General features: G+C 37.9%; 1 protein-coding gene and 1 long non-coding RNA gene across 2 annotated transcripts; both read right to left on the reverse strand.

Moving 5' to 3' along the window:
• Positions 1–15,973: 15,973 nt before the first annotated feature.
• On the reverse strand, positions 15,974–19,369 carry LOC140140481 (uncharacterized). Its single transcript, XM_072162240.1, has 3 exons — positions 19,096–19,369; positions 17,594–17,800; positions 15,974–16,251 (listed from the first exon to the last, which is right to left on the reverse strand). The coding sequence occupies exons 2-3, from the start codon at positions 17,787–17,789 to the stop codon at positions 15,974–15,976; spliced, it is 474 nt and encodes a 157-aa protein (XP_072018341.1). The 5' UTR covers positions 17,790–17,800; positions 19,096–19,369.
• A 7,406-nt stretch (positions 19,370–26,775) lies between these two features.
• Positions 26,776–40,803, reverse strand: LOC140140321 (uncharacterized). The gene is made up of 3 exons (XR_011857252.1): positions 40,733–40,803; positions 29,639–29,758; positions 26,776–27,001 (listed from the first exon to the last, which is right to left on the reverse strand). It is a non-coding gene; the product is annotated as an uncharacterized lncRNA (long non-coding RNA).
• Between the last annotated feature and the right edge of the window lie 31,286 nt (positions 40,804–72,089).

Raw genomic sequence — 72,089 nt, forward strand, 5'->3', positions numbered from 1 at the left:
CAGTAGGATATAATTTGTGATCAGATGGGGACAAGGATCCTCTCAGCAATAAGTGCTATCCCTGCATGCATTACAATGGATCTGAAGGGTAAACGTACAAAACTGAAAATAACCACCCGATACAGACAACAGTACACATTGACCAATAGGTACTACATACAAATAGTAACCATTGGCCAATGTGCAAAATTATATGTTCCATATACTGCCGTATGCAGTACCCATTTCCCAATGTTACTAACATATGCGGCAGTTTATGGAAAAAGTGATAGCGCCCTCTGTTGTTATTAATCGTATTTTATACGTATTTAAAACGTTGTGAATAAATATTTGACACCATAGAATATAAAAACTAGTAATTTGATAATTTAAAAAAAGATCAAAACAAGCAGGGTTGCCAAACCCGCGATTTGGTAGCCCAATTGGGCGACTTTTGAAACAAGGCCGAAGGCCGGAGACCGCTCCCCACAAGGCCGCAGGTCCGAAGGACCGAGGCCGGAAGCTCCCATCTTCAACGAACCGCCGTAAGTGAGTTTGTTTTTATAGGGCTATATTTACCCCATAATTTCCCTCATTCTTCAGGCCCTGCCCTCTATCGGGTGTTAATTTAAAGTTTAAGCTTGATTGCTATTGTTTCTTTGTAAGCCTGCGGCGCGCAACCTTGAACAATATTGTTTCTTTGTAAGCCTGCGGCGCAACCTTGAACAATATTGTCCTTGAGATAACGCCCCGTAGCCACCCCCAGCCAGCCCCATACCTCATTTCGATTTTTAACATACCCATATCCTCCTCTTTATATTCCAAAGTGTCGCACATTATCTCAAATAATCATTCACTACAATGAAAATACGTTCAACAGAGGGCGCTATTTAAAATGTTAGTAACATTGGGAAATGGGTACTGCATACACGGCAGTATATGGAACATATAATTTTGCACATTGGCCAATGGTTACTATTTGTATGTAGTACCTATTGGTCAATGTGTACTATTGTCTGTATAGGATGAAATAACTAAGACTACTCAGATATTGGGGCATGTGAATAGCTTCTGAAAACTTAATCAAAGCATTGAGCTTCTTTTTTTAAACAAAGCGAGTAATTTTATTAAACTTTGAACGTGAAGTACTTTGGATGTATTTACTGCGGAACCAGCAATTTTGTTGTTTTACGGCAAGGAATGTTGGGATATATCCCATAGCTGTTTTTATTTATGACACAACAGTATGAATCATGTGAATGGGTATGAATAGGTTTTATATAGTTCACAGGGCTTGAAAGAAGTTTGTTATGTGGATTTTAACATACTTAAAAGTGGGAAGATTCAAAAGGCCAACCAAAAATATGATGTGTTATGCGTGTTCTACTTTTACTGTAATAATTTCATCATGACCAAAACGTAACTGCTTAATGTGATAGGCCTATAATAAATATTCCAAACTGAGTGTATACGCTTAGAATGCAGGTAAATATGATTTAATATATATCAGCAAAGGAACAAAGCACAAACATGTCTTTGTAATACTGATATCAATAGTACATATATAAAAGGCTTATTGAAAGTTATTGCGTCCAATTTGATTACGAAAACCATAATGTTTTGTTATTATGGCCTGTCGCCGCCCAGTCGATTTCTATTGGTTGTATGAATGCAATTCCATTTACCTCTTACGTTGTATGGAATGACCGAAAACTTATTTTCAGGTCACTATAAAGGTACTATAGTCCGTTTCACAAACCGCAACGCCTCTCGAATAGCAGCACCTCGCTACGCTCGCTATTCGAGAGGCGTCGCGGTTTGTGGAACGGGGCTAGTTCTACATTTATCTACAAGCAATATAGGCCTATATAAACCATAGCATTTTTTAGTCAATTGGGTTTCATGTTAAATTTCAAGCAAAAGTGTTTTCCCATTTCCCTGGGTGAAAGTGATTTTAAAAAAAAGGAAGAAAGAAGAAAAAGGCAAAGCCTTGAATCAAGGCAGGCCGATAGTATTTTTGTACTTTATTGTAAGTGGATGAACTATTCTTTTCTTCATCACCTTTTGTTACTATTTATGATAAAGGCTCGGTTACCCACCATTGTACAGTTATTATTGTGGCACACCAGACACACCAAATTGCACGAGGAATGTCAAATTATGGCAAATTATTAAACATTTACATTTTTGACATTTAACAATCTTCGAAGTAAACTTCACCACGGTTGTTTGATGGGATCATTTATTAGTTTTTCAAACAAAACATCACGTACAACCAAATTTTAGGCTTAAACAGCTAAAAGTGATATCATCATGTATACAGATGGTTTTGAGTCATTCTCAACTTTAATTTCCCCTCTTTTACAAAATATTATTTACTTTTATAGCATTTTTAAAGCTTTTTCGGATATAAAATGTATCTATTAATGACAAAATTGGTGGCGCTATTTAGTTACAGGAAAGTACTCTTTCAAGCTTTTAATACAAATAATTCCTTTTATTGTTTGATAAAATATATTTATAACATTTCCTTGTTGCTTGTTTCACCTATTCCGGGTGTTTTAATGGCAGTATTTATCACCTACTCCTTGCAAATAAAGAAATATGATTTATGATAAATAGCGCCATCTATAGTTGGCATTTAGCTAATAATGAAGCCAAATCTATATACATGTACATCAAACAACCGTGTCACAAATCTAATGATATATACTTAAGTGTATGTAGCTGATGGGAGAAAAAGCTGACTATCATATGAAAAATTGTGACCTTTCGTATTGAAGATACACACGACGTTTTATAAAAGACCTACCAACTTATTGGATATCAGAAGGACATCCTCGTATTCAGAATCATATGGAAAGGTTTCTATACAAAAACGATTCTCTTATAAACCTATCATGCGCACAATTTCCACCTCGATACACCTGAGCACACATTTTCGTCCAAGAGCTCTCAAGCAAGCAGTGAATTGTCTCTGCAGTCTTTGATTACACTACACGGTTGAGTGCATAGCAATGTAAGCGCTGTGGAGCTTCTAGTTGAAAAATGGGTCTCTTTGATTGATTTTTGTCGAAACCTCAAGTGTTCCCTTCATCCAATCAGAATTTCTTTTTATATCAAACGAAAGCTAACACTTCTCCCTAAAAAACTTTCGTCATAAGGTCAACAGATAATAGTCCAGGCAAACTAATTGATTTTTTAGGTAAAGGTCAAACAAATTGCAACAGAATTTTTTTTCACCACAATGCATTTCTATAATGTCCCTAGAATGACATACTAAAAGTCCCTAAATATCCAAGTGGTGGAAATATGCCTAATTTGCATAAATCCAAAATGGCCGCCAATTCACAGATTTTTCACCTTATTTTGAATTTAACGCTCATCTTATATAACTTTTCAGGTATTTTAGATGCCTAAAATGCTTATTCCAAAATGGATAATCAATACATGTTTCACAAGTTTGCCTAACATCTCAATATGGGTGCCTTAATTTGCATAAATCCAAAATGGCCGCCAATTTTGGGACATTTTATATTGATTTGGTCATCATCCCAGTTTACACAACATTTGTGGTAATTTAAATACCTAAAGTGCACATTTTAGGATTAGTAACTTCTATGTTTGTTTCACAAGTGTGCAACATGCCTTAATGTGTACCCTAATTTGCATAAATCCATAATGGCCGCCATTTGTAGTAATTTTTGAACCTATTTAGTGATAATTCTCACATTACGTATTTTTTTGGATTTATTTTTAAGCCTAAAATGTATGTTTCAGGATGGGTAATCTTAATATATGTACTCCAAAATGTTTTATATGCCATAATCTGTGTGTCCTTATTACAAATGGCGGTCAGTTACGGACTTGTCATTCTGACAATACCCTGATTTATTAATACAAAATATCACACAAAACCATGGCTATCATCCAGATTGGCTTAAAGTTTTGTTGTATTCCTCAATATGACAATATTAGAATAGGCACTTATGTGGCAAAGTCATTTTCAGCAGCATCAATTTCAATGTCTGGTGGCAGCGAGCTGGTACAGCAAGTGCCACGGCACACAGTGCAGGCTGTTGAACAAGGTAGACCCCCGGGGTAGACCATACTTTCGGCATGTTCAGTTTTGTTTTCGCAGGTTTTCTTGATTTCAAGCAATGATTGTGGTGTTGGCGCTTACTCAGTATATAATGGAAGATATTGACGATCAACAATCTGCCAGCCCCAATCTTCTTAAAACAAAGTGTTTGCCTAACCCTTCCACTCTATTATTTGATAGTAGAGATACAGACTGTGGTACTTAGCGAGGTGCTAGTTGAGACTTTCACACAAAATTTCCTGTATCTCAGGGTATTTATCTCCTCTGTTGATTCACCATTGTGCAGGCTGACCAGTACAGTGCCTTCTCTCTACCTCTGATAATGTCCTCTTTAAGAAGTTCTTCTGTTTGATTGAATACCTCGACATGTTCATAAAAGCTGGTATTCGTTTTAATCCCCTTCCAAATTCCAAATAGACGGAATGTGGTGTCACAGCCAAGAACAGCATGGATTAAAATGTGGTCACACAAGCTATTTCACAAATTCACCTTCAATGTTTTGACGTTCCACTTTCTATTCTTCTTAGAGTTTTGCTTTGGCTCTGGTGCAAAGTTGATGTTATGTGCATTCAGTTCAGCATAGTAGATGAGTAGGACTAGGAGGTCAGTGTCATCACCAACAAGAACAGCATCAATAGGTCTTGCAGACTCTACTGCTGTGGTGACTCAGGACATCGCATTGTGTCGTGCATAAATGTAATACAACCAGTCATTTCCAGCTTGTCACTGAGGAGGTTGGTGAAACATAGACTACCCGGTAGTCCACTTGCCCATTGTGCATACTCTGGATATTGTATTTAAGCTTAAAACTCAGATTTAATTAATGTGTGCACAATTGATAGATTTTCACATCTGATCTTTTCAGTCACCCTACTCCTCTGTTTGTTAGCTTCCCAAGTGGACTACTGACTTTGGATTGCGGTCAGAGATGCTTAACACGGCTGTCTATGAGCTTCTATGGATGAGATTGTCGGAAATCTGGCCTACTAAAATTGGCCATGATGTAATGCCTCTTTAAATGGATCTGGCTTGTGATTGGTCGCCCAGATCTCGTTATGGTATAAAATCCTCCGGGTACCTGTCATTACCATTAATAACTACATGGTACACAAGTATGTGGCTTACCCCGCCTTTGTGTTGTGTAATTGGATGAACGCGTCAGTAAAGTGCATGAGCGCGTCTTCTATTTGCTTGCGGTTAAATTTGATTGATAAACAAGTATGATTGACAGTGTGAGTGTTAGGGACTTTGCCCGTTCAAAATCCCGTTTAAAATTGAAAGTCCATAGTCTATTTTTAACCTGGAATTTCGCGATTAATAAACTGGCAGATTCTAAAATCAGAATTGTTTAGTATTGAAGTGCCAATACAATTATGACATTATGATAAATTGCATTCAATAATATAAGCCACTTTACTTTTACTGTCACTAATATAATTATATTAACTTTTTCATAACAATTTTATACTAGTATTTTGATGTATTAAATATCAGTATAATTTCGAGTTCAACTGAATGCTTTCATTATGATTAACATGCTTTTATTTATCAAAAATAGACTATGGCATAGTCTAGGTGAAACATTGCTTGTTAACTTCGATGCAAGGAATTACTCTTTCTTGGAATTGATAATCATGTCACCTGTAAAGTAAATCCGGGACAAGGTCCTGTTCGTCTAAGATTTATGGCATCCTTGGTGGTGGGACTATCTTCATATCCATCAAAAACTATGGTTGGATTTCCAGTAACATAATTTAATCAACATAGAGCTGGCAAATGTTGCTGTAAGTCGTTGTACGGGGCCATGGAAGACGGTGCAGTAGTGCACCACCGTCCAAAATGTAGTGCACATTTTCACCAGGCTCTGATTGATTACACTTTGACACCTTCAATAGGTGCATCTACTGGGGCTGCTTTAGTTGCTTCCAGGAGGAAGCTTGATGAATCAAACAGTGCAGTTGGATAACTGCACAACTCCTAGCTGAAGACTGATGATAGATCGAAAATATGTTCCCTGCTCACTCTCGATTGGCCCACATTAACAGTTCTGTCTGAGTGTCATTTCATTTGCAATGTTGTGCAGGCTAGGGTCTGGATTGAATGGACACCGCTCTTTGAGGTAGCCCAGTAACTCTAATGTGTCGTTTACATCCCTGCTCTGTCTTGCTCTTCCACTTCCTTTGCTCAGACCTCCACTTGTCTTGACACTCCTCATAAGGACCTGCTCAATGATGAGATATGTGAACAACTCTGCCCAGTAGCGACCACTTTTTCACACTACATGGTTCCCATCTTGGAATCTTCTGTGGACATCTTGCAAAATCTTGCATCATTTGCAAATATAATATAAGCAGACTTGGCATAAAGTATGTGTCCAGACGCAGCAAAATAGAGCAGCATATCATGGGTAGCCTGAAGATACAGTTTCCAGTTCCCCGCTCGATGAGTAAAATGTCTACCATGTCCTTGTACTGTAACCAGAGAAGAGCAGTATGTGTTGTCATAGCCTGTTTCTTGGCCTCCATGTGACTAAGAATCCGGCCAATGACATCTAATGAGCACATCATTCTCATCTACCGATTTACTTCCAGAAGATTGGCAGCTCCCATTACATACTGAGTAACCGCCAACACTACAATCTGAGGTCATCAGATGTGGATGTAAGAAAGACAAGACTGCGCAAACAGAAACTGAACATGCCGTAAGTATGGCCTCCCTTGTTCAGCAGCCTATAAAGGCCCTTTTTGTACCAGCTCGCCACCACCAGACATTGAAATTGATGCTACTGAACATGACTTTGCCATAAGTGCTTATTACAAGATTGTAATATTGAGGATTACAACCAAACTGTACCCCAATCTGGATGGAAGCCGATGGTTCTGTGTGATAGTTTGTACTATACTTTTTATAATCAGTATGTGGCCATCGGCTGCCAGCCCGGCCTCCTCTCCCTCCACGTGTACGAAAAATCCATTAAGCATGTAACCGACTTCAGATGCCTGGGCTCCATGATGGGGTTCAGTGGCCTGGGGAGACGGGGGGGGGGGCTTTTGCTTGGACAGCCTTCTGGGTCGTGGGTTGTCATTAAATGAAAAAGGACACTTATATCCATATACTAGCGTCACTAGAATGAGCAATGGCCAATTATCTTAAAATTGCAAATCTTGCGCCAAAAAATTACTATTTTTGCCTGTTTTGTCATACGGTTGTAAATTCAATGAACTATGACTTTGCTAAAGAGCGCTTACGAATATGGCAATTTGGTGTATCTGATGTGCTCTCAGGTCCCACAAAATATACTGTGCAAAGGTAAATGATGATTACCGGTGTATGTTTATTGCTCTATATCGTATTGTTATTATGTAAATGTGTGTACCTTAAGGGATAGGGTATGAACGTTTGGTCAGTATTTATTGTGGGACATTAGAGCACATCAGACATATCAAATTGCATTCTGAATACGAAGAATGTCCTTCTGATATCAAATATTTTTGAATTTTTGAAATTCGCAATGTAATACACATTTTATGGCAATGATTAAAAATTGATATTTTTGATATTTAACAGTACTCGAAGTAAACTTTATAAATCTGATGATATATTCTTAAAGTGTATGTAGCTGGGAGGAAAAGCCGACGATCAATTGAAAATTGTTATACCTCAAAAATGTGAAAAATATCAAATTTTATTAATTTGTCATAAAATTTGTATTATATCGTGAATTTCATAAAATGAAAATTATTTGATATCAGAAAGACATTCTTCGTATTCAGAATGCAATTCGATATGTCTGATGTGCTCTCATGTCCCACAAAAAAATACTGTCGAAACGCTCAAAACGCTCATTCCAGTTCCCTTAATTGTAAATATAATTATATTGTATCACTCATACTATTATGTACCACCAATCACTTGTAATATGTTTCTTTTGATATATGACATGTATGAGAATAAAACATCATCTTGAATCTTAAAAATCCGGTGAAAACGCACGTTCGTGGGATGTTTAGCCGAAGATCAATTTAAGCTATAAATTTGCATGTCAAATTTTGTGCATTGCTAGAATTTCCAAATTTTTTGATGGCGCAAACTGTGCCTGTCCATACAATAGTTTAATAAAGGGAATCCCCATGCATAGGGATTCCCCTTGGGTTTGAGATAAATACTAATTAGATCGGCCTATAAAAGACATTTTGTCAAATTCATGTAAAGGTCTACGTAAAAACAAGGGTCATGAGACCCTTCTAAATGCATTTAAACAGCTAAAATCCAGGAGCTGGACCCCACCAGTTAGGGGCCTTGCTCTGCTCGCTTCGCTCCCTACACTCGGCATTGTCACAAACCAAGTCCCGCCCCAGGGTAAAAAAATCCTGCATACGCCACTGTAACACTCGGTAACTTGGTGTAACATGCCACAAAGTCACGGCACCATGTAAAATTTTCTGGTTGGGGAAAGGCACTTAATTACTTGATTTTGTATAAATAGCATGCACGGCTGTTTGATGTGATCAATTATTAGTTTTTCAAACAAAACATCATGTACAACCCACTTTTAGGCTTAAACATCTAAAAGCGATATCATACTAATGTATACAGATGCTTTTGAGTCATTTAAACTTTAAATTTCTCCTTTTTTACAAAATTATTCACTTTTATAGCATTTTTTAAGCTTTTCGGATATAAAATGTGTCTATTTATGACAAAATTGGTGGCGCTATTTAGTTACTGAAAATTACTCTTTCAAGCTTTTAATACGACCAATTTATTTTATTTTTTGATGAAATAGGTTTATTGCTGCTTGTTTCACCTATTCTGTTTTAAAGGCAGTATTGATCACCTTCCCCTTGCAAATTAAGAAATATGAATTAGGATAAATAGCGCCATCTATAGTTTGCATTTCGTTAATAATGAAGCCAATTCTATATACATCAAACAACCGTTTGGGAAGTAATTGAGGGTAATTTATTTGAACCAGGCGGGCGCTTTTAAAGGTGGGGAGGTTTTAAAAGGAAATTATTTCACATTACTCGATTTTTGGTCAAATTGTGTAAAATAGCAAAATACAATGGATATTTGGTCAAGTTGGCAGAAGATTTTGAACCAGCTGAAATCAATGATACCTATAAGACAGAGATAAAAAGATTTTTATCGCGTCTGATGTCACTGTCAATTACGATTCTTGACTGGATTACACAGGTTAATAGCGCGTAAAAGGAAAGCCGATTTATCTGGTGCCGGTCGGAGAAAAGGAATAGCAGAAAATGTCGAAAAATTACGTACTTTTACAAGACAAAAAACTTTTCCAGGCATTGTTGACATGGTGACTTCGCAAAAGAAAGTTTCCTACTATAAATACCTAACTTTTGTGATGGTTTGAATGTTTGAAGGCGCAAAATTAAGAAATATGGCGCCCGGTTATACCGCCGCGTTCAGCAAGTCATCATCACGACACTTGTAAACAAACTGTGCTCGAGTTTGATTGACAGATGACGTCAGTTTGACAGAGATACGGATTTTTTTCTACAGGGTGTCCAAAAAACAGAACCCTCATTGCGCCCTCTTTTTTCTCCTATTTTAGAAAAGTGGATAAAATATAAATTAGAAGAATTTTTGACTTCAACACTACTTAAAATTTGATCGCTTACCGGGAGCGCTTTCACAGTACCAACTGCGTCCTCAGCCGGATGCTATGGCTCTGATGATTTATGGCTTGTTGACAACCTTCGATGACGTCACACTAGTAGCAGATGACGTCAAAGGTGTTGTCCTCGTATCCGCTCGTTGAGTAAATATCTTTGTGCTTTTTGGATGATATTTCTCGCACGAAATCCTTTTACTTCCGGGATCGGCAGACGAAGATATATGGGTGTCACGCGATTATTAAAGCACGTCAGGTTAAATCGTAAATGATTCTTGAACTGAGCGAGTTTGAGTGATGTTTTTTCAAACTGTCTCACAAGCCGAAGACAATCACTGCCGAATTCAGTCTTGATATAAAATTGAATATTCTTACGTAGTGATATAAATTAAATTAGAAGAATGTTTGACTTCAACACTACTTAAAATTAGCTCGTTGGATAAAATATATTTTGATATGTAAAGAAACATTTAATCGTTAGCTTTAATAAACGGAAACAAATATTCCAATCGGCTCCCAATTTTTGAAGATAATGCTCTTTTAAAGAAATGTACCCGGTTTTCACTCTGTCCACCATGTCCACGGAGGAGGTTTGGCTACTTCAAAGATTGATAAGGAGTACACATACCATGAATATCAAATATTCCTCAATGATATTAAATAACAACTTCATTTAGGGAATGGGCTTTACGGGAGAGCGTGGCGCAATGGTTAGGGTACTTGCCTTTAGTGCATGAGGTCCCGGGTTCGATTCCCGGCGGTGGCGATTTGCTGGGATATTGACTTAAAAAAAAAAAAAAAAAAGTCTGAAATTAATTGGCAACTTCTGTAGATTAAATTCAGACTTCCGCTCTCCCATGGTTCATTTAGAATTGGGTAAATGAATCATGAAAGTACTCCGTCCTTCGGAGGGACGTTAAGCCGTCGGTCCCGTGTACAGAGAGCCATACCTGTACATGTATCTCGCAGCCAGTTTCGAAAAGAGTAGGGTGTTAACCCCTGACTGTTCCCAACCCGTCCCGGTGTTCAAATGGACCCCAATGGAAATAAGCTTCAATAGAGGCTTTCTTGGGTTATCCAAGGTTGTCAAAACCCGAACAAATCAAATCAAATCAAATTACCGGATGGGCTATGGATTTTGTTAAGTGGCATTAATTTGTGGGCAAAATGGATGTGGGATGGGACTTCTTTTGCTATACTTGCAATTACTTTTTTTTTTTTGGTTACTAATGCCTTTTGTTTTATTATGTTTCTTACTTTCTTGTTTCTTGCTTTCTTTTGATTTCCAACATAAGTCATTTCTCTTTTTCGGATATAGCGTAGCCCTGAAAAGGGTTGTTTGGTATGTCTTTCCCTGGTCATTGGTTCTTCTGAAGTGAGTTTACTGTGCTGCTCTGCCCTCTACCTGGTTGCCTCCTTGAAGAATACAGGTTTCAGCCCTGGTTCTCATTGCATCAATTGCGTTGCCCAGGCAAAAAAAATCGCTACTGGTTGCTATGCAAACCATGCCATGAACATGGCATGCTCATGCCATGAACATGGCAAGACATTCTGATTCTTTTGTATATGGCATGAAAATCCTCTATCAAGAATTCATGGGTCGTTAATTTTGAACCCATTAAAATTTAATTGGCGCCCTTGAATCAAGAATTAATGGGCATGGAAGTAGAGAAAATTTGACATTGACCATGATTCATGTCATGAGTTACCCATGAATAAGGAATTTATGGGCATGAAAGTAGAGAGAATTGAACATTGACCGCGACTCATGCCCATGAGTTACCCATGAACATGCCCTGAACATGTCAAGGTTCTGACTAAACGCATGACACCAAAAAAGCATGCAAGGGCATGAATATTCATGTGTGAGCATGAACAACCAATCAAAAATTCCCAAATTCACGAAATTTTCTTTTGGTTTATTAAAGCTAACGATCAAAAGATTAGAGAAAAAGAGTGCGCAATGAGGGTTCTGTTTTTTGGGGTACACCCTGTAGTTATTAATAAACATATCAAAAAACGTAACTAACCCCCTTAAATAATGGCCACTATTCAAAAAGGGGCTATTGTATTACAAATCTGTAAAATGCGTTGGAAGCAGAATTAATTTTTGCGCATTTTGACACCTCATTTGATACGATAGCCCAGAAAACAATAAAACACCGGTCAATTTAATGTTGTGAGGTCCAGATTTGAAAGTTGCACTTACATACAAATTTTTACAATAAAAAAACACTCAGATGTCATTACACATATTACCTTCCATTGCACTGAATGCAAAATCAATAGAATTTACTGCAACTTTCAAATCTTGGGCTACATTGATTTAAATGTACGCTGCGACGTCAATATTTAGTCAATTGCAACAAATGAGGTGTCAAAATGTGCAGAAATAAATTCTGCTTCCAACGCATTTCACATATTTGCAATACAATCACCCGTTTTTGAATAATGGTCATTATTTCAGGGGGGGTAGTTACTTTTTTTGAGATGTTTATTTACAAAATACGCATAAAATGGAAATGAATAAAACAACCGATGACAGTAAATTAAAGAAACTTCAAATCATGTCGATTTTATATGCATTGTGTGTTTTATTTAACGTGCAGATAAATATTTAGTGCTTGTATTAGATAATTAAAGGAGGATGGTTCGATTTAATTATTCTATTTCCCGTTGGCTCAATTTACTTTTACCCTAACTCCGTGTATTTATGGACAAAATTCAATCCCTTTTGGTGTGAGATTCAAACAAATTTGTAGTGTGAGTAACACTTCTGTTAACCCACTTTATATAAATTTTGACTAATAAAATCCAAAACAAATCATCTGTCGGTCCTAATACCGTATTTCACAGCGCAAATGAGACATATATGAGGTTTTGTCTTCGATACCAAAATGTGATACTATCCTCCTTTAAGGGGGTACTACACCCCTGGGCAAGGGGCAAGGACTACAACTACTGCACTGAAAATTCAGCAACTCAAGGCAAGTAGTTATTGATTTATTGATCATATATTGGTTTCCTCTCATTTTTGACTATAACTCCACAACTGTTGTCTGTGCTGAAATAAAATTTTCAGTGCAGTAGTTGTAGTCCTTGCCCCTATAATATACATATTAACCCCTTAACGACACTGAGAATGAGCTATTCCAGTTGAAATCCAGTTTCAAATGGGATTACCTGAATGGGTGACTCCATTAGAATGGGCTTCCATAGGTGTGTGGATTTTAAACGGAATAGCCCACTATCCATTCCAACCGACCAGCAGTACAAACGGATACAACAGTGTCACAAAAATACATAAATCATTATCATAATCACGATTATTGCATACTGAGGAATAAGCTGACAACTGTAAAATGTTCGCGTTCGCATTAGGGCCTATTCTATAATTATCATGCTACAGAATAATAGTCCACTTTTACAATGCAAAGCAGTTATTGTCGTGGTCGCCACCCGCGCTCAGCGAATCGCGTATGGCATTCCACACATTATTATAGGGACAGTTTATAGTCATCTCGGATTCGACCGTATGCGAAATTCGCGACGAGTTTACTTTATTACTATCTCTACTTTAGTGAACATATTAAGCACTTAGGTAATTGCAATACTGTAGTAGCCTTGTTTTTTAGATTCTTCGATGTAATTTTGAATCTCATCTCTAACCGTGTACTCGTTAATTATTGAATTTGTTAACCGTCCGGTTCTCTGTGGGATAAATGCGTAATATTTTGATGTTAAACCCCATGAGAACTACCTGCCGATTGGCCAAAAAGAAGTTTTCATTATCAATTAGACCAATTAACAACATTGTTAGAATAATTTCACCACGCAAAAAATTGAGGTGAATCATTTGCAAAGCTCCATTCTGATTGGCGATTAAAGTGAAGATATCATGTAATTGACCAATCAGAGGCAATATTAGATCGGCAGGTAGTGCTCAGGGGGTTAAAGTGGATAAATTGGTTGCATGTGCATGTTATGTTGGTAGTAGTTTTAAATATATTTAAAGAAGAACAAATTCCCTATACCTTAATAAATCTAATAAAGAAAATATTTTACCACGCTAGTGCATGGATAATCATCTTTAACTCTTTATCTCAAGTGCAATTTTCCGTGTAAATCTTTGTCATATTGTCGGCTCGGTTTCTTTACCACACTATTGAGTAACTAAACAACATATCATACTATAAGCTTTAAAACTATCTTAGAAAAAACTTATTATCTGGGTTCGACTCACACGTAGTACTATATATGAGTCCAAAATAATGACCTCATATTATTCTCATTTCCAATGACATTTATAACCTTCATTGCTCAAAATTTGACCTCAAGCTAGAGACTTAGTACTTAGTATGAGTTTTTGTACCCATGACATTCAAAGGTCATTCTAATTAGTGTACACGCATGCGGGAGTTGGGAACTATACCCTGGTAGATGAGGATATTTGAGGCCTACGTATTAGCTGATGTCATAGCTCAGTGGTAAGTAATGCAGAGGTCATTGGTTCGAATCCTCTTGGTAGTATCAAAGTACCAAATACACATATTATTATAATATTAGTTAATCAGCAGTAGATCTATATTGAAACGGTAAGTCTGCTTATAAAGAACAGTTTTAGAATTATTATAATATGAAGATGTGTGTTTTGTAAATTAGTTGTAATTAGCTAAAGCCGATATTTGATTTTTTCCAGCCTATAGACGAATCCAACGAGCCAAGTCATGATCAGGATTTGGTCGGCCATATTTGGGTACCCGCATGCACCAAACAGCTGTTGTGAGTACCCAATTGGGTGGATTAAACCCGCTTAAAATTCAATGTTAGATTCTTTTGTGTTGTAAACTGTCATCATTCTTTTGTCTACGTGTTACACGGTTGATAGAATGCAGTTTATAATCATCCCACATTTTAGGTGGGATAGTTGGGTACCCGTCGCGGCTAATGGCTGCCATTGAGGAGCAGGAATGCGTGAAATTGGATTCGTCTATACGAACGGTACTGTGATACCATGTATCGTTATAATCACAGTATATTGTCGAATAACATCCAACTTTAAACCGTCCGTACTGTATTGTATTGGAAGAAAGCAACGATTTTTCAGTGAAAAACAAATCGTTTATCCTGGTCGCTACTCGCGCTCGGCGAATTGTCAGATGGGGACGGTTTACAGTCATCTATTATTCAACATTATGGAAAAATCACAATCTATCAATGTTTATATCATGCCCAGCACACCCAAAGGATAAATCATGTATCCATAAACGATGCAGCTAGTGCATGATATCACATGCCAAGAATCTCTAAAGTATCGGTGCACCTAAACTATTGATTTTGGAATAAATATACGAAGTGAGATTCTAACATTAGTTGAAAAAACAAACAAGAAAAGCGGCACACTGGAACATATAAACATTCAAGCATAGCTAGCGCACGAGAATAAATTAATGATGTTTAATCGTTAGTCTTAATTAAGCTCAGTGGTTAGAGCGCTCGCCCCGCAAGCGAGAGGTCTAGGTTTCAAGTCCCTGCTCAGGCAGGTATGTCTGGATGTTTGGTTGTTGTTGTTGTTTTGGTTGGTTTTCTTGGCTTATCTGCCTATGCATGTTATGTTTCCATTGTAATTCCTTGTTTAATTGTGCTAATATGCGATGCGTGATTCTTCTTTCAATTTTTTTTCACATTTTTAAATTTAATTGAAAGTTAAAAAGTTAGAGATGATTATTTAAAATAAGTTATTAGTTAAAAATGAAATCGAGATAATTCACCTATTTGTTTGTTTATCTATATTTTATTGAACCTCGCCATATTTTTATTTATTCTGGGTACATCAGTAGCCGCTATAATGAAAGACAAAGATAAAAACAATTTATCGCGTCTGATGTCACTGTCAATTACGATCCTTGATTGGTTAACACAGGTTAATCAGCGCGTAAAAGGAAGACCGATCTATCTGGTGCTGATCGGAGAAAAGGAATAGCAGCAAATGGCGAAAAATTCCGTACTTTTACAGGTCAAAATGCAGCTTTTCTAGGCATTGTGTACATGGTGCCTTCGGTTAAGAAAGTTTCCTACTATAAAGACCTAACTTTTGAGATGGTTTGCATGTCGAAAGGTGCAAACTTAACAATAAGGCGCCCGGTTATAAATCCGCGTTCAGCAAATCATCATCACGACACTTGTAAACAAAACGTGCTCGAATTTGATTGACAGATGACGTCAGACGCGATAAATTCTTTTTATCTGTGTCTTTACTGGTTGTATCCACAGAATTTCCAATCGGCCTCGTAACCCTTTCCTGCCGCAACACCAATATATTTGACATCTCCGAGACATGCCATGGCCTGACTAAAGAATACTCCACCGTCAACACTAATATCTACCTGGCCATTAGCGAATGACACGGTGTAATCACGGTACTCGGTTGCGCTTAGAATGTCGGGTGAAGCAGACTTTTTAATCACACCATCTTTGGAACTACAAAGGTATGCAGTCTTCATATCACCGGTAGATGTTATTCTGCCAATCTCTGAAATAATAAAGTAGATAACCGAAACAATTAGAACTAGTTATTTTGTATTTTTCATAAAATTGGGTCAAGCCACAAGCATGCACATAAAAAGATTCAAATACCGCGGCGAATTGATGTAATTGGCGAAACTGCGCACTTCTTGTTTTGGATATGAAGTGTGGTAATTTTTAATCGGATCTATCAGTGTCGATGGTAATTATATTTTTCAGGGGAAGGGATAAGCCGATATGTTAGATAGGGAATAAATAACACAACCAAAACACTTAAGTTTGGTTAATTTTGCCTTTAACTGCAATATTGGCTGAGGGATAGCCGGGATCACTGAGTTAATACACTAAGAATAAATAAGCTAATAAGAAACACTGCCTGCACTTATATAATGAACTGAATTATTTAACAGGTATATTTGGTGATGAGTATAATTAATTTATTGTAAGCGTCATCCCATCTCTATCTGAAATCACTTACAAATCCGTACAATTAGACCTCCAAAAATAATGGTACCCAGCTTCTTGCAGATTATTTTTTAAATGTTGAGAAACACCTTTCAATTACAATAGAATTATAGGTAAACTCTTACTCAATGCTTTGGAAAATCAAACATTCTGTTTGGTCTCAGCACATGTTAACACTTTTCTTTCATGACCTTCTCTCAAGGTGATAATTTTTAAAATAAGTAACTGGGTCTCTGTTAATTGGACAGACAGTAGCTTTGCAAAGTCTGCATGCAGTGGCGCACGAAGTAGTCATGCATGTATTACTAGCATGGGCGTCAATCCTGGGGGACGGGGACGTGCCCCCATCCCTTTTGGCTTTTTTTAGCCACTCTTTAACAATTCAGACCGAATGCCCCCCCCACACACACACCCACATTTCACGACAGATTGATGCTAGTCTAATGATTAGTAATAACATGAAATACGTACTTCTACCAAACATCGGCGAAAGATTTGTCCCGCATGTTTCGTGTATAAATCGAGGGTTGGAAATCAACTAACAATGACATACATTTGGCTTTTCTGATTCTCAACCCTCGATATAATATTTTGAGAGAAAATGCAGTACCTTTATAGTGTACTTGTTTGTAAGTTGCATGAGAATTTCAATAAATTGTTATTTTCAAGAAAAAAGATAGACAACAGACAAAAAATATTTAAAAAAATCAATAAACAAACAACTCTCAGTGCGGCAGTGATAATTATCGTGGCTTGACCATTAATGTGTACATTTTGAGATATAATTTCTAAGGATAAATCATTATATCTAAAATAAACACATTTCGTAATTTGGGCACCTATATACAGGAAACAGGTTGCCACTAATTATAATGTAGGCTTACCTATTTTCGGTATCCCGACATCTCCTACTGCATCATCTACTGGTGTGTTGGTTGGTGAAAGAATCAAATATGCGTAAGCTGTTCCTTTGATGGAAATGGTAACTGAAGTGGTTCCAGCGGGAACTTCAGCAAATGGAAATTGGAAATCGGAATTTTGTACACGGCCAGTGTGGGTGTAACTAGGGGTGTGAAGCATCTCACACGGACCTGGAAAAATAATGGCAATAACACATGACAAAGTACTACATTGGGCTATTCCAGTTGAAATCCACACTCCCCCTGTGGAAGATATAGTATGAATTTCAAATGGAATGAGCACATTAGGCAGCTCCATTTGAATTTTTGAGTTGCTGGCGTTTTGGCTTGGCTAACTCCAATCAGGCCGGAATTAGCGACGCGGAAAACTGAAACCGAGGCAAAATATTTTAATTAAATTTTCGCCAGGTAACTATAGACTATCTAATTGAGACTTGGTACATATGTAGTACAAGTACAACAGAACCAAACTACGTTGAAGCCTTTGCTAATGCAATCTGTATAACTAATTAGGACTAATTTCTTGAAAAATTAAAGTGAGCTCTACTTAATTTTGTGGATGCGCGAAACGCTAAACATGATTTGCTTGTACTTGTACTGCATATCGGCTGCTCAGTGCCAGAAGTGGTTAAATGCAATAGATGCCATATATACAGTACAATATACTGTGTTTACACAGGGCAGCTATTGTACTTACCCACTTCTGGCACTGGGCAGTCGAATTATGTACTAAGTCTCAGTTAGATAGATTAAGAGTGATTTTACCAGGAAACGTGCGTGCGCAGCTCGCGAGTATTTGCAATATTAATGCTTAAACGTGCCAGCAAAACTTTGCTTAATTTTGAACTGAAACAGGTAAAAGGGAAGAAACACAACACAGATTTTGGCCAACTTTGTGTTAACCCCATGAGAACTACCTCCCGATTGGCCAAAATGAATATTGAATCCAATTTTGAACCAATCAAGGAGGGTATTAATAAGATCATCTGCAAATGTAAGTTTGACCATAAAGCCTAGTCATATAACTTGGCAATTGAAATCGTGTAAACCGGATAACCCTCGTACATGTATGACAATACAAGGGTGTGGGACAATACAAGGGTGACTAATACCGCTTCGTGATCCACAGCCTCATCCCCCTACACTCCAAACCCAAATTGAAATTGTTATCAGAAATTAACATGGAACTACATAATGTTTGTGTGCCTAACCTTTCTTGCCGATTCAATCGTTTGACAATTAGGTATCGTCGAATTTGTATTTTTCTTTGGCTGATGGATCAAGCACTGTAATGCGTAACTCGCAAATTCAACGCAAATCAACTGAAATTTTGGATATCAACTTTTTTCGTGGATATCTATTAAACCATACCTTAATAAAAAGGAAGCTAGAATCACGAAATTCCCCTTTTTTAAATAAATCTTGCAAATTGTTTTTGATATCATTTACATGTAATGAATACATACCTTTAAGCGCCTGAACTTGCCAAAAAAATTTATCGCAATCATCCAAGCCTGTTCCAACAGCAATGGGCTGCGAATTGACAGTTTTGGATAATTTAAATAAACCTTTAAATCCATCCGTAAACAACAGATCCTTGCCAAAAAGGGCTATGCTGGTCGGTGCCCAACGCGAGGGAAATCGGGATATCTCCGTCGAAGTACTAGTTCCGAGGTCGTAGCGACTTATCACTGCAGTAGTACCGTATTCTCCTTCTGGGGTCCATCCGTAATAAATTGCATTTTCTATTTGTGAACAAAAAAACACATGTTTATGGTGAACCGTATTCCGAACCCAATATGCGGCTTATTCTTAACCGAAGTTACCCCCACCCCCGCGAACTTATGACTTTCTTGTACAGTGTTTCTGATTGGTTAAGTATGTGTCATATTCCTCTGAGTAACCAATCAAAATGGAGCTTTTAGATCTCAAAACAATAAATGCTCTCAAGTGAGTTCAGTTCAAAATACCACTGAAACTTGGGCTATAGGTGTATTAATAGCACTTTCATGTAATGATAAAGGCCATAATTATATGATGTCAAAGGTCATTTGAGGCCTACTTGTAAAATGGACAGTTGACTTTTTGAAACATGGAACACTGCACACATCCCAATATAAAATATAGCGTATACAAGCCGGGGAGGGGGGTAAGTGTTAACGGAACATGAGTGATATGTTAATATGATATATTGATATAATTATAAGGCGATTTGTGTAGTTTGTTCAAGGCGCATTATGTATATATATCACTTATTGTGTTTATCTGCGGTATTACAATTTTCGCTTGACTATGGATGCACATTCACTATTCTGCTGTACTACAAAAATTACCGAAATTCCCATCCATATAAGGTTTCTGACGTGGAAAGATCGCTCGAAGAAACGATTGGATAATATTAAAGGTCCCTGTACCTCAAAACGGCAGAATTATTCGACTAGAAATTCTGATTGGTCAAAAAAAATGGCTAATTCAACGAATGATGCTCGTTCAGAGGATGTTTAAAGGCATTCCCATAACCCAATGGGGTTTCTGACCTTGGTATGTCTGGCTTTTGTACACATGTGGCCAGTTGACCATACTTTGCATTGGGATTGTGTGCAAATATCTGGTGTTTTCATCCTTTTATTTAACATTCAAAACATTGAGACTTGAATAAAATTAATGCAGTGGGACAATATGAATGTTTCCTGTAAGAAATTTTGTGTGTGTGGCAATGGGGACTTTGCCTTTAAAATTAGGTTATATTGATCAAATTTCCCAATCATAGTGCATTGTATGAATGCCTTTAAGCCTCCTCTGATGCTCGTTTAAGAACTAAAGGTAGACCTACGGGTACATTTTATTGCTAGAAGTGCCCAGAATAACTTGGTCCAAATAACACGGACATATATGTATTCTATAAAACCTCTGAAAAACGATATATTTAAAAATTGTAACTTTTTTGTAATCGTTGCAGTAATAAATAAATAAATAAATAAATAAATAAATAAATAAATAAATAAATAAATAAATAAATAAATAAATAAATAAATAAATAAATATTTACCCGACTCGTCAAAGACAATTCCGTACGTGTTATCCGCAGTTAATAAGATTGCTTGCGAGTTTATACGATTAAATTGATCCATATGAATACGTTGGATGGTCTGAGCATCGGTCCAGTGACGGACTGTCACGTATATGTCTCTAAATGTGGAAACAATAAGGAAACACGCCATAAGTATATACCCAGCAAACACAAAAAATTTTCGACATCATTCACAAAATATTAGAAAAGATTGCCATAAAACGTTTAAATGTCGGGTTATATAATGGGAATTATAAAGCAGTGGTGTAGATTTCTTTTTGACATAGGGGATGGGGATTGGAAAAATTTTCTTGAAGTATAGTGAATTCAGCACCTTTTGGCGACCAAATTAAGGTTATGAACAAATGCGTGTGAAGCGCGCGAAAAATTTTGCCATATTGAAGATAAAATGTTGAAATATGGTGCTAACGTAGAATATATTTGCGCGTAGCGCGCAAAAATTGGCACTTTGGGGGGGGGGGTAAAATTGCCAAATATTAGGTTAATTTGGTCGGAAACCCACATACAGGCGTCAACATTGGGGGGGTGATTGAATGGACCATTCCCTCTGTCAAAATATTGGTGGATTTACGACTATGATATAAAGGGTATAAAACAAAAATGGGTAAAAATGCTAAATTTTGACGTTTTTGGCTCAAAATTAGGGTCGAAACATTTTCAAATCTCATTGATATTGGTTTTGTTTGATAGATAATTTCAATATCTTTCATTAGACACCAAAAATGTGAAAATCGAGGCTGTTGTTAATAAATGGCATGCATAATACGAATTATACAGGAAAACGGGTCAAATTTGAGGTCATTGACCTCTGATGTCACGCTCCACCGCTCACGACACTCAAGACTTCACTTTTCAGATGTCCCATGGGATGTTCTATCCAACTATCATAACAAGACACCTGGTCATTTTTGTCAAAGAAATTCTTGCTATCTCTTGGAGCAAAAATGAATATTGAGCAGCAGGACCAAATCAATAGCATTTACTGCAACTTTTAAAATTGAGGTGATTACATTCAAAAGGTAATTTTTGTCATCAATTCTGCATCTATTTGGACAAATTGGGTATCAAACTGTGCGGAATAAATTTATCTATAAAGACTAAACATACTTTTGGTAGGTCTTGATTTAACACCACTACTTTGACTTATGGACCAAAATTAAACTGGATATTTTCTTTTTGGGATGGGTTTATTTCATTTTACGTATAAAACGTATAGATATTAATATCGTAGCCATGTGATGTCAACTAAAATAAACTAGTAAAATATCCCTGCTAATTTGCAAATGTCACTGCTCATTTGCTATTCATTTGCTAATCACCCTGCTCATTAACTCATTTCAATGCTCATATCCCTGCTCACTTTACTCATTTCACCGCGCATTTGGATGAAACGTCCCGGGAGCACCAATTAAGCATCGATTTATCGATTAAACGTTGTTGGAGCCATGATTTGTTATTACTTTATCGATCGATTATTGATTTCTTGATTTATCAATCGATTTTTGATTTATTAATTATTCATAACGTCGCTAGAGTCCACTATACTATACTCGTTTATTGAAAAGAAAGGGGGATTTTGGTTAAGATTACTAAACTTAGTACGTATTCCATGCTTAGATACGTAAATACGTAAATATAAACTCTTCAAAATAAGTTTGGAAACTTTCCAAAACGGCTATATATCAGAAATATTTGAAATCTATTTGTATATTGTTTCATATCAATACAAACATTGTTTTTTCTTGTCAAAAACTACACCACATTTGTGACCATAACTTATTCCATGGTTGAGTAACGCTCTTTGAAAGACAAGGAGGTCTCAAACAAAATGTGCCAAATCTGCCATTGCCTGCGCCATTTGCATAAGTAACTTGAGTAAGGAATATCACACTGTTTCATTAAAGACGGTTTCAAATTGCTGCCAGCCTGATGTACCGGTCTTCTGCAGCCGTTATTTTTTCTTGGGCGGCCACTTCTAGGACTGTATTTGACATCTCCGGTATGACAAAACTTGGCTTTTAGCTTGGAGATTATACTGCGGGAAACTCATAAAGTTGCCACAACTTGATTCTGAGGTATGCATTGCCAGCCTCAAGCTGACTAATGGCTCGAGCCTTATGCAGTAATGCAGATCCCACTCACTCATTCATTCATTCATTCATTCATTCATTCATTCATTCATTCATTCATTCATTCATTCATTCATTCATTTTCATTTATTTATTTATTTATTCATTCATTCATTCATTCATTCATTCATTCATTCATTCATTCATTCATTCATTCACTCATTCATTCATTCATTCATTCATTCATTCATTCATTCAAAACAATGAGATGACCGCAGACAATGGTAAGTTTGGCACATTTTTGAGACCTCTCTGTCTTTCAAAGAGAGCTACTCAGCCGTGGAATAAGTTATCGTCACAAATGAGATGTCATTGTTGACAGGAAAGAACAATGTTTTCACTGATATGAAACAATACGGAGATAGATTTCAAAAATTTCCGATATACAACCGTTTTTGAAACTTTTTTTTGAGGAGTTTACTATATTAAATTTGTCCTTACTGTCCATTTATGTTCGGGGCATGAACTTGTCCTACTGAGCCACGACGGGTTAAAGTAGACGCTGGATTTTCTTCGTTCAGGTCTACGGTCCACATAGTGCCCTCATAGCCAGCATGATCAAAGATGTAAAGTTTGCCAGCCCCATCTGATCCAATTACATGCGAATATCCTATTGATCAACATAACGGAAAATCAGAGTTATAAGTTGTCTTAGTTCCTCACATTTGTTCGAGATATCCGGTACCCTTTAATTAATATCATTTGAGGAAATTCAGTTTTAACACCAAAAAGAACAATTTTACAGAGTCAGGATTTTTAAGGCACAGTTTCGGGTGAAAATTATTCATACCGAATCAATATCAATTGTGGGGCTCTTTTCGATACGCCGTCAGCATGGCTAGGAATATATCCTAGGGGAGGGCACATCATCAAATATTTTGATGATCCCCCCAGTAATTGGAAATGGTGGATGGGTCTTTGGAAGCTGACGGCGTAGGCCTGCCGGTAAGGAGCTGCGAACATCAAGGGTCTTGGTTTAAATCGCCTGGAAACCCAAGAAATGAGCTAGGAAAGAAGAATTTAGTGGTCTTTAAGAGCTGAAATTATCACCGAAATCAAGGGTCTCATAGCGCTCTGTTTTGGTAAAATTCAGGTGGTCTTTCGGAGCTGAGCAAACATACACGTCTCCAATGGTCATTTGCAACCCGTACATTAGGGTATAAATATAAATTCTAACCGGTCAGAAATTATCCGGAAAGTTGCTCACTATAAACATGATAAACACTAGCAGTAACGGATATGTACCGTACATCGATATCCTTCTCAACAGAATGATATTGGCGCGAGATATCTGCACTATAAACACACGAGGACAAACTGTGTGCTGCGTTAAAGGAGGTAGCTTGATGCGTGGGATGCGCACAAACCATTCAAAACTCTTCTCAGCCCCAAGAGCTATCAAAACTGAAGCTACATGTTCACACTCAGCTTGTTTATAGTGAATATACCACATTTTCCTTGGATATGTACCGATACTCTTGCTGTTTACAGTGAGACCATAGTCGATTGATATTCAGACGATAAATCTTTGGATACCGGGGTGGAAAATGATGAATATCTCCCGAAAATGATTTCGTATAAAGAAACCAGATGTGGTTCCTTGCACTTGAATATATATTTTGAACAGATATGATAGTCGTTAGTTTGCGCTTTGAGAGAGTAGCTTGCGTCTTGAGCTGAAAAAGTGACCAAAATTCAAGATTTTAAATAGCGCAGCGTAGACCCTCGTGGAGGTAGTCTCGGGCCAGACTGTATGTGGCTATCACGAACATACAGGATCGACGAGTGTCAGACCGACTGACACAAACTGGCTGTGTAGGAGACTATCGTAGAGGCAGTCTATAAACAGATGACAATGGCGACTGTATGCTCGCTGCCCGTACAGAGGTCAGTCACAGGCTAATGTCATTAGCCTTAGTCGGATGTCCTTCAGCCCACTATGCATTTAAAAACTATTAAACAGGTGGGAACACAATGGCCATGAGTGGCTGTGGATTCAACCTACCATGGCATTTTCTGCCATAAAGATATCGGGGCGATGACACTGTGTGTCGGTGAACATGTAGCTTCTGTTTTGATAACTCTTGGGGTGCGAATCGTTCCGAATGTCCTGCGCGCATCATACGCATCATGAAGAAGCTCCTACTTCCGGTAAAACCGCACACAATTTATACTGGTGTGTTTATAGTGGGAATATCTCGCCACAATATCCTTCGGTTGAGGAGGATATCAATGTACCGTACATACATATACTGCTAGTGTTTATAGTGGGCAAGTATCCGGATAATCTCTAACCGGGTAGAAATTGTACCGCAATGTACCGCACATCTGCTCCCACTATAAACTCGCTCACTGACGCTACCCGGGACGTTACCACGATTCGCTCATTGCAATGGCGTTAAATAAACCTTAATCATGTTATTACACTCAGAACCCTAGTCAGCAGTTCTTTTGTTATGCATAGTCTCGCTAAAAGTCGATCGATACATGTTGAAATCAGGACAATTCAGATATACACCTTTCTGCTATGAAATTAATTTTCTCGGTCAAATATAAAGCATTATTTTTTTCTTTTTTAATGTCAGTTAAAAACCTAGTCCTTGGATATACATTTTTTTTAAATCCTGGTGTTAAAATTAGGCATGAAATTGTATCATACAATATTTTAAACATTACTAACATCACAAATTTGCAACCAACCCAAATTATGAAAAAAATCACGACGGGCAGATTTTTTGCTATTTCTCCATTTACGATCGTGTCCAAAAGTGTCTCCTTTCGATATACCACGTCACTTTTAATAACGAGGGAAGAAATTTTTTCATTTTCATTTTCCTGTAGTAGTTGAAGATAGGTAGAAACTTTTTTAATCAAAATTCCTGTGTTAAAAAGACCTTTTGAAAGTGTCCTGAGCAGATGCACCCAAAGTTCGGTGGAGTAGAACAGTGCCTAATTAGCATAAATCCAAAGTTTTCGCTTATATGCCGGGGTCAAATTTCAAAGTTGGTCAAATAGTTTTAATAGAACCATAAACCAATAATTACCAAGAACGAATTTTAAATATATAAGCTAAATCAGAATTTAGCAATTTTACCCAAAAGTTTTTCAAAATTTAGACATGTTTGTTGATATTTTTGTATATCGGTACTGTCATGAGCAGAGCAATTTGCTGGTCTCACTAAATGACCCCTTTTGGCGTCAAATCTCTCACCGAAAGACCTAGATTTGAGTCATTGTCACCCACCCCGCCACCTAGTTACTTCGAAAGTCGAGTGCAGCCCCCACCCCCTCTGGTAAATGTATAAATGTGACCGGACACGACGAATTAGCCGTAAAGTCGGCCCTGTCAATAATTTTGTTTCATTCCGTGTTTAGAAAATATATATCATAAGCTTTAAAATGACATATCATTTGACTTCAAACGATATCCAGAAGCGGGGATATGGTGTGTTGAACTCTGCTCCTTCAATAAAAATGGTACCTTTTTTCCGTTCTATACATGTGTCTCTTTTTCCACATTGCTGGTAATTATATCAAACAGTCATAATTGGTGGTCATTTCAAATCATCCCCAATGTCCTCTCATTGTTAATTGTTGGTTATACATACCTAGACAAAACACAATGCTTTGTAACTCACCACTTGAACATTATTTAGCCAAAGCAAACAAAGACTAGAGTTATTTAAGAATTCTATAGAAATAGGTAGAAGCTTATTATCCTCTTCAGCAATATGATTATTGATTGGTGTTTAAACGGTGTTCAAATGAGATACTTGTCGAACCAAATTGAGGTACCTATGAATACGACCTTCACACACACTGTAACTCGGAATACAATTTGCCGACTTTACATTCGTAGTGTACGGCCACAAATACCCAAATGATACATAAATAAAACTCTTTGTAACACGTTATTCTTACCTATGTTGGTAGACACAAAGGTGGTATAGGTGCCTCCGGATCCTTGTGATAGATCGTATTTATATACTCGTTTATACGTGAGATCCGGGAAGTAAAGAGAACCACCCTCGACGACCAATGACATAATATCGTTGTTATGTGTAAACAATGCGGTGAAAGCAAGAGTACTCGCGGGTGCCGTGTAAAATGTACTACTCTTTGGTGAGGTGTTCTTCATACAAACGAGATACACTGTTATAAAAGCAAGAAAATGGACGGAAAGATGTAACAAACTGATTACATTAGGTGGTAACAGAGGGATTTTCTGCTTCATTTCTTGGAATTAAAATATATAACTACTGGGTCATTGCTGGGGAGCGGTCGTTTTCTTCGGAAGGGACGGAGGTCCATAAAATAAGGACAGTACCAGGCTATTAATGAAAGACAGAGATAAAAAGACTAAATCGCGTCTGACGTGAGGGCAAAGGCGCGCCGTGATTGGTTGCCCACCTGCGCAGTACGGCATTTTCTGTCTAGTTGTCAGAATTTCAGACGCAAACTAGTCTCTTTTTGTCTCTATGTCTTTCATTATATCATTTTTATGACTCCCTGTCTGAGAGGTGCCCATTTTTATGACTCGCTGATGTTAGTTTATTTTCATGACCAGCCTTTTTACAATACACACACACACAAATGCACACCCAGCCTATTAAATGATCCGGACATAAGCCTTAGCCCGTTAGATAATTGAATAGTCGCCCTCTTGTGATCATATGCTGTACAATGTCTTGCATTGAGATGTGCAGTATTTTCATGAACGCATGAATGAACGGGTAAACGGACGCAAGGGACGCGGCGTATGGTACATACTAATCCTAATGTGCGCCAATGAATAATCAAGAAATTCTAATGCACCAAATTTAATATACAAAAATATTCGCCGTCTAAGTTATGTAATAATCGGATTAACTACACTACCATAGCAATAGATGAATACAATTTTTGAATAGATCGCCTTGCACTACAAGCAGGTTGCACTCATCACCTGTGTATGTATTCAATCATAGATTGAATACAATCAGGGATCGATACAAAGGGATAGGCATCCTAGTATTACATAACAAACCGGAAGATGTAGTCTAAGTCTAGACAATAGGCGGAAGAGCGGCCATTTGTCTTCTACATGATTTTATTCACGTGTCCTTATACTTTAGTACACAAATATATAAGTTAACAGGTTTACAATTTTAAAATTATATTTTGTGTATACAATATATTCTGTAGTAAAGCGATCAAATGACGGTGATTGTTCAGGTATTATATGCTTGATAGAATTAAATTGTCTGACCAGTTAGTATTCTCCTCCGCCGTCAGTGTGATTCCAGTCACTCCACGTACCGTGTTGCGAAGGTGGAGGAGACTAAAGCTGTATTGACGAACACGCATGCGTTAAAAATGATGTAGCCTTAGTCGAACAATAGCGTGACGTAGTTCCCGGCATTGTTCCTATGCACTTTCACCCTCCTGATACAATACCGCTCTTTTCAAAGATACTAATCTTATAGGTGCGAGTGCTTAGTATTTTTTGACATCTATGGTTCAATGCATAGGTACCGCGTGAACGTTGTAGTGCAGGGCGATCCTGTTAATAATGAGAATGGATTTGGGGGGGGGGGAAATATGAAGACGAAGCCAGATAAGCTCAAAGAGCTTAGGGCTGGACCCCGATGGGGATAATAAAATAACAATACAGAACCGTACAGGACGAAGACATGATATACATACCCCAGGGGGGCACTCAACTTATATTTTGGTAGGGGTGTGCGGCGCGGATCGCCGAACTATGGGAACTAAGAACTGATTTGCGTGCAAAATAAGGGCTTGATGAACTGAAATTTCAACATTTTTGTGGAGGTCTGTGACCAAATTATAGGCTTTAGTACGGTGTACCATGAGGGACATGTAAACTTAAAATAATTTTTGAAACTTAGAATAATTTTTACGAACTCAAATAATTTTTTACAAACTCAAATAATTTTTTACAAACTCAAATAATTTTTTACCAACTCAAATCATTTTTTACAAACTCAAATAATTTTTGCAAACGTAAATTAATATTTGCAAACTTAAGATAATTTTTTACAAACTCAAAGAATTTTTGAATTCAAAATGAATAAAATTTTAAAATTGTTCAAAATTGAGCTAAAGAGCTACATTTTCAGAGTTTTAGGCTCAATGAACTGGAGCATGAAGCAAATGTGTGTCTCCCGGAGAGCCTGAAAAAGGGACCATTGACCGCCGCACATACCCGTATCATCTTTACATGTGAGTGACACCCCGCGGATACATGCCCTGTGAACATTTGGAAATTTCCACACAGTATTGTACTCATCTACACATGGCAGCTACACATGGCAGCTATTGCACTTACCCACTTCTGGCACTGAGCAGTCGATAATTATATGCATGTAAATATTAAGAAAAAAAATACGCAAGGGCATACCCAGTATAGAGGGCGGCATAAAAAGAGAAACACTCTCAGCAATATTGACATTTTCTGCTTAAGGTCAAATTTTGCACTCTGATTGTTTAATTGAAGTTATTGAACTATGTCATTGGGATGAATTGGGATAAATCGGGCAAATTAAAAATCAACCTCATGTACCCATGGGAAAATACACTATGATCCACAACATGCTCATCTATCAGGGCACAGTTATTTAACCCCAATACATTTGTACATTCATTCAATGACCTATGAAAATTTGGGTACAAAAATTCATACTCTGCAACTTGAGGTCAAAGTTTGCACTATGATTGTTTGATTGAGGTTATTAAACTATGCCATTGGGATAAGGCCATTGTGGTTCATAGTGATTCATTACTCACCATCTTGTGCGTATCCGCTACCCACACATGCCAAGGTAAAGATTGCTAAGATCTGCAAAAGCCCCATAATGAAGCTTAAAAGCACATGTGCTATTCTGAATTCGCCGATGTCAAGTTATTCTGGAAAAAAAGAGTATCAGTTATTCAAATATGAAATAACCACATAATAACGTCACCAAAAATGTAAAATTTATATTAAATAATCTATATGCTGGCGAAGTTAATTAATCGGATTAATTACCATAGCAATAGGTGAAAACAATTTTGAGCATATCGCGATGCACTACAAGCAGGTTACACTCATCACCTGTGTATGTCTGCAATCATAGATTGAATACAATACTGGTCTTTTCAAAGATACCAATCTTACAGGTGCAAGTGATCAGCATGATATGGTTCAATGCAGAGGTACCGCGTGAACGTATCAGTGCAGCGCGGTATATTCAAAAATTGTTTTCACCTATTGCTATGGTAGTTAATCCGATTATTACGTAACTTCGCCAGCGTATTTAGAGGCTGTGTAATAATGAGCCCGGGGGAACTTTCCAAATGACCTGAATACCCGTGGGGGTACTCGCGTATGCAAGGTATACGGGAATACGCCGCTCTAATGGGTCGCTTTTTTCCAAGAAAACCCTAAAAATGGGTCCCGATTTGAGACAAAAAAACTCTAAACATGGATCCCGATTTGAGAAAAATTTAACACTTGCACTTCTTAGAAAGAATAAATGAGATCATGGCAGCAATGTTATATGCAGTGTTATCAGTACCATCTTGCCTAACAGAAAAACTTAACTTGGGTTTCTTTACTAGTTCGGGCTCAAACGCTATGCACTCAGAACTTTAGTCAGCAGCTTCTATTGTTATGCATAGTCGCGCTAAAAGTCGATTGATACATGTTGAAATCAGCACAATTCAGAGATGCACCTTTTTGCTATAAAATTATTTTGTCGGTCAAATATAAAGGATTTTTTTTTCATTCAGAAATGTCTGTTAAAAACATAGGGCTTTTAGTGTAAGAGTTTTGATTTTTATAGGCCTTAACTTCGCCCGCGAGCTTTTGTCGGATTTTTTTAGCGTTTCAAACTAATATAGTTTGCTAAAGAAAGATATTTCCCACCTCTGTAAGACACATGTGAGTGCGCATGCGCGAGTGATCAGTCCCATCTTCAGATCGCTCTGATTTTCTGGGTGTAAATTCCACCTTTTTCACCCATATTGTTATTCCATCTACAAACTAAGTGTTTCATTATATATTTTGAATCATCTTTGGCGTGATTGTACTTTTCCATCGTGACTTGATCCCGATTATTTTGGGTTCTTCATCAACTGTTGACCACTCCCTTTGTTTACCCAAGCAACCATCAATCCATCATGGCGGCCTACATGAATTCGATGATGTGCTAGTTACGGCGACTCGTCGGGCGTGAGGTCAAGTATTGCTGGGTTGGATTTGGTGACCTGTATGTATGACTCTTGTTCAAAATGTCGAACTTCATTACTGTGAGTACTCTCATATTATTTACTACCATAATCCTGACTGTGGACAGCTTCAGAAATAAGATAGATACTAGCTACCATGACGAAGCTTGCATTGATTACATCATGTGTACCAACTCTACGATGATGAGCTCATCACCGTGCTTGTTTGATCTATGGCATGCGAGTTGCGGTTCGACTATGTTTGCTAATATCAAAGTGAATTTTGCCTACAAATATCTCCCGGCAGTACCCTCGGTGCTACGTAAGAGTTACAAACTGCTATTTCCATGTAACCTAAAATTTGATGGCAATAACTGTAAACTGTTTCTTGTGTATTATTGCATTATGATCATCTCCCAATCTGGAGACACTGAAGTTAATCCAGGACCAAGCACACACGGCAGCCTTGGAGACTCAAGTGAAAGTCCTTTATTTCCATGTCAAATATGCCATCACAGTCTGCCGCCTGGACAACCAATTCTTTAGAAATGCTTAGTCGCGCTAAAAGTCGATCGATACATGTAAAAATCAGCACAATTCAGAGATACACCTTTTTGCTATGAAATTAATTTTCTCGGTCAAATATAAAGCAATATTTTTTTTTTTCTTCAGTAATGTCAGTTAAAAACTTGGTGCTTGAATATGCATTTTTTTTTAAATCCTGGTGTTAAAATTAAGCATCAAATTGTGTCTTTTAGTGTGATACCGTAAAACCCCGTCTACAAGGATATACCTAAGAAACGCCCTCAATAAAATTGGTTGCTTGTTGTATTTGGAGTTTGAGCAAATATATACTGGCACTGGGTGGCTATGCATTCCATCTAAGTATGTTGTAACACCAATCAATTGTATTGACATAATAACGACTGTTTCGTATATCAGGATCGTATAGCTCAATTGATAGAGCGTCAGTCTTTGGAACTGAAGACATGCTGAAGAGAGCATGGTCCGGGCACCGGTTCCGTTTTTTCATTCTCGTTTAATTTTAACTTTTTGACATGTTCTTTTTATCTTTCTTCAAATCTACCTTTCTACTTTTAATTTTAGGTGCGTTTTTTTTGTTTTTTACTTTCTACTTTTAATTTTAGGTGCGTTTTTTTTTATAGTTTTTTTATAGTTTTTTAGTAATTTTGTGGTTTTATAGAAACTAGTAAAAGCATTTATTCTAAATAATAGCGAAACCCACGGTTAGACAGATGTGTTGTAACTACTTGTCTGTCCTCGTCTTTGCAATAAAAACCTATGTTGCACCTTTGTGCCATCCCAATTCTTGAGGTAGGGTGCGTTTTTGGCTTAAGCACGATTTTGTTTCTACTTGAAATGAAATCAAAATAAATATTGTTCTGTTGCCACAATTGCAGTTTTTTCAATAAAAAAAAATAGATGAGGAATAATAATTATTCCATATTTGAATCTATTGTCCCATCAAGAATAGAGTGTCTTCAAAAACTTCAATCAATTCATCTGACAAAGGAAACTATTCTGGTCATTCAATTTTGTTTCGCTTGCACCTGTTATATCACATGCGTTGGTAGAGAAGGCACACTTCTCTTGTCTTCACCGAAGTAGTGATGTAAACACTAACATGATTAATTACCATAGCTAGCAATGGACATACACTATTTTTTGTTCCACTTGAACCCATACTATAGGCTATTCGCTGTCGGTGTGACGTAATTAATCGGATTAACTACCATAGCAATTGATGAATACAATTTCGAATATATAGCCCTGCACTTCATCGTTCACGTGGCACCTATGCATTAAACCATAGTTGTCAAAGAAATGCTAATCACTCGCCATGTAAGATTAGTATTTATGAAAAGAGTGGTATTCAATCTATGTTTGGTGACATACGCGGGTGATTAGTGCAATCTGCTTGATGGTAGTTATTGCGATTATTACGTCACTTCGACAGCGAATTGTAGTATAGACGAATCCAACAAGCCAAGTGATGGTCAGAATTTATTCGGCCATTATACGCTGGTGAAGTTGCGTAATTAATCGGATTAATTACCATAGCAATATGTGAAAACAATTTTGAACATATCGCGCTGCGCTACAAGCAGGTTACACTCATCACCTGTACTGTGTATGTCTGCAATCATAGATTGAATACAATACTGGTCTTTTCAAAGATCTTACAGGTGCAGCATGATATGGTTCAATGAAGAGGTACCGCCTGAACGTATCAGTGTATAACGCGGTATATTCAAAAATTGTTTTCACCTATTGCTATGGTAGTTAATCCGATTATTACGTAACTTCGCCAGCGTATTGAATAAAACAGGAGGATGTGAGTTCATAAGGGCAATGTCGGGGATAGGTCACAATCGATGTGGAGAGATGAGAGGTCCGACCAACAGCCATAGCGATTCAACTAATTCCAGCGGACGGTCTGTGGCTAGTAAGGAATCGTCTTTGACCACATGCGCAGATCTGTCTCGTCAGGAAAATATTTAATATCCCGAATTTATAATAGGCCTATGCCTACCAGTTCCATCGTATAACCGATCTGCTAGAGAATATTTGTTACCATGTTTAATAAATTCGTATTTATCGTATAATAAAATGTAGCCAAATGTATATTATGTGTCACACGGTTTTCTGCTGAACCACTAGCAGGCTATGTTACCACATCTGTGACAATGACAAAGGTGAATTTTGATGATTTTACGATCTTCCGGATGAGCAAACCACAGAATGGGTCTTTAGTTCCATCCCCTACTTAACCAGCCAATATTATATCAATCAAAGAAAAATAAAGAAAAAATAAAATTAAACAAGAAAAAAAGACAAAGAAAAGAAACAATAAAAGAAAAACAATAGAAAAAAACTAAATATGAAAAAAAATGATCATCTTTAGAAAATGCAAGAAAATATAAATGAAAAGTTTGAACAATATTTTGTTTATAAAAGTTTGTGTGACCGTGATGAGGCTCGAACTCACCATCTTCCGATCTAAAGAACCAAAGTCTTATGCCTTGCCAAGTGATCTATGCTCGTGAGATGCGAAATAAAGATAAAATAATACATTGTATACCTGCTTGTGTCGGTAAATGATTTGCTCAAATTCCATAATGATATAATATTGTGGAGGGCGCTAGCGTGAAATATGCTATCATCACAGTCGCTTCTATTCCTTATAGACGGGTTTCTACGGTATTTTTGATTTTTATAGGCCTTGAATTCGCCTGCGAGCTTTTTACGGAATTCATGTTTTAGCGTCTCAAACTAACATAGTTTGCTAAAGAAAGATATTTCCCACCTCTGTAAAGCACATCGTGTGGGTCTATATGTTATAGTTTTGTCAGAATTTCCGTTTTTGTTTTACCCTTTTTCCATTCATGGTCCGAAAATGTCAAACTAAGTAAAAGTAGGCAATGGTGAGTACTTTTATCTCGAGAGCAACCAGCTGAAATAGTCGATATTTCCTTTGTTGTTATCCAGGTCAATTTTTCATTGAAAGCAAATTGCCCGACCAGCGATTAAATCCCCAATTGGGTGTTCTGGTTAAACATGATCAGTAGGAGCGCTATAGGTCTGGGAATTTCTTTGCTATATTGAAGTTCTGGCAACACTATAGCCATGCCGGTATTCCTATTAAACCCAGGGATATCGATCCACAATGCTAGTACTAGCCTTTAGATTTCACGTGTTGATTTAGAAATTTTTTCATCCGACAGTGAAAGATGGTGAAATCAAAACGGAAATTCTGACAAAACTATGATATATAGCTCACGGTGATGTGCTTTAGAAAGTTGGGGAAAATCCTTCATTAGCGAACTATATTACTTTGAAAAGCTAAAAGGTTGATCCAAGAAAAAGCTCGCGGGCCGAGCTGAAGCCTATAAAAATCGAATATCTTACACTAAATGACTGAATTTCAGGCCTAAGTTTAACACCAGGATTTTAAAAAAAATCAGTATCAAGCATTATAGTTTTTCCAGCCATTTACTGAAAAATGAAAATTATTGCTTTTCATTTGGCTGAGAAAAAAATTTTTACACTGAAAAGGTGTAACTCAAAATTTTGCTCATTTCAACACCAATTTCGATCGTTTGTATTGCCTCATTAAATGACTGAGTGAGCCTTGCAGAACAAAAGAATCGGTTGTGCAGGTAGCTGACTGATCAACCATGTACGTGGGAGGACAAGGCAGTGCAGTGTGATGAATGTGATGAATGGTATCACTCAAGTTGTATGAATATGAACACCCTTGTTTATGAAGCCCTTGGTAGCAGTAAGGTATCTTGGGTTTGTTGCAGCTGTAACATGCCAAATTTTTCTAAATCATTCTGTACTCTAGACTCCATTAACATGTCAAATAGCTTCAGCAGTTTGGATGACGAAGCGAATATTCCACCACCCCTAGCCTCTTCATCACCTGCTGCCACCAGCATCCCCCAAGCTAGGATGAAGGATAACAGTCCTAAGAAGTCCAAACCTACCAATAGACATCACCTGAAAGTTGTTATTATAAATTTCCAAGGTATACGGAGTAAAAAAGCTGCTCTGCAAACATTCTTGGACATTAATCAGCCTGATGTGGTAATTGGTACGGAGACCCATATTGATAGTACCATCCTGTCAAGTGAAATATTTCCGCCTGACTACAACGTAACAAGGAAAGATCGTGACTTACATGGAGGGGGTGTGCTAATTGCTCTTAAGGGTGATCTTATAGGCACGCACAGACCTGACTTGGACACGAACTCAGAAATATTATGGACTCAGTTGGATATAATGGGGTCCAAACCCCTGCTTATTGGGGCATTCTACCGGCCACAGATTACTACTCTCCCAGAATATGAATATCTAAAGCAGCTTCGCAACTCACTGGATAAAATAAAACTGTCCAAAGGTCAACAGGTGTGGCTTGGAGGCGACTTCAACCTTCCAGGTATTAACTGGACCAGTGTTTCTACCACACCAGGGGGCTACAAACCAGGCTTGTCACGTGAATTTATTGACATTGTGAATGATAAGTGTTTTGAGCAGATGGTTACTAAGCCTACCAGGATCAACAATATTCTTGACCTGTTTCTCACCACGCACTCTACCCTGGTGGAGAAATCAACCGTCCTGCCAGGTATGAGCGACCACGACGGGATACCGTTCATCATTGTCAACACAAGACCACACAAGACCAAGCAAAGACCAAGGAGAATTTTCCTGTACAGGAAAGCCAATGTCTCCAGCTTGAAGGATGCGATCACTAAATTGTCTGACAACATCACCAGTGAGTTCGATAACAGTGACTGCTCAGTTGACATTATGTGGAATGACTTTAAAGAAGGACTAACGGATGCTATGAACAAGTCCATTCCTTCTAAGTTAATCACCAAGGGTAAACAATCTCCCTGGATTAATCAAGACATCAAGAGACTGCATAGACGCAAGCAACGGGCTTATAATCGTTATAATAAAACCAAAGACCCAGAAGACCATGCGAGATTTCAAAATCTTCGGAAGGAGGCTACAAGGAAGACAAGAAGGCAGCATAGAAGTTATGTGAAGCGCTCGTGTTCTGCAACTTCAAAAACTTTCTGGGGATTCATCAAGAGCCTAAAACAAGACTCCTTTGGTATTTGCTCCCTCAGAGACAAAGGTGAACTCGTATCTGATAGTACCCAAAAGGCTGAAATACTCAACACTCAATTTCGCGAAGTCTTTACTCAGGAAGATATGACCAACATGCCCTCAATGGACTCTGAACCGTCTCCAGCTATGCCTGAAATTAAGATCAGTATTAAAGGTGTTCACGAACTTCTTGCCAACCTAAAGCCCAATAAAGCAACAGGTCCAGACGATCTACCAGCTCGCATTCTCAAAGAATATGCTCAAGAGATTGCACCCGCCCTTGCCTGCATTTTTCAGAGATCAATTGACACGGGAAGTTTGCCGGAAGATTGGAGAAGAGGAAACATCAGCCCCATCTTCAAAAAAGGTGATAGGACGAAAGCCTCCAACTACCGCCCTGTGTCCTTGACATCGATATGAAGCAAGACATTAGAACATATCCTTCATTCATGCATAATGGATCACCTTGACCTGCATGGCATTTTGTGTGATGAACAGCACGGCTTCCGCAGAAAACATTCTTGCGAGTCACAGCTCATTCAGACAGTTCACGACCTGGCTCAAGCGCTTGACAAGAGGAAACAGGTGGACGCAGTGATTATGTATTTCTCGAAAGCGTTCGATAAAGTTGCCCACAACAGATTACTCATGAAAATCAACCATTATGGTATCAGAGGGAACACTTTCAAATGGATATCATCCTTTTTAAAAGAGCGCCATCAAAGAGTGGTTGTTGACGGTCATCACTCGGAATGGATCCATGTCGACTCAGGGGTTCCCCAGGGCACTGTTCTGGGTCCCCTGCTCTTCCTACTTTTCATAAACGATTTGCCTCATAACATCTCGTCATCTGTCAGACTTTTCGCAGACGACTGCATTCTTTACAGAACTGTCGGTGGACCAGAGGACGCAGAGCAGCTGCAACAAGATCTCAACACGCTAAGAGCATGGGAAACTAGGTGGCAGATGGCCTTCAATACGGAGAAATGCTTCGTCATGAAAGTGACTCATGTTAAGAACCCATCTACCCATAAGTACATGTTGGGAGGATCCATCCTTCAGGAGACTTCAAACCACACCTACTTGGGAGTTGAAATTACGTCTGACCTCAAATGGAACCATCACGTGGACAAGATCACTGCCTCTGCCAATCGTAGTCTAGGCTTCTTAAGACGCAACATCTCCATCTGTTCAAGAAGAACCAAGGCCAGGGCTTTCACCACATTCGTAAGACCTCATCTGGAATACAGTGCCGCTGTTTGGGATGCATAATATATACACAAGATCAGATTACTCAGTTAGAAGCCATCCAACGCAGGGGAGCCAGATTTGTCTTTAATGACTACCAGTATACAAGCAGTCCTACATCTATGATCACCGCCTTAAAGTGGGATCCTCTCTCTTTGAGGAGGAAGGAGCGTCGCCTGAATGTGCTGTATGACGCAGTACACGGTCACCTATCCATCCCGGCAAGAACCATCTTACGCCCGACCACACGCTCATCTAGATTTGTCAACATAAACAACACCTACCACCGTATATCTACGAAGAAAGACTGCTACAAGTTTTCTTTTTTCCCAAGGACCATAGTCGATTGGAACCAATTACCTTTTCACATCACATCAGCAACTGACCAAGAAGTATTCAAGCAACAACTCCATGAACACTTAAGAAACTAAATCATAACTTTCGCACTCACTAAACCCTGCTCGGATTACTCCACCTGCATACAGCAACAAGGAGTGTTGGGCAGTATATCAGCAGATGCACATCGTGTGGGTCTATATAATAATAGTTTGGTCAGAATTCCCGTTTTGATTTCACCTTTTCCCACTTGCGACTGCCAAAATGCCCAACCAGTACTTCATTTCTAATATAACCAGCAGAAATAATCGATATTTCTACTGTGGTCATGGGTTCATTCGTGAGTTAATTTTGACAAAATTGGTAGTCGGAATTGAAAAATGCAATCAAAACCAAAATTCTGACAAAACTATGACAGCTTTTTATGATGTGCTTTAAAAAGTTGGGAAATATATATCTTTCGTTAGCGAGTTATGTTACTTTGAAAAGCAAAAACGTTCACGGGGCAAGTTGAAGCCTGTGAAAATCGAAAATCTTACACTAGAAGCCTTTAGAAGTTTAACATCAGGGTTTGAAAAAATAATATACAGTACCAATCATTATAGTTTTTACTGAAAAAATGAAAATTATTGCTTTTCATTTGCCTGAGAAAATTTTGCTCATTTCAACACCAAATTCAATCGTTTGTATTGCCTCATTAAAGTTAGCAACTATTTTAAACTGTTGAAATTTGGTAGTTCAGAGCATCTTGCGAATGGCAGTGAGCTTTGGCAAAAATTGCATTGATCATTTCATAGCGACTGCGTAGACGAATTCAAATATCAAAGATATACTTTTGTAAGTCCTGTGGTCCTTGAGTTATGTTGTAACAACAACAACACTTTTGTAAAATGTACATAACTCATGAACAACAATAAATCAAGCAAGTTTTGATTTGTAGAATAAACTTTGCAGAACATCAAAGTGTAATTTTTCGGTCGATCCTTCATGTAATTATTTCGTGTAAGCTAATCCTAACTCTAACCCTAACTCTAACCCTAATCCTAACCCTAAGCCTAATCCTAATCATAACCCTAATCCTAACCCAATCCTTACCCTAATCCTAACCCTAAACTAACCCTAACCTTAACCCTAACCCTAATTTCGTGTAAAATTATATGAAGGAATAACCTACAGATTGTAACAAAAAAAATTATACAATTTAGAAAATAGTATTAGGCAAATATGTCACTTATTAATTGTATTAAATTTTACTTGGTCGTCAAGGTAATTTCTTGAGCTACTACATTTCCATGAAGTCGGTGGTCTACAAGCGAAGATATGGTTAATTGTGTTAAGTAGTCCTAAAACACCTTGGGCCGCTTTTGTGTAGCAAAAGTGACTGAATTGAGTTGAATCAAGAACCGTCTTGTTGGTACTCTTAAGATAAGATAAGATGAGATAGGAAATTTTAAACAATGGAGCATTTGAAGTGGTATTATAATTTATGATTTTGAAATAAATATAATATTATTTATTTAAAAAACATGAAAAACCTTTGCTTTTGTTCTGAGATCTTTGATGATAAGCATGAGAGTTCATTTTACGCGGTGCAAACTTGATCTGTAAAATTGGTGGCCCAACTCGGGTCGATCCTTCCTAATCCTAATCATAACCCTAACCCTAACCCTAATCCTAACCCTAATCCTAACCCTAAACTAACCCTAACCCTAATTTCGTGTAAAATTACAAGAAGGTATAACCAAAGCTTGCATTGCGTAAAATCGACTTTCATGATTAGCAATTGCATTTTTGCTTTTCAGAAAGAAAATAAAAGTAGTCATGGCATAAATGTTATATGCAGTAGAATCAGAAATATCTTGGCTAACAGAAAATTTTCCTTGGACTCTTTCCTTGTCCAGGATTAAACGCTATGCCCGATTTGACTAAATCTTCATGTAATTTTACACGAAATTAGGGTTAGGGTTAAGGTTAGGGTTAGTTTAGGGTTTCTTCCTTCAATTTCCATATACTTATAATTACAAAATCTGGCCTTGTTACACTCAGGAAATAATTTTTATAACATAATAACTTCTGTTTTGAGATGAAAAAAGTGAGCTATTTATCACTGTTTTAGTTTTTGCCATTTTTACCGGCAAAAACTGTTTTTGCTAAGCGGTAAAAACAGGGTTTCTTTCATCTGCGGCAAAAACCTGCGAGACCTGCTTTTTAGCCTGACTTGAGCCTGGTCCTGATCAAGTGTGTTTCTGCACGAAGAGACCATTTAAAGAAACAAACAAACAAACAAACAAACAAACAATGAAGCCTGTATCACCACGGATAAGGAAACAATGGAAACGCGTAATGCAAATCTAAAGATCATCCAAATTATTTACTAAAATATGATTTTCAATACGCATCAAGAGTTACAGATTTTGATAAAGTCTGTAGAAAATAAACTCTTACCTGGTCTTCACGTCTGGTTGGTGTCGTTCCTGTCCACTCCAGAAAATGGTTGTCGAATCAAATATTCTGATCTATATATAATAGTTTTCAACATGATAGGTTACAAAAAAAGCTAATAAAATTGGCTTAATGAGTAGTACATCGAACTATTCTATTAATAGTTTCGTCATTAGTCGTACTCACTATGGACCACAATGGCCTCATTTCAATTACATAGTTCAATAACCTCAATTAAACAATCATAGTGCAAAATTTGACCTCAAGCTGCAGAGTATGAATTCTGTACTCAAATTTTCAAAGGTCATTCTATGAGTGTACAAGCATATTGGGGTTAAAGAACTTTGTCCTGGTGGATGAGCATGGATCCTGGTGACTATTTACCAGTTTGCTGATGATGCGATTGGCTTAGAGACATCGAACCATTCAAAACTTTTGTGATTGGTCGAAAGTAAAAAAAGAACTGATCAGTTTGCTGACTTTGTATTTTATCAAAACTTTTAAAAGCAAAACGGAGGACAAGGACTGAAGAAACGCTGGTGACCAAATCCAATGAATATTTATGATTTTCAAACAGTAATTGAAAAATGGAAATTCACTGGTATAAATTTGCTATAGGCCCTACTAATACTATACTTACGTTCCCATCATATTGACTCGTGACTGTATATTGTACTTTGGTAATTTTTGTGTATTCTTTGATTTGTCATGACAGAGTCTTGTGTAAAGAAGTCTATATCTGAAATACAAAATAAAAATAAGCCAAATCGGCATTAGAAGTTTGCAATGCATTGTGGGACAGTTTGTGCATTTTTAGGACGCTTTGTCCTTTGACCTATCGCGAAAATTCAGAAAAATTGGTTTTTGTGCATACAAAATATAATTGAAAAAAGTTTTACTAGAATAAAAACAAATCCAAAAAATATATTTATTGTATAAATTAATATCGTATACTATATCGTATTCTGAACCATTATTGCATTTTGCACCTTTTGCATATGGGGAATCCGTGAGGTTTTTTGGTTTTGGTTTTTGGGTTTTTGCATAAAACCTCCTGGTTTAATTTACCGATAATTAGCATATTTATATAATATTTACATTCATTGTTTTTTGACACTTTCTCGAAACTGAAATATCCATTTTTGTACCAAATTTCTGGTAAAGCATCCAACCACTTCAAGGGTGTCCCAGAATGATTATTACGAGTACAGGTACCCATCGTGCCTATTGTCAGTGGAAAATTGCCGAAAACGGCTTATGAACTCCCAGGCCCGGTGCCACCACCAGGGGTAAAAGCATGGGCGGCAAAAAAGAAGGGACGGAGGAAGATGAAGGGCCGGCAAGATGAATTATTAAAGAAAAATGGCGTGGCAGAAGGGGCGGCAAGAAGAATTATTAATGTAAAAAGGGTGGGAAAGTATGGAAATGGTTTTTAAAAAGTTGTGCAACTAATAAAACTATACCTTTTTGGTCGCCAGCAGGGCCACCGCTTGAGGAGGTGGGTTTTATTGGGGGTGTAACACTAATTCTTTAATATTTAAAAAAAAAATGTTTAGGAAAAAAATTTGGTCAAATTTGTTATTTCACACATACCCTAACCCTAATGACAATTTTTGCACAATTGATTATGGCAATGCCATCCTCTCTGGTATCACTCAAGGTGAAAGAAATAGACTGCAGAAGCTGCACAATTGTGCTGTGCGTTTGACATTCTCTGTTCCTCGTTCAACTGGTGCCTCCAACCTTCTCATTCAATTGCATTGTCTTCCTATCCAGGACGTTTAATTTTTTTCTGCAACCATAACGGGACGCAAAAAAATTATAACCCATAGGAACACGTAGGAAAGGTTTAGGGTTAGGGTTAGGGTAAGTGTTACGGTTAGGGTTAGGTTTAATAAAATTTTGCGTCCCGTTATGGTTGCAGAAAAAAAAACCGCATCCCAGGACCGAATACTTTTTAAACGTCTGCTTTATGTTTTCAAGTACTCTCAGGGCCGTTCCCATAATTATCTTTGTGAGCTTCTTTCTGAATATGCTCCCGGAAGAGAAGGATTGAGATCTTTTTCCGATAAGACCCTGCTTTGTCAGCCTAGGGCACGTAAAGCAGCTGGTTTAAATACCTTCTCTGTCTCTGGCATTAGGGAATGGAATAAGCTGCCTAAAGTCATTAGAGAGTCTCCATCAATTCCAGTTTTCGGAAAGAAACAGAAAACTCACATTTTCAGCTAGCTTCTTTCTTGTTCATTCTGTGTTTCTTTTTTTTCATTCTTTCTCTCCTTGTTCAGCGCATTGATGAATTTTAAAGGCGCTTTAAAAATAGACGGTGTAATGCGATCGCTAGATACCTCAGCATTAGCGCAGCCATTGGCTCAAATATTATCTGGAAGCAGCGCGCTCGCAATAATGGCTTGCCGATTTGCTGAGGTGTTTGGCAATTGTCCCAACCATCTTTGGTTTCTCATCATTGCCTCATTTCAAATGTTTAGTTTTAGTTTTGGTTTTGGTTTTGGTCACGTGGTTTCCTATTGTCCTGCCTAACCACTTGAATCATAACTTGAATCGAACTCATTGTTTCTACCTTTTGTTTAAAACCGAACATTTGTGTCAGTCAGTTTCGGTTTTGGTTTCAGTTTCTTATAAGTGGTGTGAATCGTAAAATTATTTGATTTGAAGTTACCTACTCTAAGTATACAAAAGAAATGTTTAAATTTCGCAGTGCAATATTCACGAGGAGAGAAATCGAGCATGGTAATCTACATTGAAAGACGTGGTTTACAAAACCGAATAAGCCTAGGCTAATTCACCTAAAGATTTGAAATGAGGGACTCCCTCATTTCAAATATATAGTTTTGGTTTCTCTTTTGTTCAGAAACCAAAAATCAAGGGATTAAAAAGTAGAGCTGATCTGATCTGCAATCATAACACTATTATGCTGGGAGGGCACAGTATAGGGTATATAACCAGAAGTATACAATAGCCTATTGTGCTAACATAATTATTATCATGATTGATATCGGAAATCTATCCGCGGACGACAGTTGATGCTCTCTGTCGAAGGTAGGTGGCATATTACACTCACGAGTTCTAGGCCTAGAAATCATATACATGCGCGTATACTGAAGGATGGGGTGGGGTGGGGAATTTGTTTGTTTGTATGAAACATAAACGATGCATGGAGATGATTTGATTATGAATTAGTTTATTATCCCAGGAAGCACAACCCATACCTCTTTAAGAGGGGGCTCCCTCCTATATAACCACCGCTTTCCTAAATTACCCTTTCCCCTCCTCCTCCCCTATATTCGATATCTTCATCTCGAGCTCTCCTCCCCTTCTCTTTCACTTCCAATGCTCTCTCTCATATGTTTCTCTCTCTCCCGGCCCATATCCCCTTGCCCTACACCCCCCCCACACACACACCCCAATCTTCTCCCCTCTATCTTCTACTTTTTGCAGTAAAAATTGCTTCAGTAAAAGTCATTAGGTTATTAGAGCCCGGTATTAGAGGTCATATAATGGCCTTCCATCGATTCTGGTACATGGGATTAAGGACATGAATCGATTTTGTTTATAGCACCTATACAATTACAGTAGTGGTCCCTTTTGTAATGTCGAATGCAAATATTTCGATGGTCTATATATTTTCACAGTGAAATCAGCTTAGGCTATTTCGTAGTCTCAAGCCAATGCTTTCAAACTAAATCAATGCTTTCAAATGTAGCCTGTTTTGTTCGACTTCTCTGCTCGTGAATATTGCACTGCGAAATTTAAACATTTCTTTTGTATACTTAGATCAGGTAACTCGAAAATCCTGTAATTTTATTCGTCACACCACTTATAAGAAACTGAAACCAAAACCGAAACTACCTGTCACAAATGTTTAGTTTTAAACAAAAGGTAGAAACAAAGAGTTCGATATCTTGTGATTCAAGTGGTTAGGCAGGACAATAGGAAACCACGTGACCAAAACCAAAACCAAAACTAAAACTATATATTTGAAATGAGGCACTGTATATGTCTTCTTCACTGTTGCGTAATTATTGCATTGCTCCGCTTGTATTATATAAATTATATTGAATTTTACTGTCACAGTGGTTATATATGCAATAAAAGATATGAATATGTGTAGGTGTGGGTGTGGGGGTGTGTGTGGAGGGGGGTGTATGTATGTATGTAATTTAGTAAACAATATCGCTGGGATCACTGAATAGGGCTTTAACTATCGATCAATGAACCAGTGGTGTACTTTCATTGAGCTGTACTAAGCAAGAGTGCGCATTTGAATTCCAATTGAAGGGATTTGCATTTTAAATGAAAACTGCCCTTCTAAATATTATTTTCGGACCAAAATAACCGATCAGTAAAACAGTTGTATACTTTCATCGAGCTGTAGTGCAGGGTTAGGACGTAGTGTCATTATAGTCCTGGCCCTGTCCTACAGACCCGTATACATTTTTCAAAGAAGAAAGTTTGAAAGTTGATTCGAGTAGGGTATGCATAGGTCTTCCAAATTCTACTAGGTGGAAAATTCCAAACCCGGGCAAACTCTGTATATGGCCATTTTTCAAAATGGCCGCCAAAATGTACTTATGAACCAGGTAAAAATGACAATAACTCTGAAACTACTTGACCTAGAGGGGTGATTGAGGTGTCTATACCCACTAAATCAAGGCTGTCTGATTGAATGAAGGGAGTTTCATGGATGTCTGAGGTCCAGGACACCTGGAATCCAAGATGGCCGCCCGTAACAACCATAATCATCATATTAGCCAGATGATATGACAATAATTCGGAATCTGCCTGACCTACAAGGGTCATTGAGGTGTCTATCCCCACTAAATTAAGGCTGGCTGAGTGAATGAAGGGGGTTTCATGGATGTCTGAGGTCTAGGACACCTGAAATCCAAATCCAACAGCATTTTTTTTGGTCAAAATAGGGCAAAATTGTAAAATTTTCCGCGCTTCGCGCGCATTCAAATGCCGAAATTTATGTTGATCTGGGGCCAAAGTAGTCTGAAATTGAATTGAACAAAATATGTTAGTCCCCCTTAAGTTAAACCAAAACTTAGCCACTGACTTGAGTGCACATGCCTTCCTCGGCACGTGAGTTCGTGGCCTCCAAATTTTGGCCTGGCCCAGGGCCCATAAGGTAGGCTAAATCCCGCCCTGGTTAAAAGGGCCCGTACTGTTCCTTGTCCATGGGCCCCTGATGCTCTTGCTACGCCCCTGCTTTTGTACATAGTATACGGTTTCTTCATTCAAAGATTTTGTCCACTTTCTAAACAACATGTTTTTCCTACACATGTTACGCAACGCGTTATTAAGCCAGGGTGTATACTTGGCTTTATCAGGTTTATACTTGACAGATTCCTTGGTGAATGACATTAATAAAACAAAATGAGTAAAAAGTATTTTGTTTTATTTCAAAAATACCTAACGACAATTTTAATGGGTAATTCTTTAACTGTAGTCCTTTAAAGGTCAGGTCTATTGCAAAAACAAGTTTATCTCTATTCGAAGAGAATAATTATTACAATACAAGTTGACACTCGTTGCAATTTTTTATTGCGTATTTCTCCTGAAAAAAGAGAAATTGTGTGGGTAAACTTCGGGCTCGTACGTGTTCTTCCCCCGTTTGAAGCGAAATTAATTTTCAAGGCAGCGGGCTATGACGTAAGTAAATAAAACGGACACTATATCATGCTCTCATTTACTTGTGTGACAAGTTTGACATTAGCAACAATGAGTTGTACTATTATTTACCAAAACAATACTGTATAACAATATGCAGACTATTGTTCTCATTTCGGAAACAAAGCCCACACAGTATTGTTACTAAGCGTTTGCTTTGTAATATTTCATCCAACTGAAACTATAATAACTATATAGCATTGCATTGTAATATCGCACAGGGAAATCAGATACATGAGTTTGTGGACTTAACACGGTTTATATGCTAGTCTCAGATTGATCACAATGAAATTCTAAGCTCAAATTATTTATTTATTTTGTAGTCCCAATATTTCTCATGATATTGATATACATATGAATTGTAATATCACATTATTTACTAATATATAAAAAAGAAGCGGCTGATTTTATCCATATGTTTAAAAACCATTAAATTGGTAAATACTTAAAAGGGGATTTCGTGATCCACAGCCTCATCCCCCCACTTTTCTCAAAAAAAGTTGAGATTTTTATACCACTGGCTACTTAATGTTTATGTACCAAATATTTCTTGCAGATTAATTCGTCTAGCAAAAATATCGCCAAATTTGAATTTCGTTCGGGTGCACCAGAACGAAATTACAACAGTGGTCTATGGAGCAGCGTAATACACATAATCATGCACAACTCGCAAACGCAAAATCGGAATCAACTGACATTTTGGGAATAAGCTTTTTTCGTGGTTATCTACTGAAAAATGTGATAAACAGAGGATGCTAGGATACTCCTTTAACTTAGAGTTTTTTTCTGTGAACAACAACAGTATACGTTCTGTGCATTGAGAATGTTTATAATCCCAGTCTCGCAAAGCAGGCACAGTCATTTCATGACGTCAAATTTGTTCTAGGTGAAATCTGTCTCGTTCGAAGGAACTCATCGCTTAAAAGCGCATTCAGTGATTTGCTCATCCGGACGATCGTAAAAATCATCAAAATTCAGATTTTGGTACCTTTGTCATTGTCATAGATGCGAGTGGTTTAGCCAAAAGCCGTGTATTTAAGACAAAATAAGACATTTTACACGAATCTGTCATTTAGAATGGGGCTTCAAGATATTTGAATGGGGCTTCAACTTCGTCAGTACTGCTGTTTTCTTCATTTTTTTTATCAAATTTGTCATTTCAAAAATACCAAGTGACAATTTGAATAACGTGTCCTTCACTTTTAAGCAATTTATAAACAATTATACATTTGCACTGGGATCACTGAATGGGTCTCCCCTTAAGTTGGTTTTTGCGGAATATCAATTCTAAACGTCTTATTTTCTCAAAAAAGGAGTCATTTTCATTGTCCTCATAATATTAGCTTGCCAGTGATATCATGTTGTTTTTGCAATAGACCTGCCCTTTAAGGTTATCAAATATTTTAAACTGTTACGATTTGGTAGTTCACAGCATTTTGCGAATGGTAGTGAGCTATGATAAAAATTGCATTGATCATTTCATAGCGAGTGTGTAGAAGAATTTAAATATCACAGATATTCCTGTGGTTCTTGAGCCATGTTGTAAAGAGGGAACAACAACACTTTTGTAAAACGTACATAACTCATAGCTACTCATTAACAACAATAAATCAAGCAAGTTTTCAAAGTATATGATTTGTAGAATGAACTTTTGCACAAAAAAATTATTTTTCAATAATATATTGATTTAAATAATGAAAATCGATTTTTTTTTTTGGCTGCTTCAACCAACTATACCTAATCTACCCTAAACCATCGATCAATGAACCGGGAGTGTACTGTCATCGAGCTCTACTAAACGAAAGTGCCTACTTGAATTCCAATTGAAGGGATTTGCATTTTAAATGAAAACTGCCCTTCTAAATATTGTTTTTGGACTAAAATAACCGATCAGTAAACCAGTTGGCAGTTGTGTACTTTTATCGAGCTGTAGCTCGCTAAAAATATCTAGTAAAGTAAAAGTAACGGTTAAGGACGTGGAGTCCAGTGGCGTAACTACCGGGGGGCAGAGGGGGGCAACGTGCCCCGGGCGCCACCCTTAGGGGCGCCAAATTGACATTTGACAAGGTGTGGGTGTGATTTGTGTGTGTTTGTGCTGTGTATTAGAGGGTGGTACCACAATAAATGTGTGGGTATGATTTGTGTGTGTTTGTGCTGTGTATTAGAGGGTGGTCCGTCAATTAAGATGTAGGTATGATTTGTGTGTTTGTGCTGTGTATTAAAGGATGGTCCCACAATTAATGTGTGGGTATGATTGGGGTGTGTTTGTGCTGTGTATTAGAGGATGGTCCCACAATTAATGTGTGGTATGATTTGTATGTGTTTGTGCTGTGTATTAAAGGGTGGTCCCACAATTAAGGTGTGGGTATGATTTGTGTGTGTTTTGTGCTGTATATTAGAGGGTGGTCCCACAATTAATGTGTGGTATGATTGGTGTGTGTTTGTGCTGTGTATTAGAGAGTGATCACACAATTAAGGTGTGATATGATTTGTGTGTTTGTGCTGTGTATTAAAGGGTGGTCCCACAATTAAGGTGTGGGTATGATTTGTATGTGTTTGTGTTGTGTATTAGAGGTAGTCCCAAAATCAAGGTGTGGGTAAGAATGGTGTTGTTTGCGCTTTGTATTAGAGGGGGTCATTATTAATGCGTGGGTATGATTTGTGTGTTTGTGTTGGATATTAGAGGGTGGTCCCACAGCTAATGTCTGCGTACGATTTGTGTCTCTTTGTGCTGCGTATTAAAAGGCGGTTCCACAATTAATTCATGGGTATGATTGGGGTGTGTTTGTGCTGTGTATTGGGGTCCTACAATTAAATCATAACACACCTTAATTGTGGGACCACGCTCTAATACACAGCGCAAACACAAACAAATCATACCCGTACATTTATTGTGGTACCACCCTCTAATACACAGCACAAACACACCCAAATCACACCCACACCTTAATTGTGGGACATTCCTCTAATACACAGCACAAAAACACACAAATTATACCACACCTTTAATTGTGGGACCACACTCTATACACAGCAAAACACACAAATCATACCACACCTTAGTGCAGGACCATCTCATACACAGTACAAACACACACAAATCATACCACATGGGACTACCCTCTAATACACACAAACACACAACATAATTCACACAATTCACACCTTAGTGTGAGACCACCCTCTAATACACAGCACAAACACACACAAATCATACCCACATCTTAATTTTGGGACTACCCTCTAATACACAGCACAAACATACACAAATCATGCCCATACCTAATTGTGGGACCACCCTCTAATACACAGCAGAAACACACACAAATCATACCCACGCCTTAATTGTGGGACCACTCTCAAATACACAGCACAAACACGCCCCAACACACCCCAATCATACCCACACCTTAATTGTGGAGCAATCCTGTAATACAGGACGCAAACATACACAAATCATATATACCCACACCTTAATTGTGGGACCACCGTGGGTATGATTGGGGTGTATTTGTGCTGTGTATTAGAGGGTGGTCCCACAATAAAAGGTGAGGTATAATTTGTGTGTGTTTGTGCTGTGTATTAGAGGGTGGTCCAACAATTAAGGTGTGGTATTATTTGTGTATGTTTGTGCTGTTTATTAGAGGGTGGTCCCACAATTAAGGTGTGGGTATGAATTGTGTGTTTTTCTGCTGTGTATTAGAGGGTGGTCCCACAATTAAGGTGTGGGTATGATGTGTGTGTGTTTTAGCTGTGTATTAGAGGGTGGTCCCAACAATTAAGGTGTGGTATGATTTGTGTGTGTTTCTGCTGTGTATTAGAGGGTGGTCCCACAATATAAGGTGTGGTATAATTTGTGTGTGTTTCTGCTGTGTCTTAGAGGGTGGTCCCACAATTAAGGTGTGGTATGATTTGTGTGTGTTTGTGCTGTGTATTAGAAGATGGTCCCACAATTAAGATATGGGTATGATTTGTGTGTTTTTGTGCTGTGTATTAGAGGGTGGTCCCACAATTAAGGTGTGGGTATGATTTGTGTGTTTTTGTGCTGTGTATTAGAGGGTGGTCCCACAATTAAGGTGTGGGTATGATTTGTATGTGTTTGTGCTGTGCATTAGAGGGTGGTCCCACAATTAAGGTGTGGGTATGAATTGTGTGTTTTTCTGCTGTGTATTAGAGGGTGGTCCCACAAATAGGTGTGGGTATGATTGGGGTGTGTTTGGTCCCACAATAAAAGGTGAGGTATAATTTGTGTGTGTTTCTGCTGTGTATTAGAGGGTGGTCCCACAATTAAGGTGTAGTATGATTTGTGTGTTTTTGTGCTGTGTATTAGAGGGTGGTCCCACATTTAAGGTGTGGGTATGATTGGGGTGTGTTTGTGCTGTGTATTAGAGGGTGGTCACACAATTAAGGTGTGGTATGATTTGTGTGTGTTTCTGCTGTGTATTAGAGGGTGGTCTCACAATTAAGGTGTGGGTGTGGTATAATTGGGGTGTGTTTGTGCTGTGTATTAGAGGGTGGTCCCACAATTAAGGTGTGGATATGCTTTGTGTGATTGTGCTGTGTATTAGAGGGTGGTCCCACAATTAAGGTGTGGATTTGATTTGTGTGTTGGTGCTGTGTATTAGAGGGTGGTCACACAATAAAAGGTGTGGTATAGTTTGTGTGTGTTTGTGCTGTGTATTAAAGGGTGGTACCAAAGTTAAGATGTGGTATGATTGGTGTGTGTTTGTGCTGTGTATTAGAGGATGGTTCCACAATTAAGGTGTGGTATGAATTGTGTGTTTTTCTGATGTGTATTAGAGGGTGGTCCCACAATTAAGGTGTGGGTATGATTTGTGTGTTTGTGCTGTGTATTAAAGGGTGGTCCCACAATTAAGGTGTGGTATGATTTGTGTGTGTTTTAGCTGTGTATTAGAGAGTGATCACACAACTAAGGTGTGACATGATTTGTGTGTGTTTGTGCTGTAGAGGGTGGTCCGTCAATTAAGGCGTAGGTATGATTTGTGTGTGTTTGTGCTGTGTATTAGAGGGTGGTCCGTCAATTAAGGCGTAGGTATGATTTGGGGTGTTTGTGCTGTGTATTAGAGTGTGTTCCCACAATTAAGGTGTGAATATGATAGGGGTGTGTTTGTGCTGTGTATTAGAGGGTGGTCCCACAATTAAGGTGTGATATGATTTGTGTGTGTTTGTGCTGTGTATTAGAGGGTGGTCCCACAATTAAGGTGTGGGTATGATTTGTGTGTTTTTGTGCTGTGTATTAGAGGGTGGTCCCACAATTAAGGTGTGGGTATGATTTGTATGTGTTTGTGCTGTGCATTAGAGGGTGGTCCCACAATTAAGGTGTGGGTATGAATTGTGTGTTTTTCTGCTGTGTATTAGAGGGTGGTCCCACAAATAGGTGTGGGTATGATTGGGGTGTGTTTGTGCTGTGTATTAGAAGGTGGTCCCACAATAAAAGGTGAGGTATAATTTGTGTGTGTTTCTGCTGTGTATTAGAGGGTGGTCCCACAATTAAGGTGTAGTATGATTTGTGTGTTTTTGTGCTGTGTATTAGAGGGTGGTCCCACATTTAAGGTGTGGGTATGATTGGGGTGTGTTTGTGCTGTGTATTAGAGGGTGGTCACACAATTAAGGTGTGGTATGATTTGTGTGTGTTTTTGCTGTGTATTAGAGGGTGGTCTCACAATTAAGGTGTGGGTGTGGTATAATTGGGGTGTGTTTGTGCTGTGTATTAGAGGGTGGTCCCACAATTAAGGTGTGGATATGCTTTGTGTGATTGTGCTGTGTATTAGAGGGTGGTCCCACAATTAAGGTGTGGATATGCTTTGTGTGATTGTGCTGTGTATTAGAGGGTGGTCACACAATAAAAGGTGTGGTATAGTTTGTGTGTGTTTGTGCTGTGTATTAAAGGGTGGTACCAAAGTTAAGATGTGGTATGATTGGTGTGTGTTTGTGCTGTGTATTAGAGGATGGTTCCACAATTAAGGTGTGGTATGAATTGTGTGTTTTTCTGATGTGTATTAGAGGGTGGTCCCACAATTAAGGTGTGGGTATGATTTGTGTGTTTGTGCTGTGTATTAAAGGGTGGTCCCACAATTAAGGTGTGGTATGATTTGTGTGTGTTTTAGCTGTGTATTAGAGAGTGATCACACAACTAAGGTGTGACATGATTTGTGTGTGTTTGTGCTGTAGAGGGTGGTCCGTCAATTAAGGCGTAGGTATGATTTGTGTGTGTTTGTGCTGTGTATTAGAGGGTGGTCCGTCAATTAAGGCGTAGGTATGATTGGGGGGTGTTTGTGCTGTGTATTAGAGTGTGGTCCCACAATTAAGGTGTGGATATGATAGGGGTGTGTTTGTGCTGTGTATTAGAGGGTGGTCCCACAATTAAGGTGTGATATGATTTGTGTGTGTTTGTGCTGTGTATTAGAGGGTGGGCCCACAATTAAGGTGTGGGTATGATTGGGGTGTGTTTGTGCTGTGTATTAGAGGGTGGTCCCACAATTAAGGTGTGGGTATGATTGGGGTGTGTTTGTGCTGTGTATTAGAGGGTGGGCCCACAATTAAGGTGTGGGTATGATTGGGGTGTGTTTGTGCTGTGTATTAGAGGGTGGTCCCGCAATTAAGGTGTGGGTATGATTGGGGTGTGTTTGTGCTGTGTATTAGAGGGTGGTCCCACAATTAAGGTGTGGGTATGATTGGGGTGTGTTTGTGCTGTGTATTAGAGGGTGGGCCCACAATTAAGGTGTGGGTATGATTGGGGTGTGTTTGTGCTGTGTATTAGAGGGTGGGCCCACAATTAAGGTGTGGGTATGATTGGGGTGTGTTTGTGCTGTGTATTAGAGGGTGGTCCCACAATTAAGGTGTGGGTATGATTGGGGTGTGTTTGTGCTGTGTATTAGAGGGTGGGCCCACAATTAAGGTGTGGGTATGATTGGGGTGTGTTTGTGCTGTGTATTAGAGGGTGGTCCCACAATTAAGGTGTGGGTATGATTTGTGTGTGTTTGTGCTGTGTATTAGAGGGTGGGCCCACAATTAAGGTGTGGGTATGATTGGGGTGTGTTTGTGCTGTGTATTAGAGGGTGGTCCCGCAATTAAGGTGTGGGTATGATTGGGGTGTGTTTGTGCTGTGTATTAGAGGGTGGTCCCACAATTAAGGTGTGGGTATGATTGGGGTGTGTTTGTGCTGTGTATTAGAGGGTGGTCTCACAATTAAGGTGTGGGTATGATTGGGGGGTGTTTGTGCTGTGTATTAGAGGGTGGTCTCACAATTAAGGTGTGGGTATGATTGGGGTGTGTTTGTGCTGTGTATTAGAGGGTGGTCCCACAATTAAGGTGTGGGTATGATTGGGGTGTGTTTGTGCTGTGTATTAGAGGGTGGGCCCACAATTAAGGTGTGGGTATGATTGGGGTGTGTTTGTGCTGTGTATTAGAGGGTGGTCCCACAATTAAGGTGTGGGTATGATTGGGGTGTGTTTGTGCTGTGTATTAGAGGGTGGGCCCACAATTAAGGTGTGGGTATGATTGGGGTGTGTTTGTGCTGTGTATTAGAGGGTGGTCCCACAATTAAGGTGTGGGTATGATTGGGGTGTGTTTGTGCTGTGTATTAGAGGGTGGGCCCACAATTAAGGTGTGGGTATGATTGGGGTGTGTTTGTGCTGTGTATTAGAGGGTGGGCCCACAATTAAGGTGTGGGTATGATTGGGGTGTGTTTGTGCTGTGTATTAGAGGGTGGTCCCGCAATTAATGTGTGGGTATGATTGGGGTGTGTTTGTGCTGTGTATTAGAGGGTGGTCCCACAATTAAGGTGTGGGTATGATTGGGGTGTGTTTGTGCTGTGTATTAGAGGGTGGTCCCGCAATTAATGTGTGGGTATGATTGGGGTGTGTTTGTGCTGTGTATTAGAGGGTGGTCCCGCAATTAAGGTGTGGGTATGATTGGGGTGTGTTTGTGCTGTGTATTAGAGGGTGGTCCCGCAATTAAGGTGTGTTATGATTTGTGTGTGTTTGTGCTGTGTATTAGAGGGTGGTCCCACAATTAAGGTGTGGGTATGATTGGGGTGTGTTTGTGCTGTGTATTAGAGGGTGGTCCCACAATTAAGGTGTGATATGATTTGTGTGTGTTTGTGCTGTGTATTAGAGGGTGGGCCCACAATTAAGGTGTGGATATGATAGGGGTGTGTTTGTGCTGTGTATTAGAGGGTGGTCCCACAATTAAGGTGTGTTATGATTTGTGTATGTTTGCAAGGCACATTGGGCTATTCCAGTTGCAATCCATACACCCCTATGAAAGACATGACCTTAATCTCCCTCACAGGTTGTGTAGATTTCAAATAGAGTCACCCATTAGCTCCCATTCAGGTTACTCCCATTTGAAATTCACACTCCCTGTGTGGGAGATAAAGGTCATGTCCAGGGACAGGTGATTTGCGCAGAACTTTATCTGTGCAATCTCCGCACAATTGGCTATTTTTTTCCTATGGGCAGGGATACATGATTTCCACTGAAAAAGAGTTCTGCGCAATCTCCGCAAAATTGGCTATTTTTTTCTGTGCAATTCACTTGTCCCTGGTCATGTCTTGCATAGGGGGTGTATGAATTTCAACTGGAATAGTCTCTTGAGAGGTCAATCAAAAACAAAATTATATAAAAACAGCCATGATCAAAACTTGAATGAAGCAATCTGATATACAAGGATATAAATACATTTCATTGTTTTCAATTTATTTCAAACAATATTTCCTACATATCACATTCTTTGCCTTGTTTGCAAGGAATCTCTTAACATAGGTACAAGCTTATTTACGGTATTTGAAAACGGCACCAATTTTTTGTTAATCTTTTAACACTTAAGTTATAACTAGCGGGATACCCGCGCTTCGCGCGGGTCCCCGCTAGATGAGTAAATGGGAGCGATCACTAAAACAGGAGGAATTACTGAAAAGGTAGAATCATTGAAAAGGTAAATTTTATTTTTCTAAACCTGTTCCTTCTTGCATTTCCATTTAGCTTCTTTCTTTCTTTCTTTTTTTTCAGTTTCTTCTACATGGGTCTAGTTTGTTCCCATTAAAAAATTGCTATTTAGCTTGGGATTTTCCGTTTCCATGTTATTTATTTATTTAGGCCTAACCGCATTCCCATTATTTTCTAAATCTGTCCTTTATTACGTTTCCCTTTTAGCTTCTTTTTTATGCTGCTTAGCTTGTGATTTCCCGTTATTTATGTTAATATATTTAATTCTGTTTTCATTATTTTGGCTTCATTTTTCTTATATTTTCTGATTAGTTTTTAATTTTAGCTTTTTTTTTTTTCTTACGTTTCCTGATTAGTTTCTTTCTTTCCTTCTTTATTTTGCTCCCGTTTCATTTAGTAACCTGTATAATACCCGTATCTTTTTTGTCTTCCCTTTCTTTTCTTTTTATTCATTTTATTCTTTCTTTCTTTTCAGTTTCTTCTACATAAATCTATTTTGTTCCAATAGATATATGCTGCTTAGCTTGTGATTTTCCGTTCCCATGTTATTTATTTATTGAAACCCGTTCATATGCATTATTTTATAAATCTACCCTTAGATTTGTCCTTTTAGCTTTAGGGTCTTTTTTCTATTATTTTGTTCCCATTTTTCATATTTCCTGCTTATAAGTTAGCTTGTGATTTCCCGTTTGTATTTAATTATGTTCTCATTATTTTAGCTTCCTTTTTTCATGAATTATTTATTTATTTATTTATTCTTTCATTTTTTAGGTTCCTTCCTGCCTCCCGTATCCTTACGATTTTTATCATTTTGGTAATAACCAAACCCATTACCCCTTTTTGTCCTACTTTCTTTTCTTTTCTGGTACGGAAAGTTGGCCTATAATGCATATGCGTCTTCCTTTTATTTATATAGATTTATTTATTTATTTACTCTAATCCACAACCCTGTACCCATAACCCATCCATAGTAGGCCTACCTTTTCAGTTTTGTCCTATTTTCTTTCTCTGGCACGGAAAGTTGGCCTATGCATATATGCGACCCGTGCGTGCGCGTCACATCCCTTGTACGCCAACGCACTAACACCAACGCGCTGCCAGTTAGTTACGGTACGCGCTACCACTGAGTTTTGACAATAAAAGGCCCGGGGAAAAAAATTCCGGTTTTAACCATATTTGTTGACCGTTTTCAACCAAATAAAGTGCAATGCATTTCCCGTATATATTCCTCAATTTCCGGACGATTCATAGGCCTAGAATAAATAATGAAATTGTACACTGACTGTCTGCACCCCGGGTCTCCACGCAGGCACTATCACCACTCTAGACTACCATACCACTGTTTCCTACGTTACCTTAGTGATGACGCAAAGACCTGATTCACGCGTCGTAGCCTTAATTTCTTGGCTGCCAACCTTGATGCAGTGGCGGTAAATGGGGCGCGTAGATCTGCGTAGGGACGAAAAGCTCGTAAGATCATTATTAAATTATGCGCTGTTGTGCATCTAGATAGCCTGAATCATTTCTTGGCCACCTCGCAGTTGGCAGAAAACGGGGCAATGTTGCTCTGCGTATGGTTTTTAATGGAAATATTATTACGCGGTTCACACTGTCCTTATTACCCACAATGCCACTGCGATCGATTTTGCATAGCAACACGACAGTTTTTATGTTATTCTCTTAGTTACCACCAATTTTTGCAAAAATGAACCTCAGATGGTTTAATGGCAATATGTACCCGATCAATGTACCAATAAATCAGAGCTGAAAGTGAAATCATCTCTGAGTCTATTCGCGCACAAGATTTAGCGACTTCCTTTTATTTATATAGATTAGAAGTTTATTATTTTGATACAGGTCAAAATAACCAGGGCCATAGCAAGCGGGTGGCCGGGGAGGCCATGGCCACCCCACTTTTTTGAGAAATTTGTAATGTTTTTCTTTATCTTCAATTTGGGCATATTTGCATTTTGGCCGCCCCACATTTGTGATAGCCGCCCGACATTTTTCAACCTTGCTATGGCCCTGCAAATAACAATTATGGTATACATCAGAAACCATATCTTTGCAAGAAAACAACTGACATCATAGACTTATAATATACAGAACATCCACCAACAGATAAAGTTGGTGATTGGTCTGTATATTATTAGTCTATGATTAATGAGAACGCATTTACATTGTAAGAGTGGGTGGGATTGTGTGTCAGATTTTGAGTTATACCGTATTTGTCAAAACATGATCATTATTGTCTTAGAAAATTGAAAACAAAATTTAAAAGAACTCCAATGGTACAGACGTCATTTCACTTCTACATTTTTATCATAAAACTCTATTATTACGACATACAAATTGGTACATTGCAGATAAGTTTAGCTTTGACAAATGTTTAATGGTGGCTGATAGTCTCCAATGAATGGTCACACACAATATGCATGTATAGAGCAGATAGCACCACTGTGGGGTGGCACTATACAATATAATCACCAATGTGAAGATCATATTGGGTGACTTAACACAGGAAGTGGGATCCGCATCAATGCGCACTCCAGGGATGCGGATTAATATGATCTCATCTTGTGTGCAACAGTGTGCGCACAGACGGTTAGGCACAATATGCATGTAATAGTGTATGTGGCACTATACAATATTATCACCAACTAGATTTCGCGGTTCTCGGGTTGGGCGGTTCTCGTGATAGGCCTATCTCTAATTACCCAACGCCCGTTACCTATAATACTTGTCCTGACCTTTCAAACTACTATACGATTATGTCTCTCAATGATTAAGACACAACTATCGACTCTGTTTTGTAGCTGTGGCGCTTACTTGAACCTATTTAATCTGAAAACCCATCGTTCGCCTCTTCCAAACCCTGTCCTGCAACCACATCGGAGGACCCAAAAATACCCGAAATTTTAGTAGTGTCTGGATGTAGGCCGTCAATTCAATCGGGAGAAATGTGAGCATAAGCGGGTATGTTAATCATGTCTTTAAAATAGGCCTATTGGTCCGATGAGATGCACCTGTTAGTCACTGTAATGCTTTCCGATGCTCGCAGTGCGCCCGTCGGTACTCCGCAGCACTACTGGCGATAGCGCACGCAAGACACGCGATACGCACCGCTGGCGCTCGCGTTATCACGCACCTTGAAACGCAGCGTTAGCGAAGCCAGCGCAGCGCCGCGATAAGCAGCGGCGGACAGAGGACGGACACGCCATAATTAGTATTAAGATGGGTAGATCATATTGGGTGACTCACACAGTAAGTGGGATCCGCATCAATGCGCACTCCTGGATGCGGATTAATATGATCTCATCTTGTGTGCAACAGTGTGCACACACGGTTAGGCACTAGTGTATGTGGCACTATACAATATTATAACCAATGGGTAGATCATATTGGGTGACTCACACAGTAAGTGGGATCCGCATCAATGCGCACTCCTGGATGCGGATTAATATGATCTCATCTTGTGTGCGGGGGTGTGCGCACAGACGGTTAGGCACAATGTGCATGTAATAGTGTATGTGGCACTATACAATATTATAACCAATGGGTAGATCATATTGGGTGACTCACACAGTAAGTGGGATCCGCATCAATGCGCACTCCTGGATGCGGATTAATATGATCTCATCTTGTGTGCGGGGTGTGCGCACAGGCGGTTAGGCACAATGTGCATGTAATAGTGTATGTGGCACTATACAATATTATAACCAATGGGTAGATCATATTGGGTGACTCACACAGTAAGTGGGATCCGCATCAATGCGCACTCCTGGATGCGGATTAATATGATCTCATCTTGTGTACGGGGGTGTGCGCTCAGACGGTGAGGCAGAATGTGCATGTAATAGTGTATGTGGCACTATACAATATTATAACCAATGGGTAGATCATATTGGGTGACTCACACAGTAAGTGGGATCCGCATCAATGCGCACTCCTGGATGCGGATTGATATGATCTCATCTTGTGTGCAACAGTGTGCACACACGGTTAGGCACAATACCCAGCAAACACAAAAACGTTTTAAAAACGTTTTTAATAAGTTATATTTTGGCTTTTGGTTTAGATAAAAGCGTTTTAATAACATTAAAATGTCGGGTTATATAAAGGTCATGAAAAGCGTTTTAAAACGTTTTGTATGAAAACACACTACAACAATATTTTTAAAATGTTTTCAAAAATGTTATTGTAAACTATTTTTGCAAACATTTTTTGCCAAATATTTTGTCAACACTTAAATAACATTATGTTAAAATATTTGCACCCTGCAAGCACAGAAATATTCTTAAAATGTTTTTTTTTCAAAACGTTTTAATAACATTTAAGTGTCGGGTTATATAAAGGTCATGAAAACTTTTTTAAAACGTTATTGCAAATATTTTGGGCGAACATTTTTCGCAAAATATTTTTTCAACCCCAAAATAACATTCTGTTTAGAATGTTTGTATCAAGTTTTCAAAAATGTTTTTGGAATGTTATTAAAACGTTTTTATACCCTTTATATAACCCGACATTTAAACGTTTTCTGTAAAACATTTTTGGTTTGCTGAGCAGTTGATTATCAAAAAATGATTTTTAATGTTATGAAAACGTTTTATACCCTTAATATACCCTTTATATAACCCGACATTTAAACGTTTTCTGTCAACCTTTTATAACCTTTTGCGAATGATGTCGAAAACGTTTTGTGTTTGCTGGGTATACATGTAATAGTATAGGTGGCACTATACAATATTATCACCAATGGGTAGATCATATTGGGAGACTTCACAAAGTGAAGTGGGATCCGCTTCAATGCGCACTCCTGGATGCGAATTAATATGATCTCATCTTGTGTGCGGGGTGTGCGCACAGACGGTTAGGCAATATGTGCATGTAATAGTATAGGTGGCACTATACATATATCATCACCAATGGGTAGATCATATTGGGTGACTCACAGAGTAAGTGGGATCCGCTTCAATGCGCACTCCTGGGATGCGAATCAATGTGGTCTCATCTTGCACACGACAGTGCATGCAGATGGTATCGCGACATGAGCGCCCTACACACACAAGTTCGCATCATGAGTGCCCTACACACACACATGCATTGTAGCTCATTGTAACACACTTAGGCGAAAGGTGCTCATTAGTGCACAATATGCATGTAATAGTGGAAGTGGCACTATTCAATAGATCATATTTGGAGAAAATGATTTTGGTCAATATATTTAGCAACAACGAATTTTAACAAATCCCACATTTATTAGATTTCTCTAATGATTTCTGTCAAATTCAGGTTTCATTTTGATGTTACATCTTGATTCTTGAAACACTAGCAAATTCTCAAGTTGTTTATATCACATGACTTTATTCTTACATGCATACAATTGTACAACTTTATTCACCAATGAACAAATACAGTTGAGCCAGAAAATTGGGCTAATAAATCAAGTTGACATCCATACACATGGAAGACATTGCCATAATCTCCCACACAGGGGGTGTAATTTCAAATGGAGTTGCCCATTCAGGTAACCCCATTTGAAATTCACACCCCCTGTGATGATGTATATGGTGTGATATCCCAATGTCATCATTACATGAATAAAAACACACATTCTACATACATCATGGCATGGGCATTTTGTTAACACTTCTACATCAAGAGCAATGTGCATAAAACCATTAAAAAAATCAGGAAGCTCAGAGTGAAACATACAGAAAACATTATACTGTGGATACTCAGCAAATGCAATTTACAGAAAATGTTTAACTTAATGTTGTGCTATACGGTATAGATATGTCAAGTGACCACATAGCGACATTAAGTGAATCTTTGCGGTATTAAGGGTAAAAAACATTTTAATATCATTTAAAAAATGGTTTTGAAAACTTGATACAAAACATTCAAACATAGTATTATTGTGTTGAAACTGTTTAGCCAAAATGTTTACCCAAAATATTGTGCAATATATAACAATTTGACAACATCTTTCAAATGCTGTGGTAGTGTTTTTTTTAAATAAAGTTTTAAAAATGTTTTCATGACCTTTATATAACCCAACATTTTGATATTATTAAAATGTTTTGACTGAAGCCAAAACAGGCTTACAACATGTTTATAACATTTTAAAAACATTTTTTGTGTGTTTGCTGGGTAACTGCCATTTCTGATGCAGCAAATCAAAAAGGGGAACTTAGTGGCAAAGCACTTTTCAAGATACAGATTAAAATAGACAAAAATAAAGAAAATAATAACAATTTGGTATGCTTGATCAATTTTAGCAAATTGGGTGTCCTTTTAAAGCTTGTAAAATGCTTCCAAAGCAGAAATATTGAACACAAAATTGATTTCACCTGCAAAACCCCCAGTTTTGATGTGCTGCATCACATTTGTCTGATCAATGTCAGGGGTCAATTTTCTAGATTGGAAGACTTGAAAAGGTGCAGGGGGAGGCAACTTTCAAGGGGGGAAATGTGACGAAAATTGTCAAAAATTGGCTATAAAGCACTAAAAAGGCCTGTAAATTATAAATATTTGGGTCCAGAATGGCCAGCATTCCAGGCTGCCCATTTACCCCTGGCTACACCACTGAAAAATTGCCATTTGAGGCAGACTTGGCAGTGTCAATGAGGCAAGTAATGTCTGAGGCACAGTAAACTTCTTTCAATATCTGTTATGAGTTTCTTCAGTTTTGTAAGTTTCTGTTTGTCCCACTTCTGATGGCCAAAAATTGCTTCTTCCCCTTCAGGTGTGCAAAAATGTCTTAACCCTCCACAATTAAGGCACATAATTACTGCACAGTCTGTTGTTAATGCTACATGTAACAAGAAGTATTTATATAAAGAATTGAAGAAGCTACAGGCATAGATTGGTCAACTGCATTTACATTTTTAATGTGTTTGATAAGAGTTTGAAAAACATCAACTCTAAACGTTACTTTAGGATCAATATATCGGCACAATTTTCTTGGAATAAAGTTCATAAAGCACTTGGCTGTCGTTTTCTGCAATAAGAGCAGTCCTATTACCATTGGCTTTATAATTCTGTAATATTCTTCAGACCGTTTTTATTATGGTGCATTTTACATAATAAAGTGCATCATAATACATACGGTGTGAAGAGTATTCCAGAAGTGCACAGCAATCAACATGTAAAAAATACAAATATATATTTTATGTATATAACATGGAATATACTTTGATAAATAGTTGACTGAAATAGTACTGAAGTTTTGCATTCAATTACAACAGAATACATACAAAAATTATATTCCATTGGGTATATATGTACAACTAATAGAATACATAGTATTTTATATACACAACATGAATTATACTTTGATAAATAGTTAATTGAAATAGTACTGAAGTTTTGCATTCAATCATAACAGAATACTTAGTATTCATAGTATTCAATTTAAGATTCATTCAATTAGAACATAATACCATAAAAACTCGATAGTTATTAGCATGTGTTTACTATCGAGCGCTTTTGAAAACATGAAATTGTAGCAAATGTATATAACTATGTGTATCGATGATTTGCTCAAAACCCGTTACACTTTTGTGGATGGGGCACTCAATAGTAAGCACATATGCTAATTATCAAGTTTTTACAGTATACAAAATCATTTAGTAGAAATGTGTCAACCAGACTCGCGTCCGGCGCGTCTGCGTGGTTTACTTCGCTCGGGCAGCTAAAGCTGCCCTCATGAAAATAAACCACGCAGACGACGCCGCATCGTTGTTAAACGGTGATGAACAACGGTGAAACATGATTGAATCCCTAATCCAACTTACACTCACATAAATTCACATAAGCTTGTACCAATCACATATTATGTAATGCGCAACTAGTGTAAGTGCTTCGGCCAACTGCGTGAACACTTATTTATATCAATACACAATGTTATGAGTCTTAATTTGTGTCAATTATAAGCTGAACAAACTTTAACTAGGTTAGGCCCCATTAATATAAAGTTTCTTTCAAAGCTCCCATATGCCCATTAGAAAATGTGTATGCATTAGTCATACCTGGATTTTTTTTTCACTTTTTACCATTGAAAACGTGAAAGAAGGCAGTAATTAGGCAGTTGTGTTTAACATTATATGATTCTTCCTACAACCTTCAAACATTGTCCAAAAAATGTCAAATTTCAGAAATTGATTTTTTTTGTATGTGTTTTAGGATACAAAACTATGTTACTTTTCAAAGCACAAAAGTATCCACGAAAACAGTAGTATTGTCAAATTATTATTACCTAGTGACCTTTGCTATTAAATCCCCATTCTGTACTACATTGTAGTTGGAGAAATCCATTGCTATATTCACAGCAACATCTAAAGAACTTAAGACAAATCATATATCATATCTTCAAAAGTATGCTTGGTAACAGCAAAAACAAGAAATGTCTTTAAAAAAAGACAATGCCTCCAAGATACCAGTGGGCACCTTTTGTTATTAGTTAAGGAGACACTTATAATGCTAGCTTTGAGGTAACGCTATTGGATATAGATTTTTGTCTGATTGAAATATGTGAGTCCATTCTCTCCTGATTACAAGACTGAAAATTTTATTTTAATCGGATATTCGGTTACCAAAATATATGGCCTGTCAAAATGGCTTGAAGTTGGCAACAAATTTCTTTAATTTTTGTTATGCAATGATGTCAGGTAGGCCTTATTTTCTAATTATAAAAAAAAAAATTGTACAAAGTAGAATGTTCAGATCGGCTACAAAATAAGATATAAAACCCATGAATGCCTTTTTTCCATGCAAATTTCCATTTGCATAATTAATTAGGGCCCTAATCAACTTTTCTAATAAGTGGCCCAAATTAATTATGCAAATTGAAATTTGCCAAGACGCTAACCGTAATTTTGTAGTAGGTCTACAGTGTGTGTTCTACCCATGTACCATGCCTCAGTAGGCCTACTATAATAGCTCTTTTAATTGTATCTGAAATCTTTACTTTGCATAATTCATACATGTAATTAGAAAATCATCTGGCAACTGGACTTGTCAAAAATATAGAAAATAAAAAGAAAGTTGTTGCCAATTTTTTGTTTGGGTTCGCACCATTTTGACAGGCCATATCTCAAGAACCGAATGTAATCTACAGGGCATAAGCTTTAACATATTATTTAAATAGAAAGAAAATCTAAATTTGTGCATTAGCCAATAGGGCCACGGTCACCTAAAGCCATCTTGCAATCTTGCAGATAATTCTGATGTATGAAATAAGACCTTCAAACTTTCAGATATGAAGAGTTCCAGATGCAGGCAGCCGTTTCTGTTTTTTAAATGCATATATAAATAAATAAATAAATAAAGTAATTTATATAGCGCATTATGCCAGGCCTCAATGCGCTGAACAGAGAACTAAACTTACAAATATATGCAAAAACTACAAAAGTACATATTCAAATAGGCATAATACAACCAATACAAATTAAATTATAGTAAACACATTTAAAAAAACAAAACAATATAAAGCAATATTACACTTGATAAGAGAAACAGAATAGCATATTATAATGAACAAAAGCATGATAATTATAAACAACACACTTAAATCCAAATCACTACTCGAATCCCCAGGAATATGCCCAAGTTGTATCAAGAGTCATTTCTCGTGGAATTTTTGACTGAAAATTACAATTGTAACGTTTCAGAGTAACAAATTTTCGTATCAGATTTTTTTTATGCCTGTTTATTATATTTTGTATTCAGGACTAAAATAATATTAATATTATTATATTTAGGGGGGTCTTTTTATAGGCCATTTCTCTTTTGTATGTGTAATTGAATAAAAAATCAAAAACATTATTGTTTTGTTTTGTTTCCTTCATTTGTGCTTTGTCTTGCATCGAAAGGGCCAATATCAACACCTTGTTTGTGAGAAGTATTGTGTGGGGAAAGATGATTCTTGCATTTTATTTTTATTTTTATCTTAACAAACAAAAAGCAAATTTCTCAGTCAAAGTCTTGAAACGGTCATGGGTATGCATGCAAAAATATTGCAACAGTACCGTACTCAGTAGAACATAAAACACAACCACGCATGGGAATTGGGGAAGCAAATACTTTAAAAACGAATTATTCCGACTTATATCAACGCAATAAAATTGCAATATTTTAGTACATGTATTTGAACAGCAATGCCGGGCAGCAATGAAGCCGCCATAGGCGCGGCTAGGCGTATCATACCATACATTGCAGTTCAAATGCATCGGATCATGATTGTGGCCTAGTCGAGCCTAGTATGCATGCCAGTCGGTCTGCTGACTCTTGTGCACAAAAATACCTCAATTTTGCACAAAACAATCCATGATGTCAAATTATCACATCCAAAGTGTCGCCATGAACGTCAGCTTCAACTTCTCCAGCCAAAGTTTTTGCATTAATAACCAGGTTTCATGTAATCATGAGATTAAACCTTGTTTGATGTGTATTCCCATTGCCACAGCACAACGGTTTTCCAACTTGTCTTCAACGATAAAGCTGCTGATCACACCGAAGGCTGATGAGCGCTGAGGCTACAACCTATAATTAAAGACCGAATTAAAAAAAGACTAGTTTGCGTCTGACGTCATGACAATGGCGCGCCGTGATTGGTTGCTGACCTGCGCAGTATGGCATTTTTGGTCTGGTTTACAGGACGGCATCATAAGCTAGTCTTTTTTAATTCGGTCTTCAATTATACAACATATGAGTTTGAAAATATTCTAATGCATAATTCATTAACTTGATAGACCCACGCCATTGGCGCCACATGCTAGGCGTTTCTAGAATCCCTATAGAATAAGATTAATTTTAATGCTAATTTATTGCACATGCTGAGGAAGCGTGATTACCTTTTTGAACATTCGGAAATGGCGATAGGCGAATTTATGTATGGCGCAAAGAGGTGGGGGATATATATTGGGCTCTCGATATTGGGCGGAAATTAGAGTACTTGTCAGAATATAAATTTGTACAATCGGCCTACATGCCGCGCAATGTGCGGCATTTTAGGTGTAAATTTCAAAGCATACTACCTCCTGCGGAGGCAGAAAAATTATTGACCATTTCAAATTTATTTGTAATCTTGTAATGTTTTTGGTTGCGAATAGAAGGGTCACATAACTGAGCATCTAAACTTAATGGGGAAAACAACCAACATAATTGTCTTTTGCCTTAGACTCCATTTTGACCTCTGTCCAGTGCCCAATTCACTACTTTTGACAGGACACGTCCCAAACTCACTGAAATCAGTTAATTTGGCCAATCAAAGAGAATTATTTTCAGCAATAATTTATACAAAATTAATATTTATCCTCGTCATTAATTTTCTTTCTTACACCAGCATCTTGGGAATCCCACACAGACAAGCAGAATTTCTTTTTACCATGATATCAACATAAGTCATGTACACCACATGACCACAATCACAAGATCGGTTTGTTCATAATACATTTACTCCAGATTCCAGAAACTTACAGCACTAATTTTTTGTAATTAAAAAAATATTATCCTGTTTCGCCAAGTGAAACATAGCTAAATCCCTAATCCTTCAGTTAGTTCTAACTGATAATAAAGGTTAAATTTTAATATTTTTGCAATTTGAGGGGAAACAGGCCAAAACCTGCAATTTTACAATTGTGGTAACAAAATTCCAATACTTGGAACAAGTCTAAGCATTCAAAATCTTGAGAAGAGGCGAAGAGTTAGTTTATAACTTTAATGATTTATGTTATTTTTGATAACTGGTTATGAAACAGATTAGACAATGTGTTTTCCAAAAATTAGAATGCATAAGTTGAAATTAGTCTTTGTACAAGTCTTTGGGTTTAATTGTCACATAAAACCCATGTTTTTTGGCCCATATTTCAAAAAATTGACCAAATATGAAAATATGACTTCCATTGCCAGTCACACCTAAAGGATAAGGATTTAGCTATGATTCATTTGAAAAAATATTATCTTGTGTTTAATCCCAAATAATTATAGTGCTGTATTTTTCTGGAATAGGGGATTAGTAGTCACCACATGACCCACTATGACAAGCTTTGTTTGCTCATAAGTCATATATTTAGTAGCTTTTAGTCACCACATGACCCACCATCACAAGATTAGTTTGTTTCCTCATAAGTGGCACACTCTGTCACCAAATGACTCGCTATATCATTACTGCAAGACTACCTTGTTTATACTACACTTTGTCACCAAAGACCGTTGCCACAAGATTTCTTATCCATAAGTCACACATTTGATCACCAAATGAGCCATATCACATGATTTCTCTGTTCCTAAGTCACTCATTAAAGTCACCAAATGACCCACATTGTTCTACAGCCTGTTAAAGAAATGTTTCCTCTATTGTGGTTCCCTTATTCAAATTAGGAGAGTAAAGTGGCAAAGTTCAACTGCAATCATACTGGCATACAGCATATTACATGCATAGAAGGGGTATATGGCAAAGAAGGTTGTTTCATATATTGCTATTCCCTTATTCATATCAGGAGAGTAAAGTAGCAAAGTTCAACTGCAATTATACTGGCATCATACAGCATATTGCATACATAGAAGGGGTAAATGGCAAAGAAGGTTGTTTCATATATTGTTGTTCCCTTATTCAAATCAGGAGAGTAAAGTAGCAAAGTTCAACTGCAATCATACTGGCATCATACAGCATATTACATACATAGAAGGGTAAATGGCAAAGAAGGTTGTTTCATATATTGCTGGTCCCTTATTCAAATCAGGAGAGTAAAGTGGCAAAGTTCAACTGCAATCATACTGGCATCATACAGCATATTACATACATAGAAGGGTAAATGGCAAAGAAGGTTGTTTCATATATTGCTGGTCCCTTATTCAAATCAGGAGAGTAAAGTGGCAAAGTTCAACTGCAATCATACTGGCATCATACAGCATATTACATACATCAGGGTAAATGGCAAAGAAGGTTGTTAATATTTATGTCCATGTTGTTTCAATGCAATACACTGATGTTTTGTCCATGCTCTACAACATTATTTCACTATGAAATTTGCACAGAGGGTGTAAATAGCCCCCTTCCAGCAGAAGCTGACACTAACTCATTTTAGTTCTGAGATCTTATATTAGACCGGAGACTATGAAAACAGAGTTATGAACCTAGACATAGCGTTAAAGGGGCAAATCCACTGATTCGAAAATTTAGAAAATCCCACAGGAAAATTGCCTAAAAACAAGCTTGTGCCTCCAATCAGGCCCAATGCCCCCATAAGATGACTTATGCTACACAACTGAACCTGGACCAGGCCATAGCCAGGATTTATTTTGGGGGTGCGGCAGGCTCAAAAGTGTGGACCTTTTGTGAATTTTTCCTTCAAACAAGTCAAATTTCAACATTGACCAAAAACGTGGAACTTTTTTGAAATTTTTCAACATTTTACAGAAAAAGCTGACTTTTAGTCGGATTGGCATTATTAGTGGTTGTAGGATGAAAAGATTTCCATGAGGACTCAGGCACTCAGAACAGAATACATCAAACATTCCATTCATTGCCCAAACGTATCAACTTTGAATGACACACCAATACAAGATGGGGAAAGTGATAAGGTTTACAAGTTTTCATTTTCAGCAAATATAGCAAATAGGTCAATACAACTCATTCCAAAATGATCCAACGAAGTACTGCAATTTGATTCATATTCAATCACCAATACATTACCGATTATTGATCAGTTGGTCTCTGTGCTAGACACATGGCAATCATATGATTTCATCACATGACAATCATATGATTTCATCACATGACAATCATATGATTTCATCACATGACAATCATATGATTTGATCACATGGCAATCATATGATTTCATCACATTATCACATAGCAATCATATGAACTCAACCACCATTTTGAGTGTCCCCTGTATTTCAAGGTTGATATCATGCTTGCTTGCGCTTCAAAAACAAGTTTAATAATTCACTTGTCAGCTGCATTTAATTAATGCACACTTTCGTCTGTGTAGGCAAGCAACTTTGTAGGCTTTCCAGTGACATTGGATTTAGAGTGCAACCCTTGAATATAATATGTTTCAGAGAAGGAGTCAAAGACACAGGGTTGCCAACCAATTCACCAGTCAGTTGAATGTGTGTAAGTGACACTTTTGTCAGTGCATGCATGCAGCCAAGTAGGCTTACAAGTGACATCACATGCACAGTGTACGTCCCATATAGTGGTGGTGACATATCAAACTCTTTCAGTGACTGACTCAAAACCACAGGGCTGCCATCCAATCCACCAGTCAGTTGAATGCCTTTTAGTGACACTTTTTCCAGTGCAGGCATGCAGTTTAGTAGGCTTACAAGTGGCATCACATATACAGTCCACTTCCACAATTGTGATGATGACATACCAAACTCTTTCAGTGACTGACTCAAAATCACAGGGTTGTCATCCAATCCACCTGTTAGTTGAATGCCATAAAGTGACACTTTTGTCAGTGCAGGCATGCAGCTTAGTAGGTTTACAAGTGGCATCACATACACAGTGCACTCCCTCCTTGATGACATACCAATCTCTTTCAATGACTGACTCAAAATCACAGGGTTGCCATCCAATCCACCAGTCAGTTGAATGCCTTCAAGTGACACTTTTGTCAGTGCAGGCATGCAGCTTAGTAGGCTTACAAGTGGTATCACATACACAGTGTACTCCGTTAATGTTGATACCATATCAAACTCTTTCAGTGACTGACTCAAAATCACCGGGTTGCCATCCAATCCACCATTCAGTTGAATGTTAACAAGTGACACTTTTGTCAGTGCAGGCATGCAGCTTAGGAGGCTTACAAGTAGCATCACATACACATTGCACTCACTAGAGTATGCCATACAAAACTCTTTCAGTGACTGACTCAAAATCACAGGGTTGCCATCCAATCCACCATTCAGTTGAATGTTAACAAGGGACACTTTTGACAGTGCAGGCATGCAGCTTAGTAGGCTTACAAGTAGCATCACATACACATTGCACTCACTAGAGTATGCCATACAAAACTCTTTAAGTGACTGACTCAAAATCACAGGGTTGCCATCCAATCCACCATTCAGTTGAATGTTAACAAGTGACACTTTTGACAGCGCAGGCATGCAGCTTAGTAGGCTTCCAAGTGGTATCACATACACAGTGTACTCCGTTAATGTTGATACCATATCAAACTCTTTCAGTGACTGACTCAAAATCACAGTTGCCATCCAATCCACCATTCAGTTGAATGTTAACAAGTGACACTTTTGACAGTGCAGGCATGCAGCTTAGGAGGCTTACAAGTAGCATCACATACACATTGCACTCACTAGAGTATGCCATACAAAACTCTTTCAGTGACTGACTCAAAATCACAGGGTTGCCATCCAATCCACCATTCAGTTGAATGTTAACAAGGGACACTTTTGACAGCGCAGGCATGCAGCTTAGTAGGCTTACAAGTAGCATCACATACACATTGCACTCACTAGAGTATGCCATACAAAACTCTTTAAGTGACTGACTCAAAATCACAGGGTTGCCATCCAATCCACCATTCAGTTGAATGTTAACAAGTGACACTTTTGACAGCGCAGGCATGCAGCTTAGTAGGCTTACAAGTGGTATCACATACACAGTGTACTCCGTTAATGTTGATCCCATATCAAACTCTTTCAGTGACTGACTCAAAATCACAGGGTTGCCATCCAATCCACCAATCAGTTGAATGCCACGAAGTGACACTTTTGTCAGTGTAGGCATGCAGCTTAGCAGGCCTACAAGATACATCACATTACATTCTACAATCCCAAAGAGCCTGCCATGCAATACTAACTCACTTAATGATTGACAAAAAGGCACATCACTCTCTTGTGTTATAATATCACATAGAGCTCTGTGTATACTTACATTTGCATACTCCAATGACGACATACTTCCCAATACTTGCATCATGAATTGTACACTTGGATATTCACACCAAAGCCCAATTGATTTGATTTGTCTTAACCATGTATTTCGTGCACTTTGGCTTGTACTTTTACCATAATGATGAATAGCTGCAAGTAATTCTGCACTCTTTACATCTACTTTATGTTCACAACACAAATTTGATGATTGCATTTGACTGTGAAGGTGGTATATGTCTTCAACATTTGCACCATGGGCCAAATCAACTTCATATAGCAACACAATAGGGAGTGTCCGTCTTTCTGTTGATGGTGGTGATTTTTTAATTTGTATCACAAGGGTAAATATAGCTACAGCAGCTTGTATATTCAAACCACAAGTAAACCTCAACATATATTCCAAATCATCAACATTTTTCTCATTTATTAGTCTGAGAATTGAATTGAACTCTTCTCGATTTATATCAAATAAGCCTGACAGGTATAATGCAGCACAAAACTCTTGAAATGTTTTGTGAATAAAGCTTACTGAGCAGTCATCTACTCGTTTGCTTTCTGCACGAATCACCAAACCTATTTTAATAGCCATCTCCACAACATCACTATCTTCAAACATCTCTTCCTGTATCTGCATATTATTTGCAAATAATTCTACCAGGGCAGTTTTGCCTATTATCTGAAGTACATTCTGAATTCCACACCTAGAAAGACTTTCATCTTTATCATCAAATGGTTTGTTGAGATATTTGGTCACTGCTTCTTTGTACAAACTTGTCAAGCTCTGGAAA

This window comes from Amphiura filiformis, chromosome 19 (genome assembly GCF_039555335.1).
Source record: "Amphiura filiformis chromosome 19, Afil_fr2py, whole genome shotgun sequence".
NCBI lineage: Eukaryota > Metazoa > Echinodermata > Ophiuroidea > Amphilepidida > Amphiuridae > Amphiura > Amphiura filiformis.

Excerpts from the sequence above, each read along its gene's own strand:
- LOC140140481 (XM_072162240.1), bottom strand. The coding sequence starts at position 17,789 with ATGCTTCACACCCCTAGTTACACCCACACTGGCCGTGTACAAAATTCC. Across the intron at positions 16,252-17,593 it reads TGTCGGGATACCGAAAATAG|AGATTGGCAGAATAACATCT; the intron begins GTAAGCCTACAT and ends TTATTATTTCAG.